At 32.7% G+C, this 72089-nt stretch overlaps 1 protein-coding gene across 1 annotated transcript; it reads right to left on the minus strand.

The window, feature by feature from the left end:
- Nucleotides 1–13123: 13123 nt before the first annotated feature.
- On the minus strand, nucleotides 13124–52268 carry LOC124370478 (nucleosome assembly protein 1-like 1). Its single transcript, XM_046828760.1, has 9 exons — nucleotides 52182–52268; nucleotides 39260–39421; nucleotides 32523–32666; nucleotides 28140–28288; nucleotides 25828–25987; nucleotides 25326–25463; nucleotides 17001–17148; nucleotides 14527–14646; nucleotides 13124–13534 (listed from the first exon to the last, which is right to left on the minus strand). The coding sequence occupies exons 2-9, from the start codon at nucleotides 39419–39421 to the stop codon at nucleotides 13371–13373; spliced, it is 1185 nt and encodes a 394-aa protein (XP_046684716.1). The 5' UTR covers nucleotides 52182–52268; the 3' UTR covers nucleotides 13124–13370.
- Nucleotides 52269–72089: the final 19821 nt, after the last annotated feature.

A 72089-nucleotide genomic window follows, 5' to 3' on the forward strand; every position in this document is an offset into this window, starting at 1 on the left:
TGTTTAATGTGATTAAGTTTTTGGGTTTAAATAAATATTATTATTCATTATAATTTGAACATTTTTAACCCTATCCATAAGTGGTTGAAATTGTAACCAGTGAGCATGAGGTATTATGCATATACCTGAAAGGTCACTGGTCGAAATATCAACCATATATCAAATAAAAGAAAGGATTTTTAAAATTATTTTTCCAAGTCTAGATACAACCCCAGTATTAAGTTAAATCAATCAAACCTGTTAAATAAGCAAATTTTAGGGGTGTGCACAGAAAGAATTTCGGTGTGGTTGAAATTTCAACCACCGTGCGTCTAAGGATTACAAGTAAAAATAAAGCGTGCACAGAGCAAATAATGAGGTGGTTGAAATATCGACCAGTGAGCGTTAAAGGGTTAATTATGGTACCAGTAAGATTAAACGCCGGGGCGGCAAATCACGAATTTGACGTTACCAACGTATTCTGCTCACCCTCCTGAACAAAAAATATATATAGTACTAGGGGGTGCAAATGACAAATAACATGATTTTAGGGGGTATATTGATAAGTGGTAAAGTTTCTAATGTTTTAATGTTCAGTTTGTGTGCTGTGTCTGGATAATCTGTTTACTTGAATATTATCTGCGGCCGGGACTGATAGCAGCCTGATAGCATACCTGTTATCTGAGTTGTCCGGTGCATAGGTCAGTTCTACACAAGATATCGTGTTCAGTAGGTCGGATTGAGTGAGTGAGTTTACAATGATGAATCAACCATCCACTAGTTCAACCAACCCTAGTGAATTGTGTGTGTCGGAGTGTTTCGTAGGGCACGTAAAGAGCTTACGTTTTAACCGAAACGAAATTATCTCTTTTTTAATAGAACAGGGCATTTTTAAAAATGAGTGTATTTGTTCGTCGTGCGGTCGAGTGGTGTTTTTAAACCGGGAGACTGTGTCGTTTCGTTGTGATAGACCACTTTTTTGTTGCTGCTGTTTAGCTATATCCGCCAACACACTAATGGTAAGTGTTCTCTGTTAATATCCATCTATATATTTGAGTTTTTCATGATTTATTTAGTTTTTAAACTTTACATAATTGCCTTTGCATTACATTTCAATTTATATTTTTGATCAGCCCCTCTAGAATTTTATATTTTACTGATAGGTACTATCTCGAGGGATGTTTTTCTTTTATTGACATCAGCGCGGGCTTCGGCAGCACCGAAGGTGCTGCCGAAGCCCGCGCTGATGGCCGGAGGCACTCGTAATTAATTTTTTTCTCGAAATTAAGAAAAAACATTATTAATTTTGATCAAAATTCTGCTCATTTCTGTAATTTCTCATTTACGTTTGCAAAGATGGCGGCGCAACCGATGACGTCATCACGAGGTTCAATCATTGGCCACAAAAGGTCACGTGACGCTAGACGTGGATGTAGAACATGGAGATATTACTGGAAAGTTATTTAATTTTTTATTTTCTAGAACTTCGTTATTTCTCATTTCCACCCCATCAAACCTTATACTTTTTTTTATATAGGACGATTCCAATAAGTTAAGAACGCAAAACTCGTATTTTTCCGCCCCGGCGGTTAATATGATAATTACCTTAATTATATATTTACACAGTCTGAAGTGTCTCCGAGGTAACACCCGTTACAATAGAAACAATGCAAAACTCAAGCTGTTAATTTGGTATGTAGGTTACCAATGTTTCTTCTCAATAGAACAATTGCTCTTCATCTAACTTACCTGTTCTTTGCATCATATATGGAGGGAGACTTTAATAAGTGGCCTACACTCGTTATTCGATTGCTATTATCGAACAATTTGACATATTATCCAACTTCAATATGTAAAAATCGTATACAATAAGTTAAAATAAATTACTGTAACAAGAAGAATCTCGTACATTACAATTTAAATAAATAAATTTAACAATATATGGCCTAGACTTCAAAGATATCAAAGAAACATTACAATATTTATAACTTGCCCAGCTTGATATAAATGAGTAGCCGCTTTTGACATGGAGGAAAGAATTCTCCCCATGTGTTACCAGAACCAAACCCACATATATAGGCCACTTAAACGAATTTCGTCACATCTTAGATATATCTTACATATTTTCCTCCTATTCAACACTGTTTTCAAAGTCTCAAAATATTGGTTATTTCTTGTTGTTTATTGTTTGCACTAAAATTACTATAACTAATAGTATAAGTTGAAGTCACATGCTAAGTTAATTGTAAAATCTAATTATTCCTTCGGATAAAGAAATATCGAACCACTTGATAATAGCAATGGAATAAGGAGTGTTGGCGGGTTATTAAAGTCTACCCTCATGTATTTGGGGAACATTGTAATGGAATAATATTACCACAAGCTAGGGTTATCATTCTACCCCATATAACACTAATAATTTTTTAATTTTTAATAACAAAAAGAACTTGTTTCATCCAGAATTAGAAGATAAAATGAATTATAACATATATCAGAATACAAGAGATCCCACGCACCTACTGGATATTTACTATAATGTTAACCTTTTCTACACATAAGGATTTCTAGCCATCATAAACCATAACATCATAAATTCTGATGATGCCTTAACCAGCGAAAGCGCTTTAGAAATAAATTAAATGTGGAAGAATAAAAGTGTGTTTTGTATTAAAACCTACTCACTTCCATCAAGAATACGATGCAGAAAAATCATAAACCATGTCAATTAAATTCAACACACATTTCAGTAGACAGTATAAAACAAACACACACACACAATCTTACATAAAATATCATATTGCAGTGTTTATTTTTATAACACTGCACATTTTCAATCATAAACGTTTCTTTCCACCAAAAGGAAATACAGCGTCCTTGTTCTTGTTCCAGTTCCAGGTTCCATGAATATCACTCACTCGGACCTCTAAAAAACAAAAACTGAGGTCTTTGACGTTTTAAATATGTATGGCAGGTTGCAGCAAAAGCTAGTACCCAAAGAGGTAGACTTTACTATAATACTGTATAATGATTCGGCTTTTCCAACAGTTTTAGAAAATAATATGACACATTTTGGTGCCGTTTCTAGTTTATCTGTTCTACTAGTTCTTTTTTTTCATGATAAAATCTTATAAAAACGCTATGTTTACCTGAACCAATTTTGTATTTGTGTCAAAATAAGCGGAGCTATTAAATATCGGTTGGCTAACTTATGTCTGCTTTGATGTATGTACTCAACTAGTAGTAGGTAACCTCACAGAGTAGTTTGTGAGTCTTTTTTGTACAGTTTGTTAAGTTTTATATATATACATATGTACTATATATGGTTAATGTTTCAGTGATTATTGCAATGGATACATTCACTTTGGAAAACAATTCTGGACTCTGCTCTGGTTGAAGATTTCCAGGATGAAGATACTGCTAAGGTCACGGATATAGAAATTGACGATGAAAAGGAAGATACTACTAACAGATTTAATGAGGTATTATGTCAACAATATCAAAACCAATTAAAAAACAGAGGAGATATGATAATAATGAGAACTGATTGATCACTGTTTTTAATGAAGTGATTAAAGTATATTCTACAATCGACACCGATATTGTAGAAGTATTTAACACCAATGATACTTCTTTTAGACCAAGTACTATTGAGTAGGCCTGGAACAAGTTCTAAAGCAGTAGCCCTAGTCAGTTACTAAAAGAAACCATACCTTGCACTTAAAAGATGTTTGTTTATAATATAACAACAAACAAAGTCTAGGTCAAAGACATGTCTACAAAAAATACAAAGAATGGACACATCTTGAGAGCTCAAGGCAATAAAATATTCAACTGGAATGACAGCAAAATTGTATTTCTCTTCAAACTACCGCGAAAATAAAGTAACGACGCCCGACGGTGAGAAGGGCGGGATAACAGCTGACGTTCCGTGCCCGACTGTTCCAAAACTACAATTAAGGGATGGGTGATGTAGATCTTGCGGACCGCTACTCAGCAATATATTGTGTGAAAAGAAAATCCCGCAAATGGTGGCACAGGTTTCTTTTTAAGTTGGACATAGTATTTGTAAATGCATTCGTAGTGTAAATAAACTTTTTCGAGAAATCAGTCTCTTCGAACTTCGACGGAGTGTTGCCTTTGGCCTCCTTACTTTCAGCCCATACATGAAAGGATGAAAGGGCTAAAGCGTTAAAGCACCAAATCATCCAGACAACAAAACAAGAGGAGAAAGGCAGACTACACAGTCTCTAAGGAAGTCCGCTTAGGGAACCGAGGTGTTCATTGCCCTAAGATTTATGAAACAAGAGGAAGGCGTTTTCTTTTTAGTGTGAAGTTTGGAGGGAAAACAAATTTGAATCAATACCGTTCAGCAAGTGTGACTATTACCAGACTTATATGTGGTACAACTACAAAAGACTGCTTTTAGGCCATGTATTTTAGACCACAGAATAGAATTCAACACCTGACTTCATCAATACACTTCTGAAGTGTTTTCTGCAAAATCTTAAAACTCTTTACAGCTCTCACACCCAAACCATCAGCCACGCTACACAATGTGACCGAGACCCTTTGCTTGACCACGAACCTATCCCATACAATCCAGATCCTTCTGAAAATATTATAAAAAGTCTGAGTACCACCATAGAAGTCTTAGACGCGGAGGTTAATCTGTTGTGGCTTCAGATGAGCCTGCCAGTGAGACATCTCAGCTGAACCAATCATACTGGTTGGAATGGTTGTGGATGTCCTCTCCAGAGTTATCGTTCCTCTGAAGATCTCCTCTAAAGCTGCGGTACCGGACCATCATCAAGGAACACCAGCCTAGCCGCCTCAGCCTAACCCCAGCCGCTCCTGATCCTGACTCACGAAAGCTTTGCGAACGCCGTGAAAGACACCGGACTAGCCGCAACTGAACGAGAGACTGGCCCTAATGAAACAGTTTTGAAACTTGTATTTTAGAGATCCCATTTCACAGCAAAGGGCAAGATTTACAGACCCAAATTGGGAAAAGCAAACTAATTCAACATTTCAAGATCAAGGTTATCTTAGACTGCTCCGCCAAAACATCCAGTACGCATCTAACAAATTGGACAAAATTCAGCTCATGTGTAAAGAGCTGAAATCAGATATTCTCGTTGTAACCAAAAACGGTTTTAACAGCGAAAACCTTGACCTTGTAAAATTCCAAATTGTTAAGGGGGGGCGAAATCCCATTTACCTGTAATGCTAACATAAGGTACATTTTTTCAAAAACTACTAGGCCTATTGCTTTGAAATTTTTGCCAGTTGTTTATATGCCTTTCATACATAGCCTGAGTTTTTTTTAGGAAGTTCTATAAAAAAAAGTTATGATTTTTTTCCCGTAACACCTAAAATTTTTGGATTTTTTTGCAGATTTTATTTTTTTGTAACCAAATAAATTGACTTTGGACCACAAAAAAAAACTCAGGGTATGTATAACTATTACCTAGATATTGTGTAAAAATTTGAACTCTCTATTTAAAGTATTTCCAGAGAAAATGTACCTTTTGTCCAAAAAATAAAGATTTTCGGAAAACGGCATATTAGTAAAAATATTTAATTTTTTGCCTACCTAATACATTCCACGATCATATGATGGGGTTTCTTCTAAATTTTCTTCAAGTTTTCTTTTCCTCAGCTTCTCCTGTCTTCTAGCATTCCTCAAAAAATCAGAAATAGCCACTTCAGCCCTACGGATGCGCTCATTGTCCAAAAATTCCATTACCGAAATCATCCGCCGACCTGGTTCAATTCCCAAAGACTTCAAAACTTTGCATTTTGTGATGTTACCATCATTGTAACTGGCAATTAGCTTCAAATACACCAAGTTCTAATGTTTTCAATGACACAAAGTTGTTTTTGGGTATTCTAGTCCATATAACACTGTTGACACTCTCATTCACATTAGTGTCTTGCCGTGAATACATTTTTTGCCGGTTATATTATTGATCAGGACTGTTTATTGTTTTCACAGCTGACAGAAAGCACATTATGCAGTCGTGCCAACATAGAAAACAATAATTAAGAAGTATTAGAAGCAGGGGGAAAGCAAAGTAGTATATACAAAAATGTCACTGCGCGTGAGAAATGAAAAGAGGCCTCTGTATTCATTTGTTTCGATTTTTTTTAATAAATTGCCTAATAGTAATACCGTGTTATATATCACTATGTTCGTAAAAAAATATCTTTCAACTAATAAAATTAAAAAAAATGTCAAAAAGTTCAATTTTGACCTTACCGCCTCCCCTTAAATGCGTACTACCGCCAAGCCTCCAAAGGAGGAGCTGTTACAATTTTCTTGGGAGAAAATTTAATTTTCATAAAATTTCCAATCAAAGAAATATCTGCAAAATATTCTGAAGCCGTTGGGATCAAAGTCCAAACTGTCAGGTCAACATTAATAGTGTTAGGTATGTATAGGTCTACAGTGAAATCGTGCAGTATACTGTAGACACGACTCTGTTTCAGAGATAAATCACAAGATTGTTTGGAGCAAAAACGTTTGTTTATCTCAACAACTGTGTTAAACACTTTAACAGCCTCGATCTTCAAATAAACTCACCTATACCCAACAATTTATCGTACAACAACAAGTCACCACAAACCTAAGTAATCTTAGGCCTATCGAGTTAAACAATTGTCTATTGAAGATACCCCTGAATGTTAATTGTAAATGTTAGCCCTACTCCAGCTGAAAATATCGAACTTTCTCATGATAATGAAGTTGTGTGTGAAACCCCTAATGTTAGGAAGACATGCTAAAATTACTAAACCTACAGATTCTGATCTTAGGTGGAGTAATGTGGATAATCAACCACAGCTTCCAGTATTTGATTAAATGAGTGGTGTTAGGGCTGCAATGGATGAAACATCGATATTTTTAAATTTTTTGTCTGACATGTTGATTCGTTTATTCAAGTCTGAGACTAACAAGTATGTCTAAATTGTAACTGATGAACTAAAACTTACACTTGAGTTGAAAAAAAAAAAAAAAAAAAAAAAAAAAAAAAAAAAAAAAAAAACAGTGTATGGGGAAAGTGGGCAATGTTGAAGTTACATGAATACGTACACTTTCTTTTCAATTGTATATGTTCATTGTAAAAAACCAAAACTGAGTGATTATTGGTCTACTGACACATTTATCAAATCAACTTATGCAGCCTCAGTAATGGGTAGAGAAAGTTATTTTGCTATTTTAGCAAATTTCCACATAAGTGACAACTCAACTTATGTCGCATACAAAAGCCTGGCCATGATCCCATGCACAAACTAAGACCATACATAGATCACTGATTTGCTACCTACTCTCAATCCTTTTATCCTGCAGAAAACTCGACTATCGATGAAGGAGTGTGTGGTTTTAGGGGTAGAGTGAGGTTTAGGGTTTACAATAAAAACAAACCGGAAAATATGTTGATAACTGGTACAGTAGTGTAGCTGTAGCCCATAGCCTAAATCGACATACTACTCATTTAGTTAGAACGCTAAGAAAGAACAGGAAAGGAACTCCAGTTTGTTTTACAAATGCAAAACTGAAAAAGGGAGGTGTTTTGGGGAAACAGAGCAATACCAATGTTGTCGTCCTTAAGTGGAAGGAGAAAAGAGACGTAATGATAATTACAACCCAACACACCGATGAATGTGTTGAAGTTCCCCTAAAGAGAGGAACCAAAACAAAAATGTGCAGTGAAATAAGGCTGTCTTTCATTGATTTATCTGACCAACTGGCTTCCTCCTTAAGTCCTCTGCGTCGCAGTGTGAAGTGGTACAAAAAATTTGTGTTTGAACTGCTTCTTAATACAGCTGTGATCAACTCCCTTCTACTGCTTAATATTGTCAACGCACCACAAATGCAAATCACTCAATTTAGAGAGAAGATTGCAGTTTCTCTCATTGAGTCCAAAGGCATACAAGATGACGTGCCTCAAAGTGTAAGCACTCCAAAACATAAGCTCACCGAGATCCAAGCCAAGGCCATAACGTTCAGCACGTCTAAGGTGTGGTTTTGTGCTATAAGACTCTATCAAAGTCCAATGGACGTGACTATGCTCAAAAGCACTGCAATAGTTACTACAAAATATGACATGTGTAATGCCTTTTTTTTACCTAGATTGTTTTAATGTAGCTCATAAAAACCCATTCATGTAGGAAGCTTGTACTGTCTGAAGCTATGATTTTAAATTAACTTTTACTATATACAGTGTATTTTTATTGCAGTGCAAGTGTTCTAACCTAACATAGTTTGATCTTTCAATTAATTAAAAAACTGATACTAAATACTCTTGAGTTTTATTTCCTAACGTTATTAATATAGATTAAGAATAAATAAATATATTATCATTAACTTAAATTTCCTAATTTTTGAGAATTTTAAAGGCAGTATTCATTTACCGCTCTCAAAATGGATACTGCCTTGGAGAGTAGCCAGGTGCAATGTCTTTCTTCTTAGATAAAACTACTTTTTTAAGCTCATGATTTATGTTTAAGGTTTTGTTGTAACATACCTTATGTTCTGAACATGTAGAATGGGAGATGAGCTGAAGAATATGGAACAAAATCTGGTACTCTTTGCTTCATGAATTATTCACAAAGTTCTGGTTGAGACATGGGTATGTAATGCTCAGTATTACAATTGTTTATTTTATTCACAATTTTCCAGATGTATTTTTTTATCACTTAAACTAGAACACAACTTTTCCAATCCTGCATTCTTTTCACTCTGTGTGACATATCTGGCTCTCATCTGAGCTTCCTAGTACTTATTGCAGTTTAGGGCCGACATATTTTGTTTAAACATTTGTTAATAATTTTGTAAAATTTTTCAATAGATACATTTTGGTTTAAGTTATTGTGTGCAAGCACTGTATTCTTAACAGTATTGTTATACATTGTCCAGTTTATAGTTGATATTTAAAATACTATTCTATGTGAATATACGCCCATGTTATATTTTAGGGGTATATCAATATCAATAAAAATTGGCAAGTAGTCATTGCCCATAGCATCATTACCAACATTCCAGCTCTTAAGCCTCATATATGACAAGGGTGGGAGTTCTATTATATAAGGTGATCTATACAGTACAAAGAAAGAATTGTAGTGGAATTCGCTAATATGAAATTTGAGCTATTTAATGCAGCCAATATATATCTGCCCCTAGTATATGTTTTTTACAGTTAAGAAATTGTGTGCATAGAAATTCCCACATGATATGGCGTTAACATTGTCATGTAAAAATAAATTGGTAGACCAAAAGTTCTTACTGATTCTGTTAACTTTAGGGCAATATATGTTGTTAAATTAAATTAAATTGGATGTTAGGTTTTTAATTTAAACCGCCATAATCTGTACAAATTGAGTAACGTTTATGTTAACGCACTCAAAGACACTAGCTTGTGAATTACTATCTTGTATACAATCATTTTAAGTAAGCCATGTTTCTTGTAGAACAGCACTATGTACTTTTTAGTTGTATAATAACTTAACAAATTCTGTCCACTTAGGTCGAAAAGACCTAGCATTCCATTGTATCATATTAATTGTATTATAATTATGCATTACTGTTAAACTGTAGTGGGATAAAACTACATTATGCCAGTCGGTGACTAGGCCTATTTACTTCACCACTATATTATTGTTGCTTCTACATAAGTTTGCATTATTATCTGATAAGATTTTATTAATTTTGTTCCCTAGCTCTGTAAAAATGCTATCATTTAGGAGTCATTCATTTTTGAAGTGCCTGATGATGGATGGAATCATTGATTCCAAAAGACCTTGCAATAAAATAAATATTGAAAAATTTGTTTATTTACCAATAATAGTAATTTTATTAAGTAATTGTAAAAAACGATATATGTCGTGTTTATAGTTGGTCTCTTTAATATTACATTTAAGCTCTTTAATTTTTGCTTTAACGTCTAAAAAATCCACTTCGCCATTCAGGGGCAGTAAAAATGTAGTGCTTTTAATTTTACTTTTTGTAGGTTTGTTACTAGGCTGGATATTAAGATAACTATATATGAATATTCTTTGCTTGGGTTTTCCCTATATTGCTTATTGTTATGTCTGTTTGGATATTTAACGAGACTTAGGTCTGTACTAATTATTAAATCATTATCAGCGTCCTCAGAAAGGTTGACAAACCTAATACTGATAGTATTCAGTTTTGCTGTTTAAATCCTTCCTTAACTGTAATGGTATAAGACTTTATAGGAACCCAACTGGATTCCTATGACCTGCTTTTATATTTAATAGGAAAAAAACTTGCTAGCATTAAAGTAACCTTCTCTGTGAACATTCATTTGTTCCTTAATATTAACCTGTCTCACGTATTCAGGACACTTTCTTGAGTTATTCCTATGTTCACCAAAGCAATGAATACACTCACCTTCATGGAAGGGTCCGAGCAATTCCGACATATCCTGTAGTTCTTTCATGGAGTTGGCTACATAGCCATATATGAAACAGCGATAACGCTGTAACTGGTATATTTCTAGGTTATACTTTCATTAAAATGTGATTAGGATTAATTTCTTTAGTTACGGTTTGCGAGTCAAAAACTATTTTTATAAACTTAGTGTGGATTAACTTCTTGTTAAAAGTACGTTTGATTCTAAATGCTTTAAGTATGAGACTTTCACTTATCGCTTCAGATATCATGTCAGTTTCAGTACCTTCCCGGTCAACGAAAACTTCTCCAACAGAGTGTACTCTTAAGGTAGGTATAACAATTTTGTATTGTTTTATGTTCGGACTTAAAACTAGGATATTTTATTGATTTTCAAGTTACTGTTATATTTGTACCAGATTTTTTAGTATGATCAATATCAGGGTTGACCTTAAGGATTTTACCAATTTGAAAGGAGTTGATTTGCTTTTGATCTAGGTGTTGAATAATAACCTCGAAGGGACCAAGTTTCCTGAGAATGTTTTACAGGAGCCATGTAAAGTTTCTTTTGATCAGGGGATCCTGTTTTGTTTGGAAATGATCAGGTTGGCTTCACACTTTCTTTTAAAGAGTCTGATTTACTTTTATAATATATATTTCTTTAATATTGTTACCTACAGAAGTATCCATATTATTATTTTGTTTATTTAAAATAGAGTTTATATCTTCAAGCTGTTCTGTTAGATATACTTGAAACTGATCTTGCAGGCCCAGCTGCCTGCAAATGTTTGTTATTTTTTGAATTAAAAATATGTTTTATTTAACAGTAGCAAATACACAATAATATTGTAGGGTTAGTCACAAATTGGGGTTAAACAAACTGTTGTAAATACATAACAATTTTGGAATCAAAGATCAGAAGTAAAGTAAAGATGTCTTATTTTACCAGGCGAAGTTAGGGCTAAGAAGCCCTCACTAACACTTAACCTGGGAACTAACAGCTTAAAGGAAACGGTTTAAAAGTTGATAAACATTTTACAACCAAACGATTATCAAGCTTTGAAATAATTTAATAATCTTTTTAACTGAACAAAAAGAATTTAAAATTATGTTACACTGTCAATCCAACTCAACATAGTATATGTAAGTATCCTGGAAACAGTTCTTAATCCAGTTTTCCTTTTTTGGATAGCAAGCAATGCTTGAAGGGGTCCCTGGCAAGAAGTAACCTCAACCTTTCAAAATATCTTTTGCCCCATCTATACTAGATTTACTTTATACTTTTTTTGGAGTAATTAACAACATAAAACTACAAAAACCACATAGCAGAGGTGCATAGCTTAGAGGTACTTCCTTATGCCTTGGCACATACTCCACCTAGTCAAGCAGGTTTCGTATCTTCAGACACAGATAAACAGCAGATTTCAGCTGTCACTGTGTTACAGCATACTCGGTTGAAAATTGAGCTTCGCTCTCTTCAAGTACCATCCCAGCCAGTGTAGGAGACTATACTTGACTAGTAAACATTACTGGCTAAGACTTACAACTTAGCCCATTTCATTATGAATTCTTACGTGATCAAAAGCTTTTTCTAGAATAAAGCGACTCACCTGTGGTTGAACGCTTACTACCACCTGATTATGTCTATCCTGTCGAGGAATGAGAGTAGATATCCAACTGATGCCAGGAATGCATATTGCATCCAGTAGTTTCCTGCTAGTGGAAGGACGCTACGAAAGATACGCAATCTGTATATACTAGAAAAGATACATATACTACTGCACCTAAGTCCGGAACAGGCTGGTCTGTGCTTGGACACTCATTTTTTTTTTTTTTTTTTATTTCAGTGCAAGATAAATAAATATGTAAACTTTTGTTAAACAACAATGCAGAACATATTCTAGTATTCAATGTATTCCAATTGCTTTTAAACTAATAAAACAGTGAATTGTAGCAATGTGTCTTTCATTCATCCTGACAATCTATTATTAGCAAGGTTTTCAGTCATGAAACAGTGACAGTATGAAAAAGAAACAATAACTACGAACGATGATGACGACATCCGATATAGGTGGGGAAATGGCTAACCCTTTATACTCATAAAGCCATTTAGTGTGGTTGTTACTTATCTCTCCCTTGTCTCATGAAATCTCAGGTAGTTGTCCTCTCAGCTCGCCGGGCAACATGTAGTGGACTGAAGAGTTAGCGTCTCCACTCAGCAAAACCATGCACATCAGTTCAACTAGTATTTCAATGGCAGAATTTGACTATTTAGTTCCCTATTAGGCCGAGAGATTACAACACTCCAGCTACAATTGGATAATGATTTAATTTGGGCTATATGTTATGGTCTTAAGGGCCGAATTGAATAGGGAGCTGAGGGACTGGACGTGCTCAAAAATCTTTGACATGAGTAGACAAAAAAGTGCAAAATGTTAACATTCAAAATTTGCCTTCAAAAGTGCTAAAGCTCATAACTAGTTATGTTAAGTGCCAGTACATGTAATTTAATGTACATAATCTTTCATGTAAGAGTAACATTTTTTCAAAATAGTACTTTTTTCCAGACTGTCTGCCTCATACTCAACACAAATGGAAGAAATTGGTGACAGCAAACCCCACTAACTTTGTTTGTGTTTGTATGTGTGTGCGTCTGCACACCCATGTGTAAAATTCACGTAAAGCTAATTCTTAAAGTACATGAACTCATGGTATAAAAAAGGAAAACTCATATTAAAAAAATTATTTATATTTTATATGTTTCCAAAAATAATAATATAGTTAGGGTAAGCAAACAATGTGTTACACATCAATGCAAAACATAAGATTAAAAATATGCTTAACAATAACAATTTGCTCTTTGAAATGAAAAGTGGTTTTCACCAATTACATGTCTCCAAGATAAGAAAGAGTGTTGATTAACAAATTATTATTAACATTTTGAAAGTATCACCGGCTACGATTCTTTCACTTTCAGATGTTACTGTTGTTTGCATTCTGCTGGAGTGCCATTCTTTTTCGTTTTAGGTATTCTCGGGTCGTTGGGATCAAAATCGGGATCCTCTTCATCACCATCTTCATCCTCCTCATCCTCATCTCCATCCTCTTCCTCCTCAAAATCTTCTTCATCATCCAGTGCCTCTCCTAAAATTGAAAGTGTTATGAAGTGAAACCAGATAAATAATTCTAAATTAAGAGGATCGAACAATAAATCCCAATAAAACCACAAAAATCCCGAAATGTCTAATTTTTTTGCAAACAACAACGAATTATCCAATTCTATTTCAGGCTATGTGAAAAACATGTTAATTTATCAAATTTTTACCTAATTTTGTTGTTTAAATTATTACACTTGTTTTACGGGATGTTAAATCTGTGATAGAAGTAGGCTATTTAATTATAAGAAGTGACATTGACCATTATGTTGTCATAAATGCTTAAAGACAATTAAGATTTCTTGTTTATCACAAAGAAGTTCCAATAAACATGTGTTGGTTCTCAGCCTGTCTTTCTGTAGGTTATTTTCTTTACTTAAAAACTCAAAGCTCATATAAGTTTAGAGTTTGGTTCTCTGTATATTTATTTGTCTAGACCCAACTTAAGAGCCAAACATAAAGTATAAGGTTTAACTTATCTTTTGTCTGTGGTTTAAAATCTTGGGACATATAAACATGCAGTTTTAAAACAACCTGTATTTTGAAACTAATTAATAATTTTCTTTATTCTTAGCTCCAAGTCATTTTTGCCCCTAGAGGATTCAAGCCTGGCTAATAAAACACATACAGATAGAGAAACAGTAAACTTATCATACCCTACTCATGGTTATTAACATATTTTGTTTTCCTTGACAAAAAAAAAAAAAAAATTACCGGATAGTTAGTAAACACCCTGTAGCCTATACCAATAATTAACACATTCACTGATTAAAAAAAATACCTTATGATGAAATTCCAGGAACAGCAACAAAACAATTTTTAACATTAAATTCATAAAAATGTGACTTCATCGGTTAGGTCTCCGATCGGAGACAGCAATACCTGGAAATAGTATAGTTAATTCTCCGATCAGATGTGTTAACAGTGAATGTGTTAAGTTGTCATCTAAAGAAGAAAATATATAGTAGGTTACTACCTCACCTGTAAAATAGAGGACTGCTCTAGGAACAATTCTTTCTCGGATGTAGTGACCTATTTCAAAATCACTTGTCAGCAAAGACTGTGTGTCTTCATCTACATCTGCATCGGGATCTTCTGGCACTGTTGAAAAAAATCATAATAAAATATAGGCACTCAATTACTTTTTACATTAAACCTAGTCTCAAATAAAATTGTATTTGCAACTTCTAATTAGATCTCTTCAGTCTCAACCATGAATATAAAACTGACAAACAATCATGCATTTAAATCTAACTTTGTTAATTCTAACCAAAAACTGAACATGATATTGGACTTCTTCAAAACTGATAAGATTAAAGAGTCCTGCCATGCAGCAGGTAATAAATCTAAAACAGGTTTGAGCTTGTAAGGAAAGTGGTTGTTTATTGAAGTTATTTATCTTCTGAATGTGGATGTTAACACTTATTTATACCACTGCTTTTAAATTTGAATATAGACACATGTAATTTAGCTTGACAGCAGTGGTTTGAAATACAACCATTATAAAACACATTCAATGTCACTATCATTTAAGACCATGCACTTTCTGTTTTTAAACGTATTATTGATGAAGTTTCCACAACTGTTTAGTGAATAAGGTTTACATACCATTTACAGTATTCCATGTAATTTTATATCTATGGGCGAATTTAGTGCAATTCTTAGGAGTGGAAGCTCAAAAAATGAACAATATTCTTCTCAGTTTCTTATTGAGATACATTTGAGAACTAGAGACCCACGAAACAAAATTGTTTAAATATTACTTTTCTTATGAATTTTGTCGTTTGTAAATAAAAACGATTCCATATTTATGAATACCTGAGTTGGAAAGATAATGTAAATCCACCCAGTACAGGTACAATAAAATTTTAACTTATTTATTTCTGCGTTTGGGCATATAAATAAACTATGAACAAACAATATATCCAGTTTTAATGTCGATAACAACGAATGAGATACTGGTTTTCAGCACTTTTCAACCAAACTGCAATTCCGAAAATTTGTAACTCGGAAACTAGTGATTCGATTCAGACCAGGTTATTAAACAAGGTGTACTGGTTTTGATTACCAGAAATATATCTAAAACTATAATGAAATTATTCCACAAGCATGTGGCAAGGTATGAGCCATGACAAGTATAATACATGTTATGGCACTTTGGCTTGCATTGCTTTAGCATTGTAATTAACAGACTGGTAAGATACAGTTGGAGGAATTTAGCTGTGCTCGTAGGGCCCTAATACTACCCTTTCAACAAATAAACGCTATATGTGTGGCGGGTTGCGTTTACGTGCTAGCCGCTGAGATGAAGGCGCAACAATCGCTTAAACTCACGATTTCGATTTGCAGATTAGTATTGACAAATACGTTATTTTCAAAAACACGTTAAACAACACTATAACAACTAAAAAACAAGGATAAGTCCTATTATTGATATTATTCAATTCCACCACAATCAGCACTGTCACTAAACAGACTGATTGTAGCGAGTGTGGTGAGTTATTTAGGCCAATACGATTCCCGAAAGGAGGGTTTTACCCATGAGTCACAGAAAATGTTTTCGGGACGCAGCGCATAATGCTACCCCGCCACCCCTCCCGCCTAACGCCAAACACTCAAGGTCACGCGCCACAGCTAAAGTCCTCGAACTGTACCTAGTCTAACTTAGTTTACAGTGCTATTACCAATTTATTTGGTTAATAATTTATTGTTTAGATTACAATATTAGAATTATATAAAAAAAATTAGTTCATAAATTACCATCTTACCTTTTATTCCAGGCTGAGCAGTTCAAAAACTTAGTATATAAGGTCTCGTTATGGAACTCTCAGTCATTATATCATGTGATTTTGTAAACCATTATTAAAATGTTTAATTTTTAAACACTGATGTAATTGAGCAAGTTTTGTTTATTACGGCCGGCACCTGCTCGTCTGAATGTGCAAACTACCTCGGCAAACATCACCCTAATGATATTTAATTTAATAATATATAACTGTATTTATTTTTAATGCAATTTTTATTGGGTGCATATATTTTGAATTTAAGTTAAAGCACAGCAAAATTAATATGGAATTATTCTATATAAATAGACTATATCAGAAAATTAGTAGACATTTCTTTAAATCGGGAAATGCTTATTAGCCACGAATAAACCCAAAAAGAGGTAAATTGACTAAAAAAAAAATGTTCACGATAACCACTTTTCTAACATCAGAATATCTAAAAAGCAAATACCAGGTTATAAAACAAACATGTTTGATTCAAGTTTAATCTTGGCCTCCTTGCTGATTATAATGACTAAGTGTAAAGCATTAAAAAAAAATAATGATTGATACCTTCACCAACGGCTCTATACAGTTATTGAGAACCACCCCGCTATAAGGTGTGTGTGCCTCTGTCAACGTGTTACTGACTATTATAATTACGTAATTTATATTAAAAATGTTACTTACTGACTGGAGGATTGAAGAAATTGAAAAAGGAATCATTTTGGATAGTTTTGGTGATTGTTCTGACCGATCCTCGAGATTTGTGCTTTTGTTTCTTCTTTATTGTTTTGACTGTGACATTTTTGTTTTTCTTCCAGTCTATAGTACAACCCTGTTAGGACAGAATTAATCAGTGATTATCAGGAATATATACATAATTATATGTAGAAGTGAAACTATAATGAAATTATTTGACAAGCATGTGGCAAGATATGAGCCATGACAAATATAATATATGTTATGGCACTTTGGCTTGCATTGCTTTAGCATTGTTATTAACAGACTGGTTAGCTACCTAGTCTGACTTAGTTTACAATGCTATTATCAATTTATTTGATTAATAATTTATTGCTTATATTAAATTATCACATAGAGGCAGAATGAAATCAATAAATGATCATTATAACTTTTAAATTAGTAAATTAAATTTTTATCAAAATAACAGGACTAAACGGGATACAATTGTTTGCTGCAATTGTAACATGTTATACATGAAATGGAATAGTTGAATGTTGAAAGTTTTAAAACCACAAGATCATGGTAACACCTGGTGGCAGTTACAACTTGCATTGATATAGCAACTAGATCGTAGGTGAGAACCAAAAGGTTTCACACTGGCTTGGTTGCAACTATCCTACATTTATACTAAGTAAATTCCAATAATGAGTCGTTATAATGAAATTACGAGTGAACCAACATATTTTGAGGTTGTTGTCATTGGATAATAACTACATACAAATTTCATGGAAATAAACATTTTGTAACAATATGTTATACGTGAAAGGAAATAATTTAATGTTGAAAGGTTTAAAACCACAAGATCATGGAAACATCTGGTGGCAGTTACAACTTGCATTGATATAGCAACTAGATCGTAGGTGAGAACCAAAAGTTTTCACACTGGCTTGGTTGCAACTATCCTACATTTATACTAAATAAATTCCAATAATGAGTTGTTATAATAAGATCACTAGTGAACCAAAATATTTTGAGGTTATTGTCAGTGGATAATGTACTAAGTTAACTAGATACAAGTTTCACGGTGATACATGTTTTTGTAACATGTTATACATGAAAGGAAATAGTTGAATGTTGAAAGTTTTAAAACCACAAGATCATGGTAACACCTGGTGGCAGTTACAACTTGCATTGATATAGCAACTAGATCGTAGGTGAGAACCAAAAGGTTTCACCTTGGCTTCGTTGCAACTGTACTAGATTTATACCAAGTTAATTCCAATAATGAGTTGTTATACTGAAATCACTAATGAACCAACATATTTTGAGCTTATTGTCAGTGGATAATGTATGAAGTTAACTAGATACAAGTTTCACGGAGATAAATGTTTTGTAACATGTTATACATGAAAGGAAATAATTTAATGTTGAAAGGTTTAAAACCACAAGATCATGGTAACACCTGGTGGCAGTTACAACTTGCATTGATATAGCAACTAGATCGTAGGTGAGAACCAAAAGGTTTCACCTTGGCTTCGCTGCAACTGTACTAGATTTATTTTTTAGAAATATTTTGAGGTTATTGTCAGTGGCTAATATACGAAGTTAACTAGATACAAGTTTCACGGAGATAAATGTTTTGTAACATGTTGTACATGAAAGGAAATAATTTAATGTTGAAAGGTTTAAAACCACAAGATCATGGTAACACCTGGTGGCAGTTACAACTTGCATTGATATAGCAACTAGATCGTAGGTGAGAACCAAAAGGTTTCACCTTGGCTTCGTTGCAACTGTACTAGATTTATACAAAGTTAATTCCAATAATGAGTTGTTATAATGAAATCACTAGTGAACCAAAATATTTTGAGGTTATTGTCAGTGGATAATGTATTAAGTTAACTAGATACAAGTTTCACGGAGATGAATGTTTTGTAACATGTTGTACATGAAAGGAAATAGTTTAATGTTGAAAGTTTTAAAACCACAAGATCATGGTAACACCTGGTGGCAGTTATAACTTGCATTGATATAGCAACTAGATCGTAGGTGAGAACCAAAAGGTTTCACCTTGGCTTCGTTGCAACTGTACTAGATTTATACCAAGTTAATTCCAATAGACAATAGACTTTATTTTCATATTCATCAAGAACAGAGGACAGTGTCAAATCTTAAAAAGTATAAGTTAAAACATTTTTGTTAACTTTTATTAGTTAGGTGTAGATGGTCATAAATTCTTCTAGGCTGTATAGTCTTTTCCACTAGCAACTTGAACATTTTCCTCTTCAAAAACTTGTGGGCCAAGGTTCTTAAGTTTCTCCTGGTAGCATGTTGTACAACCTGGCACCTGCATAGGTTGGCTTCTTGGCGAATAGAGCTGATCTGTGGGCTGGCAGATTGAAGTCATTGCCATGTCTTGTTTGGCGTTCATGGATATCACGGTTCCTCAAGCAGTTTTGTCTGATAGCTAGTAATATTACCTCCGTAATGTAAATAGACACCACTGTGAGTATGCCCAAGTTCTTAAAAGCATCTCTACAGCTTTCTTGAGGATTTAAATCAGCCATGATTCGCACTGCACGCCTTCTGCATAACTAGGACTCGCTGAAGGTTGGTGATAGAAGAGCCCCCCCCAAAGCACTATTCCATAGCGAACATGTGTCTCGAAAAGCGCAAAGTAAGTGATTCTAGTAGCTTCTGGTGTGCTAATGTGTTTAACTCTCTTTAAAAACAAAAAGAGCTGTGCTGAGTTTTGAACACATTATGTCTACATGTTGATTCCATGAGAGACGATTGTCAATTGTGACACCCAAATGCTTTTGCAGAGGAGCACTTGTTCTAGGTCCAGTGGCAAAGATTACATAATCTTTATGTCTTCCCCATATGATGCATTTGGTTTTTGGATGTATTGAAAATCAGATTGTTGTTCAGGCAGTAGTGCTTAGCTCTAGTTATTGATGTGTGGGTGTCAATTTCCAGTGCCTGCACCGACTTGTTGTTTGTGACGAGGACAGTGTCATCCGTGTATGACACTGGATAGCAAACCCTCCCCCAAGTGCTCCTGAAGGTCTCCAATGAAAAAGCACAAACAGTACAGGCCCCAAGACAGATCCTTGAGGAACACCTCTTTTAATTTTCCATCGGGTTTCGGATGTTTCAATTTTGATATTTCCCTCAAGAACCTGTTTGATCTCCACTATGTTCCTTCTACCCTGCAAGTAACTTTCAAACCACTTTAGTGCTGTACCCTTGATGCCTAAAAAGCTAAGTTTTGTCAATAATAATCTGTGGTTAAGGCAATCGAAAGCTTTGCTTAGATCTAGAAAATCACTACAAACATTTTTTTCCTCCTCAAGGTTGTCAACGAGGTGCTCAACCAAATCAATGAGGGCACTGGTGGTAGATCTTCCCGATATGAAGTCATGTTTGTCTCTCTGGTAGGTTGCGATTTATCTCCAAATTGCTGTGTGAGACGTGTCAGTATGACCTTTTCCATGACTTTTGACACTGTAGGAATTAAAGAGATGGGCCTGAAATTCTGCACTTCCTTTTTATTACCTTGTTTGTGCAGAGGGTACACTTTGGAGGTTTTTAGATTCTCAGGACATCTTACCCTGAGTTAGGGATTTGTTAACAATACTGGCGATTGGTATACAAACTTCATTTCTGCAGAACTTTAATATTTTTGGAATTTAGCCCATCTACTCCAGTGGATGTTTTGGATTTCATAGAAGAAAATAACTTTCAGTACCTCCTCTGATGTTACCAATTGGAATTCGTTGAGTGCTGTTTCGTAATGATCTCTTGGCTCCTCGATCACTGAAGTTCTGGGAGAATTGTTATTGGTCAGAATATCCTCCGCTGTAGTCGCAAAGAATTCATTGAAGTATTCTGCAATTTCTTTCAGGTCTTCAACTGTATTATATATATATATATCGTATATGGGGGACAAAGGCAGCTATCCATAAATAAATAAATTAAAAATTACAATTATTAATAATAATAATTCAACTGTTATTGCCATTGATATTCAACTGCCAGACTGTTTCTGAGTCCTTTTTTTTCGCTTTCCTTTCACTGTTGACAATCTCCCATACAGCCTTACTTTTGTTACTTGCCTCAGCTATTCTTTGTTCACACTTTGTTTTTCTGAGTATTCGCAGCTTCATATCTATATTCCTTCTTCTTTTGAAAAGCTATATATTTGTCCTCTTCCTTTTTTGCTGAGTGCACATTTTTCATTAGCTCTTATGAAGTCTGCTCGCAGTTCATCTACTTCTGTGTTGTAAAGCGTATATTTTCTTTTGTTAATTCTTGATTTTTTAAGGGGGCATGTGATGTCTAGTGCTGTTGTAATTGTACTAATGAAAACTGAGTATGCATCTTCTACTGTAGGTGCTGACTCGACTCTTTCCCAGGAGTTTAATGCAAGGAGGTTTGATAGGTTTGAGAGATTGTGAAAGTTGAAAATCTGTCTGGTCATGTTAATAGGTTCTTTTTGCTTCACAGTCCACTTCAAAGTTTGCAGAGCTGTCCTGTATGATCAGAAAGCGAGGTATGGATAACCTTAACGTTAACCTTCCCCAAGTCCAGATCGGTGCATACTACATCTATTGAAGTAGCAGTGGTGGAGGTTATTCTGGTTGGGGGCAGAGGAATCCTTGTTATGTTGAAAGTGGCAAGCATTTCACTTACTGCAGTTTTTTCTCTTGATTGTGTCAGACTATCAACGTTAAGGTCCCCCAGAATACAAATTCCATTGTTGTTATTGGAATTTCTTCCAGCACTTGAGTCATCTGTGTAAGGGCCTCCTCAAGTGAGGCAGAGGGGGGTCTGTAAACACCCAGCACATATAAGGTTTCCTTTTTGCTTAGATGTATTTTTATACCTGCAATTTCAACATAATAACTCAATACTGTGTTTTTCTGAGAGGATACTTTCAACTTCATTAGCGAGGTTGTCTTGCTTTGAATATAGATGTGCCCCCTTTGAGATGATTTTCTCTACAGAAAGCAGCAACCAGAACATAGTTAGTCAAGCAAACATTGTTGAGTATTAGGGAATTTAATTCCCTAACTGAGTATTTACCAAGTTAATTCCAATAACTGGATAAGGTACTAAGCCAACTAGGGTACAAGTTTTATAGTTTCCATTCCCTCTCAATTTCTACAAAAATAATTCTGACAAACAAAACACTACATTGAATGGGTTCCTGATTATGAAATTTGTTGATGCACAAGTTAATATTGATAAAAGGACATGTCTCTCAGGTTATCGTCAATTGTATCAGTCCAAAAACACTACAAAAATTTATACAATCATCAAAGGAATTAGTAGGTCAAGTCAAACACTTTAAGGGGAGTCGGAACGCCCATCTTCACCATGTTAACAAAGGTACATTTTTATCAGAAAGTACTTAGGCTACAGTCATAATTTTTTCAACATTTGTTTATTACCTTATTTTGTGTAATCAGACCCAACTTGGATAATTTTCAAAAAGTTTTTCCTAGTGAAAATTTTTTTTTTCCAAATCAATTTAAAAAATCACGTAATCGTTTGGTAAAAGTTTTATAGCAGCAAAACTAAGATTGCAAATTGCATGAAATTGGGTCTGATTGTTGGCAATAGCCTATAGATTACGTGCAAAAAATATCAGTACTGTATCTTGAATACTTCCTGAGAAAAATGTACCTTTATGAGAAAAATGCTAACTTTCCGGAAATCGCATTTATTGTGAAAACAAGACTAAATGAGGCTCTAGGTCTACCTTATAAAAGTCCTGGGCCATACTGGGGTCCATCTGCTTCATCATACTTTTCATTTTGAACCATTTTTCTTTTTCTTCTTTCTTGTCTGGCTTCTTTCGTTATTCCTTCCGCAGCTTTCTCACTTTTCCTCTGTCGCAATTCATCAATTCCGCGCAAAGCACTCACTGACCTATCACATAAACTTAGTCCAAGCTTCTGGAAAACTTCAAGTTTGCCACTATTTCTATCATTGAACGAAGTGACAGCATCATATACACCAAGTTTCAACGTATCCAGCCTTACCCGTTTTGGAATTTTGGCCCATACCACATTGTTGAAGCTCTCGTTTGGATTCTGCGTATGTCCGTGTAAACATTATTTTAACAACTCAGAATTTGTTAGTGCCCTGTAGATGTATTTTATTTCTAACATTATCTCTTCAGGTAGGCTATCTTTGTGGTCATAAACTGTACCTTGAGCCTTAGCCTTCTCATAACCACACCACGAGTCTACGCCTTTCGGACACAAACCGTGTTGAGGATTTTCATTAGTGGAGAGTTTATGAAAGTAGGTGGCCCGAATATTTTTCTTCATTTCTTCTACATTCTTTACACCTCTTCTTATTGCAAGGCCATAATATGTTTGTAATTTGTCTATTTGGGCGTCTGTTAGTCTTTTCTTTCCCCCAAGCACCTTACCGTCACCTAATTTTATTTTTATTTATTTATTTCACAACAAACATAGGCTAATAGGAAAATCAGATGTCAAGTAACATTAGAGGTAACACAGAGTAAGAATCAAGTCATAGATGTTAAAACTTCTCTGTGTATAGAGAAGTGTGCACTATACAATGTGCTGAAAGAAGTGGTCAGCTTTCTCAACACGTTTTCCGACCAAAAAACAGCTGACATACCTCTAGTTTTTATTTAATTTTGAAACTTAGGAATAAGATACAACTGTGAGAGTTATATTTTTTTAAAGGGAATGAACTAACAAATCAAAATAAAAAATAAAAAAAAAATTGTATAAATTTTATTTTTTTGCGTTCCGACTCCCCTTAATCAATTTCATTTCCTATCGAATCCAACAGAACAAAACAAAACACTAATATAAAAACTATTTATAGAAAATGTATCTAGTCTAACTGTAGCTAATCTATCTTCATTTAGAACACTACTCAAAATGAATTGATTTTTCAGCTATGTATGCGTTGAATGATGAATAATCAATATATTCATCAGAGATTTCAAACTAGTATAGGCTTCAGTACTACCAACTATATTGACAATTTAATAAAAATATAGCGAAAATAATTGTTAGTGCTAGGCACAACCAGTGATCGTAGAATTGATAAATTATCTTTCTGAAACAACTAGAATTGAAAATGTTGCAAGATTTAAAACCACAAGAAGATAAAATCAACTGGTGGTAGTCACAACTTGCATTGATATAGCAACTTGATCATATGTGAGAGCCAACAAGTTGCAAACGGTGAGAAGTTCCCTCCAATTCATATAATACTAGTAGTGTGTAACTTTAGAAATGAGAACATTTAGGACAGGAATATTCTCAGATAATTGAACAGTATATTAATGTTTTTTTTTCTTAAATAACCATATTACGCCTGGAAATGTTTTATGCAGATACCTGTGGGATCATTGGTAATAGCCTAAGCACTGCATGTGACAAAACAAAGATTAAACGGAGGCCTACCTAAGAGCTAAACTCCCTCCCCAAAATTCAAGTAGAATACAAAAAGCATATAGGATAGAAAAAAATGTAGCAAAAGATAAAATTGTTGTATCTAATGATAGTTTTAACTTGCATTAGTTTAGCAACATTATCATATGGGAAAGCAAAACCGCTTCTCGTTGGCTTAATATTGCTGCTAACTAAACAATTTGAATTCAATATTACAATATCATAAACAATAAATTAAAAATGAAGTAGAACATTTTAATTTAAAAAGAACGGTTACAAGAGTGAATTAGGTATTCCTTCTTAGCAAGTAGCCTAAATTTTATGTTTTGACTAAAAACAATTGGATCAAACTCATTTAATGCTAGTCTTCACTAAGATCACATCAATAAACCTTTTGTTGTAATGCGTATGAAGTTGAAACAAATAATGGGAATGAAGTTTAATGTCTTTATTTTGCATACTGCAGCCCTATTTATTATTTTAACCAAGTAAAAATTACATTAAGTTCTACATTACCTTCCTATTTCAGAAAATGAAGTTAATGTATATATATATAAATGTTCTAAAATAACCACCTACGAGGAAAGTCTTTCATTCATAAAACTGAGCGAACTGAAAGTAATTTTTATATTATAATAGGTATATATCAAATGACGATATATCAGGGCATCTTTCCTTTATTAATATTGGCTACATTGTTATGTCCAAATGCATTGATGTGTATGTTGCCATTTAGGAACAAGGGATTATGATAAATTATAGATTCTGTATTGTTTTAGTAATTCTGTCAATGATAATACATAACAAGGTGACTTGAAGCTTTTGGCCAGGAGAGGGGTTAACCAAATTTAGTATCTAAACAGTTTAAATTATGATACTGTACCTTGCATTTGTAGATCTCCGGCCCTTCAAAACTGAAGGGGTCTGATTCTTCAGGAACACATTTCATTTCGTAGACCTTTGTTAAAACTGAGTTTGAGAAATATTCATTTGGTGAAAAATGGAACTCCAAAACAAAACCCTGGAACAAATAAAAAAAAACAATCTAAATAGGTTCAATAGTACAGTTCTGAACAAAAGGCCTAACTTTCAAAACAATATATATGTATAAAAACTTATTTATTTCGTATTACCAAGTTGTTTTATTGTACTTTATGCACCTTATGCATTTATTATTCCAACAGTTATGACGAGGTACAGTATTTTACTATGTAACAGTCTGTTAGAGCATAATGTATCTTAATTTTACAATGGACTTGGATCTTTATTTGCTCTTTTGCTCACTTGTCACAATAAAATTCTGACTATGCAACAGAAATCTGTATTATTTTTTTTAAACTTAACAATGTTGACAATTGTTTACATAGATAAAATATCACACTTACCATAGGGTTACTCTTTAAAAATATCACTTTTACGTCAATGAGGTGTTTCAGGATTGGCTCATCGTGTTCTTGGACCATTTCTGAGAGAATACCGACATTCTTGAAGATGGTCAACCAGAAGTCAGGAATTCCATTGGCATTTGCTTTGTTTTTCTCCTCACTGAACAATCCAAGTGTAAAAATATTAATCGATATTTATGCAATATATAATTATAATGTGATATATATTAAAATATATCTAATAAGGATTATTTAATAGGTCCGCTCACAATTTAGGACTAAATCTAAATCCAGGTTAAGTAACAGACAAGGAAAAGGAGAAGGAAATATTACTGTAATTTTCATATTTATTATGAATACTATATTACATTGTGTACTTACAGCTTTAACCTGTTGGGGAGTACTGACGGCTATAACCGTCATCCTACCTAGTGTATACTAGAGTAAGCAAAATTATCCTTAATGCACTCCAGGGAGTGAAGAAAAAATTTTGTGTTGTTTTCATTCAAAATGTATTGAAACCTTACAAAATATCATAATAATGCATTTTTTGGATCTACAACTTGATAAATTCATACATTTTGTTTTTTTTTTAAGAATTTTACAAACTTATGATAGTGTTCAAAAACACGGGTACACACAAAGTGCTACTTCACATTTTGTGCACTCATAAGCAGTTTCTTTCCTTTTACGCTCACCCCGTGTTGTATTTGAACACACAAAGCAGCGTTTTAGCTTCCTTCGGCCATTTTCCCTTACTGGTAGTGGGCGGGGGAAATGGCGACCTGACAAGCGTAGCGGCTGCTGGGCTCTGCCCAACGGACGCGTCACAGCTGCGGCCTCTTCTCTTGGTGCAACATGTGCTTCCAGTATCTGTCTGATAACGTCAATTCGGAAGTCCACGATGTGAACCTTAGCATTTGGGTTTTTTGATTCCATGTATAGCCTATAAATGGACGTGGCGCGAGAAAATGACAGAACATTTGGCGGCAAATCTGTGATTATGTATTCCGTCACTAGGAGCCAGCACCCTACAGCAATAATCACTTTGAACATTTCACAGTCGAAATAGTATGTAAGAACGCCACTAGAGTGCATAAACAGTTGCAATATTGATTGTTTTAGCAACCCCGTCATGGACAGTCATAACCGTCAATACTCTTTTGGGATCAAACAGCTATAACTGTCTGTACTCTTTTGGAACAACTTTCAGCTACTCCTCAACAGGTTAAGCAATACATTAGATTTGAAAATGAAATTCATGAACAATATTTATACATATAAGTCAAATTTTTATTAAGAAATTTATATAACACCAACTTGACAAGGAACAGCTGGTTAATGGTTAGACAAAAAAACCTAATGGTTGAGCTTTCATTGTTTTTACTGCTAATGAATTAAGGAAACATTAAAATGTAAATTTTACAGTTAACTTTTGAAGATTTACATAGTTAACTTTTGAAGTTAAGCTGTAATATCATAGCAAAATGCTATTTATCTGATCTGCTTAACCCTTAAACGTGGGCATTTCCAAGAGCTCACCTTTAGCCTGTAGCCTGTGTTCTTCTTAACATCTCTTCTATGACGAAGAAGAGGAATAGTATCCCCTTTCTGCCTAGTAAAAGTAAACCTGCTCTTCATACCATATTTAAATTCTTTGGTTATATTTATACTGGAATCTGTGCCAAATTGGGGAACGAGAAAAATCTAGTGATTCTCATTTCTTAGTAAAAAAAAATAACATAGAAATGTAAAGCAAGGCCACAATTTTGGCATCAATATAACATTTTGTTTAAATTTACCCATCAATAAACAACTCTTACAGCATTGCTAAAAAGAGTTATAAAAGCATTAGTTAAACTGAAAGTATGGTTGATGAGGACCTTTATTATCAGGCAAATGTATCTTCTGAGAAATTGCTTATTACAACAGAAATAATTGAAAAGGCTTGGGGGCTTCTATCAAAATGATTAAAGTGTGTAAACAAGCACCAGGGAAACAATTTGACAAAGCTTCATTAATCTGGAAAAGTATTTATTTACACTTCCTACAGCAAATTTTAAGATGCATCCACAGCATATCCTACCAGTTCCAGGACTGCCTGACAATGTTTGTGAACCATGACAATGTTCCCTCATTAATTCAGTTACATAATATTTTCAGGAGTCAAGTTCTCTGTAAACTATTAAGATTTTACTAGAAAAAAACGTATTGTAAAATTTTCAAAGAAAAGAGTATCAAAAGGTAAGAAATACACTGTCCCAACAATTATGAAATAGTGGCCGTTAGATAACTGAGAAACATCTACTTACTCTGTGACTGGTTCCTTCGTCTCAGTGACATCCTCAATCTTGACTTTGGTTTTTATTTCATTGCTCAACTCCTCTTCTTTCTCGTCATCGGAAGGAAAATCGGCCTCCTCATCATTTGGTTCGTATAAACCTTGTATAATTGTAGATCTCTGGAAAGTAGCATAAATTGTATAGAAGCATGTATACTTTGATCAAAGAGCATATGTTAATAATGACTGGAAGCATGCATAACTTCAGGAGAATATCTAGAAGCAGTTACCATCACAACTGATGACATGTTGGCAAGTGGTAAGCCTTAAGAGCCGGCTGTACTAGCAGCCATTTTGGTTTTAGTCCATATAAAAAATGTTAAACCAAATGCACTTTATGACCTCATCTTTCATTGCAGAATAAGGGATGATGTCCTATTTTATAAGGTAGGTCCAATATCTCAAGATTGTTGTAGTTCAATAATTTAATTTGCCACTATCCCAAATTTATTATGCTTATGATGTGGTATTGTTTCACTCTTCACATGTAGGTCCAATATCTCAAGATTGTTATAGTTCAATCACCTAATATGCCACTATCCCAAATTATGCTTATGATGTGGTATTGTTTCACTCTTCACATGTAGGTCCAATATCTCAAGATTGTCATAGTCCAATCATGTAATATGCCACTATCCCAAATTATGCTTATGATGTGGTATTGTTTCACTCTTCACATGTAGGTCCAATATCTCAAGATTGTCATAGTCCAATCATGTAATATGCCACTATCCCAAATTATGCTTATGATGTGGTATTGTTTCACTCTTCACATGTAGGTCCAATATCTCAAGATTGTCATAGTCCAATCATGTAATATGCCACTATCCCAAATTATGCTTATGATGTGGTATTGTTTCACTCTTCACATGTAGGTCCAATATCTCAAGATTGTCATAGTCCAATCATGTAATATGCCACTATCCCAAATTATGCTTATGATGTGGTATTGTTTCACTCTTCACATGTAGGTCCAATATCTCAAGATTGTCATAGTTCAATCACCTAATATGCCACTATCCCAAATTATGCTTATGATGTGGTATTGTTTCACTCTTCACATGTAGGTCCAATATCTCAAGATTGTCATAGTCCAATCATGTAATATGCCACTATCCCAAATTATGCTTATGATGTGTGTTATATATGAATATTCTTTGTATCATTATCTAGTAAGTTTAGATATATTTGCAACATGTGCACCTCACCCCATATGACGTAATGTGTCGGCTGTTTTAATCGTATGATTTTGAATAAACGGCATTGGCTACTCGACATCACCTGAACCCCCTCTCCTTTGGTCACTGCCTCGTCCGAGCATTCCTTGAGCCGGTAGTCAGTCAACTCCCAGTCTCGCTTGCCACACCACCCCTCGTGTGGCCGTGTTTTAAGAAATGTAAAAGTGTTCTTTATTTCGATTCACCCGCCCCCGGCATAAGTGCTGTTATTTAGAACAAACATAACAATGTGGTATTGTTTCACTCTTCACATGTAGGTCCAATATCTCAAGATTGTCATAGTTCAATCATCTAATATGCCACTATCACAAATTAATTAAAATCATAACGATAACTGAAAAGCTTTATCATTTTAATAAGTACGCCATCACTCTAAAACATCTCTAAAATAATCCCAAACTGTGCAACACTCTCAGCAACAATAACACTTCACACTTGAGCATGCCATATAGACACACTGAGTATACAAACAATGCTATTTCATATGTACTTCCTTCATGTAAATATATTTTAACCCGTTATTAATACATACATCCCAAATATCTGTGGTATGGATATTTATTGTCTTACATTGGGCAGTTTAGAAAATACAATGAATTTATATAATCATGACAACATAAACAAAAGATTCAAATCTGTCAAAATTGTTTTTATTTCTGTACGAATAAAAATACACAACTTATTCCACAATCCGTAAAACATCAACAGAACGAAATGACAGATCTTCTCTAAACAGGAGGATAGTTCAATGAGAAAAGAAAAGTGGTAATAAGAAAGATTATTCTATTATACTTCTGTTTTTATTAAAATTACTGATCGGTATGTCATGACAGCGTTTTCTATTCCTAAATTAGAATTTAAAACGGGTTACAAACCAATGTTATCAACGAAACATACAGCAAATACATGATGACCACTAAAAAGAATTTAACAAGAACACCATTGAGAGTGGCTCCTATAAGTATGTGCGATGATAATACAGAGAAACTATCACAACTGTATGTGATGACCGTTGAGAGAAACTTCAACAAGATTTGCATTTGTGAAAATCTGGTCAAATGTCTGAATATAAATAAGCATTAGCCACAAAACTGACTAATTTTGAATTTTCAATAATTTTTAAATGTTAAACCCCAAACATCATGTGTTGTAAAAAACCCAACAAAACAGTTCTATAAACTGCTTGTATTTAGTTTAACAACCTACTTTGAAGAAATTTAGCAAAAAACTTTACTACACACACCTAATATATATATAAATTTTCTTAATTCTGAATAAGCCTATTTTTTTAAAAGTATGTTATTTAAATAAAACAAAACATTAATAAACTAGCGCCTAAAATTACCTGCATTTTGTACACAACCACACATTTCATAATATTTATAAATTGTGTTTCAATTGTTAATCATGCGTAGTTGTAGGACATTTATTTATTATAAATACGTATACATATTTTCATCGACTCAACAATAATTACACAATTTACTATTTATCAAGTAAAACGAGATAACTGCTCAAAACCTATCTGTATTTTTCTACCAATGCAGAGAAGAGGATAAAAGCTGCAGATGGAGAACAAAAATTCTCATAAGAATAATATTTCAACTTTGGAAGCATGTGGGGTGTGTATGAAATAGGGTAGTGCAAAATCCACAAGAGGCACATCGAGATTAAGAGCTTTCAACTGATATAAAATAAGTATATAAAACAATAATTTTAGATACGTAAAATCACCATACAAAAATCAATAATGTAGACTTCACAACAATTAATGTACGAGTTGTCTTTGGTTACTTAAAAAAAAAATAAAAAGAATCTGCAAAGTCAGAATCTCAAGTACTCGGTTAGGATCACATGAAAGATAATTCTGATTGAGCACTTCCTTTATTAACTCACTTAAGTTGATTACACAAGAACAGGTAGAATTGCGCTTTTCTTTCAAATCTTGGAAGTAATTTATCTTTATTTTTGTTTTACCCAAGATATATTAAATTTTGTTTGGCATTTTTATTGACTGTACAAGATAAGATAGTTGAAATTTTGTTTTAGTAAAGCATTTCTTTAATGTTCTACAATGATCTAAAACCTAGTAAAAATGTAAAAGGAAATCTAATAAGTATGTTCAGTATATTCATATGCCTCTCAGATAAACAAAAGTAAAAAATATTTAATTTTTGTGATGCATTATTTTGTTTTACTAATATTTTGCACATTCATTATAAATGTATATATTAGATACTGAATACTATAAAAATCTTATAAACTAATTGACAAATAATTGATTAAAGTTTGTTTTGAAACAGGTATATAGGTCTTGGATTCTTAGTAGAGCCTATATACTATACTAATGTTCTTACAGTACATTAGTACATTGTCGGATTTTGGTAGATATTTTTCTTAAACTGCTACTGGCTACTTTTGTTAACCGTACATGTTCACTAGTGGAGTTTCAATGGCATACAGAAAAAAATCTACCATATGAGCTAATGCCACATTAAATTTTATTAATTACAATAAAAAAAAGTTGTGAAAATCAATTCATGTTCAAGCATTCAAACAAACTTTTCAAAGAATGAAAAATCTTGTGTGTACATTTAAGAATAACTTTTTCAATGGAGGCTTAACTTGTAAAATAAGACAATAAATTGTATTTAGAAACAAGAATTATCGTTTGTGAAAGTCCCACACAACACATATGACAAGTAGGTGTGCATCTTATCAGACTTGTGATTGGCATTGTCTTCATAATTGACACTGCAAGGTTTCTATTTTTGCACAGCGTAAAAGTTTCAACTGCTCACATTCATGAAATTGAGCTTTTTTATAAAATAAAATGCAAACTTCCTGAAGCAATGAAACTCTTGAAATCTCTATAAAAGTATGAATAGCAGAAATGTTGCAATAAAATTACGTTCACTTATAAAACTAGGCATACTTGACTACCTTATCAATATAAATAATAATGTTGAACTTTTTATACAATGTTAGCTTTAAAGTGTGTGATAAAAAAACTTAAGTGTATTGACAGAAAATAATTCATGTGTACTGATAAACATATTTTGCAACATTTTACAAAACTTATCTAACTTAACAACGACCAGGTGTACTTAACTTACTTTTTCGTAGAGAGGTGTGTATAACAGATGGTATTTGCATTCAAGCTCATGAACTTCTTCGTAGAACTTTGCTTCTGTATGTGTCGCCTCCAGTTGCAGTTTCTTCAGAGCTTTTATTCTACGCTTCACAGGTGCCGGGAGAGACTGCAACACACCCATATTCAATATAGCCTTTCATTTTAATTATATCATTCAATTTTAATTTTAACACATACATAAAAAATAATATACAAAAACATAGAATTTATCTGTTCAGTATTTTAAGTAATCCCAGCAAGTGCGCCAAATTATCAAAAAATCATTTAATTACTCTTGCTGAGGATGGGCCAAAATTATTGAAGGTTGCTATGATTCATATATCAGATGTCAAACCAAAGGTATGTTATTACTGAAAAAACCAATACAAAATGTGTGCACTGTCAGGACTGAATAATGGCCTGGTGTATAGGATACCTACCAACTGGACAGAGTTCCCTCTTGGAACAGAGGTTTTCATTCTTTTAAGAGAGTGCTTAAAAAGCCTGTTAAAAGCCCCCTTCACTTTGTACTGAAAGCCCAGTTACGGCGTCTATTCAAATCTTAGTCTGGGTAATATCGTACATCATTGGCTATTTCAAACAATAAAGTTTTAATACTTTATAGTATGCAGTTGTCACTCTTATCTTGTCAGTTTAGTTATGAAGCTGTCAATAATGTAGACTTCACAATAATTGGACATACAAGTTCTTATTTGTTACTTTACAAACATAAACAAATTTGCAAAGTCAGAACCCCAAGGACTTGGTTAGGATCACATGAAAGATAATTCTGATTGAGCATTTCCTGTATTAACTCACTTAAATTGATTACACAAGAACTTGGAATGATGCTTTCCAAAGATGTTTCAACATTGAAAAAAAAAAAAAAAAAAAATACAATTTTTATACTTTTATTTGTACTTTTTTTAATATTTTTTATTTACAAATATGTCAGTATATGAGGGCTCATATATCACAGCTGCAGATACTGTGGCACGGTTTGTCCCAGGGGTCTATCCTGGAGCCATTATTGTTTTTGTTACATAGGAGGTTTGCCAAGAGTGATGAAGGGGTTGTATAGTGTTGTATGTCTGTATGCTGATGATTCCAATGTTTCGCTTTCTGATCAGAGGCATGGGAATATTGATATTTTATCATATATTGATTGGAGTAGGATTAAGAACTTTTTTAATAAATATAATCTTATATTCAATTCCTATTCAATATTTCATTTTCTACAAAACAATCCAGATAAAATTTCAACTGTGACTTTTTTCTAGACAATGACAGAATTAAAACCACACAAAGTTTCTAGGAATTGTAACAGATAAGAATTTAGCTTAGGATAAACATATAATCATGTTACTAATAATATGTCTACTGGCCTATAAACATTGTGACAAATAGCAAAACTTAATTTAAGTACACCTAAAATTAATATACTTCTCATTGATCCACTCAGATTTAGCATTTATACTCACGGAATAAGCATTTATGAAGCATCAATGATAAGCAATTTAAATAGGTTATTGGTCCTACAAAATTTCTTCGAGAGTAATAATGCATATAATGTACACAGATTCTATGAAACATTTTTTCTTAACTTGAAATTCTGACAGTATATAGTTTACAAATATTTGAATTAATAATTTATGTAAATCAATTTTTGTGTCATATACTTATATACATACATATAATATTCGTTTTAATAGATAGCCTATACCGATCAACACAATCTTGAATTTAAAAAATTACTTAAGTGTGAGATATTTATACAATTAACCAACAAAATTTGTAATGGGAAGAGATCTGTTAAAATTTACAAATTATGTAGCTTAGTTGTCTTTATTTATTTTTTTTTAATATGAGACATTTTTTAAATATAAAAACACATTAATTAATTTAAGAAGAATATTGAAGATAAATTGTTAAAAAGTCAGTTACAATTTAAATTAACTAATGTTACAATTTTCTATTAATATATTTAAATTAATACTAGCATTTAGTTTTATTGCACTGACGCTATTCTTTGTATCTTGACATATTATGGAATAAAGTGGTTTGACTGACTACTTCAATACATTTTTATTAAAACACTCAGTGAATAGGTTACTGACATAGTTGGTTATTGTCTTGAATGTTGTAATTTTTTTTGCGGGCGATTTTTTGCATGTTCAATAACTTTTAGATCATTTGCAGTTATTTTTGTGAACTTCTTACTACTATCAATTATTACTACTGTGTCTACTTATGAATTCAAAAAATTGCTGATAAAAGTATCTATTTAAGAAATTTGTGTTTGTTTTAGAAATTTAAGTAAAACTTGATAGACCATTTTGTTTAGAATTCACAATACTTATGTCGCACACAAAAATTAAAAAACAAATCTTAACCCTTTCGATCCCAGCCATTTTTTTAAAAAATATCTACCAAAAAATCCCACTATTCACTGTAAGGGATCTACTAAAAATCCCAGCACTATTTTGCCCGTTTTGCAGAACTTTGCAAAAAAATTATTTTTAACTTATTTTTCAACCGATTATAATGATTTCTTTTTCTTTTTTATTCAGCATGAAATATACTACATTATAGTGAGTGTAAAAAAACATGCATTCATGCAATAAATTATACATTATAGAACAAATTAGCTTACCTGAAAAAAAAAATTCCGAGAAACTTTGGACTTTGTTGTCAAAAGAGGTACACACACAAATTTTTTAGCACGTATATTGTCATTGCACATTAAAGTACACATAAACATAAACATACACAACAAATTTTGTCAATTTATTCCAACAAATAAAAAAAATACAGGTTTTTTTTTTATTATTATCACGTTTTTCAGAAATTGTACTTTTTTCTCAGTATTACAAGAAAAGGCTTAACTAAATGTATAGGCCTAACATTAAATAAAAAATGGACTGAGATAAAATAAATTCAATGTAAAGAATTGATTTACAGATATATAGTTATTGGAGAAACATTCTAAATATATTACAAAAAACAAAAAAACATTACTTATTTAGCATTTGTGGCGCGGATAGCATTTTGGATGCAAGCCTTTCTTGCAATTTCGACAATAAAAGTGGATTTCCTTCTTTTCCCCCCCCTTACTAGTGCTTGCTGCACTACAACTCACAGCAGTTCTTTTCTTTTCTATTTGGTAATTTTATAAAAAATTCATTAACAGGTTGAGGAGCATCACCAGCAACCACATTCTCTGTCCGAGTTTGCTTTTCATTCCCAGGTCTACTCTCCTTCACATCAAACCACTCACTGCTCAGCTGATTAATTAGAGACACAGTAAAATGTAATCTAGACATAGGGTTGGTTGTATTCTCTTTATACAGGATGTATGCATTCAACACCATACGCCCAATTATATTAAAAAGTAATTTTTTTCCAAAAATTTTAAAGTTTTTCTGTCACTGAGGTACTGGTGGAGCATCTGATCATTGCTGTCAACCCCTCCCATATAGTCATTATAGGCCCTTATAATTGTTGGTTTATTTGTAATGTAAACCTTGTTTCCCCTTTTTTTAGATCTTTGTCCATTAGATGCCTTTGAAATTGGTTGACAGCAAGAGCACAGGTTTCTTGTTGCTTTTTATTTGCCTGTAGCCTAACTTCAGCATGTAGTTCTTTCTTTTGTACTTTCTCTCACCCACATTGTACTTACTCAATATGTTGGGAGGGGATGCCCTTTCTATTTCTACGAAGGGTTCCTGTTAAAAATGTCAATTTTGAATACAAATCTTTAGCCAAATTCAAGGAAGTAAAAAAGTTGTCCACAAATAAATGGTAGCCTTTGTTCAAATAACCTGGTTCTAAAAGTTTCATGACCACTGTGTAGCCTAGACCTGTTGTTCTGTTTCCTTTGCCCTTCAGGACCTTTGGCACCTTGATATACAAAGAAGTTCAGGCAATAATGACTCAGAGCAATCGCATAACACCCAGAGCTTAACGCCAAACCTATGGTGTTTCTTTGGCATGTATTGCATTAAAGGATTGTGGCATTTTGTTGCGATTATGCTTTCGTCAATAGACAGGTTTTCCCCTGGAGTGTAAGTAAAATTTAGAAATGTTGTTCATGTGGTCAATGAGTGGTTGGACTCGGGCACATGGGTCGTAACCCGGTTCCTTGGGTTTGGGCAAGTTTGTTGTATCTACCAAATGAAAGAAAGATAATATTTCCTGGAATCGGTTTCTGGTAAACATTCTACTATACCATGAGCAGTGCTGAGCTTCACATTTCCACCAATAGCTAGGAATTGGATGGCTTCTTATTTAGTCCCATGTTTAGAAGTACGGTTACGAAGGCTTTCATTTCTGCAACTGTAACACGCTGCCATATACGATGGCTTTCATCTGGTCCTTTTAGTAGGTTTAGAGCCGATATAGTCTTCTCACATACATGTTTGTGTACTTGACAAGTCTTTCCCACAAACTTATAGTAAAGAAAAAGCCTAAAGTAAGCTACAGCAGGAGAGTTGCAAAGGTGGACAATGTTTTACACCTGGCGATTCCTGAAATGAAAAACCTATGTGGATATTCCAAATCATTGTCTTCATTGACATCAACCCAGTCTTCCTCATCATCCCCAATATCAGTATCACTTCCACTATTAGGTACAGGTGGTCTAGGTACAGGAGGCCTAGGTACATGTCTAACCCCAGATGGCCTGTTTGTTGGATTGGTTACAGATGAGTTTTCATTATCATCTGTATCACTAGATGACAAAAGCTGTCCTACATTAGCCCTACTTGTGGATGGTGTATTTACATCAAAGTACCGGTTCATAAGTAGGGTCGTCATCTGTGTCATCAATATATGAACTGCTCTCACTACCTGAATCAGCTTCTGATGAATCCTCACCAAAACTGTCCTCTTCTACAATACGCCGAACTGTATTGTCACTAAGTGGCGACCTTGCACGCTTCATTTTACAAACATAATGCAAAAAATAACCAACTACTATTATGCAATAAAAGTCGAACAACAACGCCAAACTCACTCCACAACAAACTGCGACAATAAACTGCGTAGTCATTCACAGCTGGGCCGGCACAGAGAAATGAGTTGCAACGCCACGTTGATTATACGTCGTATAGTGCTAGTAATGTACTGTATAAAGTTCAGTTCACAACTTTATTGGAAAGATTGATTCTTTATGATCATTTTGATATATCGTAAGTGAAAGTTTAGTTACGTTTTGTATTTTATAACAAATATTCTGTAAACGTCCGTATAAGCGGACGCTGGGATTTTATGCAGATACCGCGGACGTCCGTATAATCGGACGCTGGGACTTTATGCAGATACTTTTGACGTCCGTATATACGGACGTTGGGATCAAAAGGGTTAAATAAGAACAGAACTTTTTGTATTTTTAGCTTACATTCAACAAGATACAAAATGTTTATTTTTTAAATTTTTTTAACCTAGCAATATAATGCCAATTTGAACTCAATATAATGCCTAATCAGAATCTATAAGCAAACCATATATAGTATTACAAATAACACCATAAGTATTGTTGTTTAGAGCTCTGCAATTTCGTTTAAAACACATTATGCGTATACAGGGGAACAACAGAGTTCTAGGGAAAAAAGTTTCCACCTGATTTAAAAATAACAAAAGGGCACCATTATCATGTTCACCTGCACCGCTGTTGAACAATACATTGAGATGGTATCAAAGAGCGTTCATTACTAGATAAATTGAACTTTATTCACATATGTATCTACCTAATCAGAATCTATAAGCAAACCATATATAGTATTACAAATAACACCATAAGTATTGTTGTTTAGAGCTCTGCAATTTCGTTAAACACATTATGCGTATACAGGGGAACAACAGAGTTCTAGGGAAAAAGAGTTTCCACCTGATTTAAAAATAACAAAAGGGCACCATTATCATGTTCACCTGCACCGCTGTGAACAATACATTGAGATGGTATCAAAGAGCGTTCATTACTAGATAAATTGAACTTTATTCACATAATGTATCTACTATAGCAATATGTTGCCTCAATGAAATCATATACCTTATAACACAATACTTGTTATATAAATTCATGCATTTGGGTTTTCAATACAGACCTAATAAATTACATAATTTGCCAATATGATACACATTTACACAACACAAGTGATTTCAAAACATGTCCTTGAACTTGGGGTTAAAAATGTGATGCAATATTACAAGTTTGGCAATGGAACACAATAATTGTATTTAAGTATAATTTACTAAACTGTATGATTAATACTCACCACCATTACACTATAATCATGATAATTTAATATATATATTTGCTTGTGCATCATATCTGACAAATAAAACCTACACGATTGATTAAAAATGTTGTACTCACAGATTAATCTACTCTCAATCCTAAAATTTAGAATATTTGGGTGATTTAAATGTTTATCATTTGTTGGTCTACACTTTATTTCAAGGGAACTGCCCATAAAAAGAATCCAGACTATGCCTAAAAAGTTATTTTAACAATAATAAAAAAAAAAGTTTGCATACAAAATCGCTAATGAGCAAAACTACGACAGTTTCAATAATAGCAATATTTTCCAATGTTTACAAAAATTACTTCAATGTGAATAGTACTGTAACTTGTCAAAATATTCACCAAATGCACAAACATTTATGAATTACCTAAGTAGTTTAATTACAACGTAATAACGGATCTATAAAATTACCCACCTGCAACATCTCTGCGTGCAGTCGCCCCTGGATGGCTGCCAACAGATCTGGCCTCCGCAGTATCTGCGACTTGAGGTCGGTGCCTGTCCCAGACTCCTCCTCGTCCTCCATCTCCTCGACCTCGTCGGAGGCATCACCAACTCGCTCAGGTTCTGCAGCCATCTGTGTGTCAATCAACAAAATTGCCCTATAATCTCTCCCTTCGATGTCAGGTAATCTTTTAAAAGCACTTACAAGTAACTGTCCAGCTTTCACCATACTACCATATTAACCCTTTGCGATCGGTCATTGACTATAGGTCGACCGTGGCAGTTTCGCTGAACGCTCACATGTCGACAATAGGTCGACCTAATGTCACTGCTTGTTTGGCCATTTCTGACCTATTGCTATTCGGTATTTGAGTTATTCTGTACTTTGGACTTGTATTTTGGTTAAGTGAATGCTACGTCGATCTTTATTCACGATATAGGAGCCATTGGAAGTGAAAATAGAAGACCAATACAACTGACGTCTGCACTTGAGTCATGTTTACAAATATGGCTGGTACAAGTACAAGTTTTATTGACGAGTTTTAAAGTACCACACAAAAAAAAACTTGAGATAACCTAGTAAGTAATGAATAATAAATATTTGATGAAATCCTAGTGCCTTTCACCTGTATTCATGTAATTTTGGTTTATTACACAAGTATAAAAAAAATAAAAATTAGGGTTTTATATTTTTATACTTCTTTTTTATATTTTTTTAAATGTTACTAAAGTTATAAAAAATACTATAAAATAATGTACATATTCTTTTTAGGTTATTTACATTGATATAAAGGAAAAATAAAAATAAAAAAGGTTGCAGAAAAAGGGATTTAAAAATTGCATTTGTGTATTGTCAAAGAACTGTAAACTAACAGAAATTAAATACGACCTGAGGACAGTCGAAGCAATTTTTATTGAGACCTCAAAGGGTTAATTGTTAGTACCGTCTTATGAACTAGCACAACAAAAACCTGAAATGGACTAGTTGTTTGATCAGCCAATTATCATATACATAAATTAATCGTATGAATCTCATTAAATTAAGAAATAAAATAAATTGATAAGATGTTAACAGAGTTGAGTTAAAGATCGACATGTGTAATCAACCTGCTACTGTAAAATGATGAAAGTGTTAAGCCATTAATTCTACAAGTTATAAAGTAAGAGATCTTTTTTGAATAAGGTTCACTGTCTCTTGCACTTATATGGTTCAGGCAAGCACTGTAACAAATGTGAGAGTCACCTGTCACGATCTCTTGCTAACAAGCATGTTCTATTTGCAGTTCTATAACCGACCTATATGCGACTTCATTGTGCGTTTAAAAATGTTTCAAGATTATTGAAACTCCCACTTCATAAGATGTATGGTCAGTGATACATATTTTAATGCTAGTAATATGTCAGCTGTAAGTATTCATTTCCAGCTTTTTGTAATATTTGTGATAATGTAGCTTTGCGAATCATGTCTGAAGCCAGGCACCATTCACCACTAATTTCAAAGCGTAGAATTCCAATAGTTCATTTATATATTGTAGTGTCTCACATTTATGAAGGGGAATAAATACAGAATTAGAGATTATTCAAATGTCAATGAAAGAGCCATGAAACAAAAAATCATTTCAAATTAAATACATTTCATACAGCGTCCATACAGCGTCATACTCAAGTATTGATAGTAACAGTATTAGATTTTGTAACTTTTACCTACAGAAATTTATTAAGAAAGAACTCCCTCTTCCTTCATTTAAAGGGTACATTAAAAATAAACTGACGGAAAACTGTTTATACTTTATTGAAAACTCTTTTACATTGAGTTTTAATTTTTATATGTTGATTGTTTTTTGCGTTGTGTACCAATATTTATAAATAGTTTTTTCTATATTACAGAAAATGGATCCATGTCAAAACTTTAGTATTAGTATTTAGTATGAAAAGATAGTTTTAGTAAAATTACTATAACTATCTATAAGAAAAAAACATGACAGATGGCTATAATGAAAAGTGTTTGGCAATAGATAGTTGGATTTGAATGCATTGAACAAAGATAAAATGTAAAAATGAATGAGAGTTTAAGTGTGGACTTGAAAATATTAATGACGAAGGACATTCAGATTAACCAACCACATGTAATGGGTAGCATTTACACAAAATTATTAGCAAAGAGAGAAAATTTACAAAAAAATAATTACTTCCAACGAATTTGGAAAATATTGTATCAGAAAAACATAAAATCCAGAAAACTGTATTTTCAATGAATAAACAAACTTCCTGTAGAAAACTACAAAAAGAGATTGGACATGTGATTCATTACAACAAACAAGGAGATGGGATGTCCATTCAAATTATGACAAACGAAAGTGTTCTTTACTGAACCCTGAATCCATGACAATATTATATACTGTTCCAATACATATGAGTAGAGAAGTTTGCACTCCCTTTACAAAAAAAAAGGAACTAAAAATTCACTTATTCAAAATATACATATTGTCCACAAATTCAATGTACTTTTAGAAATTATGTACACTTATTTACATACATGCAATATGCATACATGTTCCGTATTATCTCAAAACACAATCTCATTGACACAGTAAAAATATTACTTCTGGTTTTTACGAATGTTGCAAGGTTTTAGTTTTAATTATGTAGGTAACATGTTAACTAATCACAATGAGAATGATGACAACATGTGATGCAATAAACAGCTATCACCGACCGGTCACTGTTTTTCTACAAATCACATAATCTAACCAAATACGATAAGCATCTAGAGACAGTGCATTGCAAAAAGCTTGCAATCAGCTGTCTAAAATGTTATACATCATATTGCAGATGGAAAACACTTTTTCTAATTACATCATTGTAAACAGAGGTCTACACGTCAAGATCAACTACTAACTAACAATAGGAGTTTTAATATTTGGAATACCAAAGGTAACTGAATGCAATAGTTACAAAAATTATAAAATTGCATTTCTAGTAGATACTTTATCTTTTAATATTTGCAAGAGATGACATTTTTATAAGCTTTGTTCCCTGATTTAGATTATCAGTTGCTATTTGGCAGATGGATTAAAGGTTGTGTTAATCAGCATTTATGTTTACTTGTTAAGTGTTTTAATTATGTGAAGCATAATCTTTGGATAATGAAACAAAAGTTTGTGTTACATACAAAATTTGTGCATAGCCAGTGAAAGAGTAATTTTCAATAATATACTGTGCCGAAATTTCTCTTACCATTACATATGAACTTTGTTATTATTTTTTTTACACTGTGAGTTGTCATACACAATATGTGGTGTGAACCGAAAGATTTGGATGTTCAATACAGTTTTTCATACTTTATTAGAAAATCAAGTATAGTATGAAATTCAACACCCCATGCTTTCATTCCATTTATTTAACATTATGCACAACATTTTTTAAATGAAATTTTAGGCAAACACGGTTCAAATGCTAAAGAACATTATAAAATGTGGGGAAAGCAGAAAAATGATCAGGTCAGTATTAGGAAGATATTGACATGTTGTGCAATGATTTTATATAATTTTATTCAATTACTATACTAATACTCTCTGAAAAAAAAAAAAACAATTTTTCATGTTTATTAATTAAGTAAAGTTTATTCATTAATTTTGTGTTTTTAGTATAATATTATACAATTTAAGTATGTAAGCCTAAAATTTAAACTTAAATCATTCTTATAATGTTGGCTGCACTGTAATAATTAAAAGCTAATATTCTCAGTTTTATAGAATAAAACGGAAATGGTAGAATTTAAGGTTCTATTATTTTAAAATAAGAAAAACAGTTGTGTTAATTTGTAGCTCAGGCCAAATGACGTGAGTTGATTCTATTGATTAGTTTTGACAAACATATACAATAAAATAATTCTAATAAAATGTTTTTTGTTGTACTTTATAATGTCCAACAACCGAGGAATAACCTACTGACAATATTTTATTTTTAAAAGACCTGATATTGAATGCTGCCATTGAAAATATTACTAAACATCCAATAATGGATGTTCGCCAATTGCTGGATTAAATATTTATAAAAATAACAAGCAGTTACTTGCAACTTTGATTTCCTACTGTATAACTAGGATTAGTATTTACTATTTAAATTACATACTAAGCACTTCTGTTATAAGAGGTCACTAGGAGATATTCCAATTTCCTGATCCAATTTTGAATACTTGGGCTTTAGTTACAAGAGCAGTATTTTGAAACCAAGAAATCGGAGAGTGAAAGTTTTAGAATAAGCACCAATGATATAACAAATTTCTCTGTAACATTCCATAATATTTGACAGCATAATTTTAGTAAACTTGATACGCTTTAGGTCAGTGTAAAGGAATAATAAAAGTCAAAGTCTGGCAGCATTTTATTTTAGGCTTGTGTTTGGAGCACAAGAGATCGAGTGACAATTCTAACTACCAATTCCCTTACTGATCAATACATCTCTCCTCTATACATGAAATGGTTCTTGAAAGAATTTGTGGTTACCAAGACCTTTTTAAATTGTCACAATGTGCTCATAATGGATCATTATTTTTTATCATCATTAACCCTTTGCGGTCGGTCGTCGACTATATAGGTCGACCGCGGCAGTTTCGCTGAACGCTCGCATGTCGACAATAGGTCGACCGGATAATGTCACTGCTTGTTTGTCCATTTCTAACCTATTGCTGTTCGGTATTTGAGTTATTTGGTACTTTGGACTTCTATTTTGGTTACGTGAATGCTACGTCGATCTTTATTCACGATATAGGAGGCATTGGAAGTGAAAATAGAAGACCAATACAACTGACGTCTGCACTTGCGCCGTGTTTACAAATATGGCTGGTACAAGTACAAGTTTTTACTGACGATGACGAAATATTAGATGAATTAGATGATTGTGATAGTGTTTTTAGTGAAATTAGTATCCAAAATGAAAAACAGATTATTGAAGAAGACCGTGATAGTGATTGTTAGTTGAATCATGAAAATTCTTCTGAAAACATTGTGGTAAATGACGGTAACCTAGTCGCCGGTAACCTAGACGACGAAAGTGATGTGTTTAGATTGAAAACTAGGTAATGATGGGGAAGAATTTGATCAATTCGTGGATAATGTGATAGAAGTAGGACAAGGAGATGCAAATAATACAGTTAGGCCTAGGCTACAAACTAGTAGACTAAGAGGAAGAGCTAGACATGTTACCCAAAGTAGGCCTAGGGCTGGACTAAGGCAAAATTATAATATATATAATGTATTATATATAATATCATATAATGAATAACATGTATCTGATGAGATCCTAGTGCCTTTTCACCTGTATTCATGTAATTTTGGTTTATTACATCTTATAAAAAAATAAAAATTATGTTTTTATATTTTTATACTTCTTTTTTATATTTTTTAAATGTTACTTAAAGTTATAAAAAAAAATACTATAAGATAATGTAAACATTCTTTTTAGGTTATTTACATTGATATATAAAGAGAAAAAAATAAAAAAGTTGCAGAAAAAGGGATTTAAAACTTGCATTTGTGTATTGTCAAAGAACTGTAAACTAACAGAAATTAAATACGACCTGAGGACAGTCGAAGCAATTTTTATTGAGACCTCAAAGGGTTAATTGCCTACAATGGAATCCATGTTTCCTCAGCGTAAAACAACTATTGGAAAATCTATTTCAATAGTTTATATATTAATTACAGTAATAATATTTACAACCCCACAGTATGTTATTCAAAGGTATGAATATATATAAACCTGATACAGTACACCTGATTTCTTGGTTCAGTCTAGGTATTATTTACAAGTTTTATATAGCTAATCATTATTGTATTGTATGTCCCCTCAGTACAAAACTGGACCCATTGCCCCTCAATGGTTTCCTGCTGTATCAAATTACATGTCTGGTGCATTGCTTTATTCCATTTGGAATGGTCACAAGCTCACTGCTCACTGCACTACTTTGTTTTGTTGTTCCTTGAGTCATATTAGTACCCGGGGCCTTCCATTTTTGTTCCTTCTGCTACTGTAAATATGCCGTCCTACATAATGTCAAAGGGAACTAATTTTGTGTATCCAAAATATACTAAATAGTTTGGATTCGTAACTGCTGAAATCTATAATAAATGTTAGATAATACTACTGCCATTAACTATTTGGAGCACACTAAGAAAGATAGGCTATTTTGTATGTAAATAAATATTCTGGAATACGTAGCTCATAATGCTTGGAATTTCAGAATAAAAGCATGTTGATGTTTTATTCTTGTAAGTAACATACAACCAAACATCATTCATTCTCCACAAACTTTCTATGATATTAATAGAATTTAAATTTGATCAATTGAAGTTTTCTATAAAAAGTTATAAAACCCTTTTGTAAATATACAAAAACACATTTGAAAAATCACATATCAGAAATTTACTATGAACATACTATACACATTTGACTAGTAATATATGAAGACTGCAGTATATATCAAAGATTAGTTTACTGTAAAGCACATCAAAGAATTCTTTGTATTTGTTTTCTTCACAAATTTTTTAACCAATAAAAACAGGACAAACTGTTTATGGAAATACAGTAGAGTCCTGCTAATCCGAACTAATTGGGACCAAACACTGTTCAAAAAAATATTCCAACTCAAAAGATAGTTTTAACTCCATTATATTTAAATAACAACAAGCCTAATGTTTGAAACAGTAAATACACTTTATTCTACATTATTCAGTGCACTGTACTAATACATAGTATCTAACAAAACACAAAAAGTATTGGAGTTTACAATAAGAAAACCATTACTTGTAGATTATACAGATTCACTTTGAAGATTTATAGTGACAGTGATGGAGTGATGGTGAGGGAGGGGGGTGTTATGCGTTAGTAGATGGGGGATGGGACACTGACAGACAGTGTCTGTGACAAAGCGTGGATACATACCGATTGCTCATATTGCTAAATTCGCAATTTCAAATCAAACAAGTGCAGCGAACATTATGTGACTTAACAATCAGAAAAGGCCACAATCTGTACAACTGTAGTGAAACATCTCTAGTAAGAACTGACAGATTTAAATGCTATACAACATATAATAATGCTACATGAACATGAAGAGCGGCATGAGACTTCATGATAGTAGCGAATCACGACGAGAACGATAATATGAAGGTAATTAAGAATCCAATGTGCAACCCAGTCAGTCTATGAAATATCCCCTTTGCCAACATCCTATTGACTTTTTCCACTCATTGTTCGATGATGTTTTTTTTAACAATATTGTGAAATTTCCAAACAAAAATGACCTTTTTTTAAGACTTGCTACAAACAGTGCATAAAACTAAAACAGAATAACTATTAGAAGATGCAATTGATGTTTTCACTACCCTCGTCCAAACAATATAAGGGTAGATTCCTCTCAATCCTTTAATTAGTTTGTCCCTATCAAAGGACCGATGCAACGATGAGGAAAGCTATAATAGGGTGTTTAAAGTGCGAGATGTTGAACATTTAATCATAGAAATGGGATTCTGTCTTTTATCCCGGGAGGGACTTACTCCTACATAAGCCCATGAGCTCATGGCAGAACAATTTCAATTCTCCCAGTGTATATTATATACATACCAAAATATATACATATACACACACACACATTTATATATATATAAAATTTAGTACAAATAGATGATCTTGTATTGAAGTTCAATGTCTACAGTGGTAAGAATGATTTGACTCCAGTAAAAGTAACAGGTAGCAAAAACTTGGGTGTTGACCACTCCCTACTTGCCGCCATTAGTCAAATACCAAAACACATGATTTACGTTGAATAAATTTGGATTACAACTACGTTTTATGCTATTAAAATTGTATTATAGCGAAGCTATACTTTTAAATGTAAAAGAAATGTATTTGTGTAAGATTATATAAAAAAAACTAACTTTACTTAAAGCATGTTTGAGCAACGTAGTACTTACAACTACTATAACCAATCTGACATGGTATTTCTGCAGGTACTGATGCCGTCTAAATTACATTCATTAATTATAAAAAGTCAGAGTACATTTCATTTCAAACTAAAATAGTATATGATTTAGGTACTGATGCCGTCTAAATTACATTCATTAATTATAAAAAGTCAGAGTACATTTCATTTCAAACTAAAATAGTATATGATTTTCAATATATGCATGATACCAAAATTTAGAATGTTCAAAAAGTCTTCTAAAATGCATTTTTGCAACACTGTGTTTGTTCTGACTTTTCTTACAGCGAATACTATTTGATTTCCACATTTTATTCTAGACCAACGTTTTCTTTAATGGTTTTAATGTTTCTAATTGATAAATCATGATTCGATTGTGTTGGTGGCCGCTTATTATAATGCAGCAGTTTTTATCCTGTTCACTGTACAAGTGTTTAAGCATTTTCTGTATTTAGGTAGTAGCCGGCACCACACACTTCTGAAAAAGATTCCCTGCTAGGTCTAGTATTATATTCCAGGTCAAACCATGTGAACGCTTGTAATTATTAACCTTTTCTATTTACAAGTACATATTTATTTATTTGTCTCAAATAGGCTGCAGTATAATAAATTGCCACTGCCACAATCGAATCATGATTATCAATTTTAAATATCGATACTATCAAATACAACATTACCCTACAGATATTCATAATCATTGGCAGCGGTTTTTATTTTATTATGTACTGAGTGTGCCAGTGACTTCATTGCCAGCTGTTGTTATTTCAATTATATAATGTGCAAGTTAGTGACGAGAAGAACAATGGTAATAAATATGCAGATGTTGGTCCAAAAAGTATTTTTAACCCTTCCCACACCTTTGATGGATATATTAGAATCGTAGACTATGACCAAAACACCAAATACAGTTATATCCGATATTATAAAATCATGCCTGATGGGAGTTTTCAGTATAAAAAAGGCCTTCCAAATGACCGGTGCACGCTCGGTGCTTATCGCGGTTGCCAAGGAAGTATTTAAAAACTACCTTCACTCTACTGCAGGGGGAGGGAAGCGTCCTTCATCTTACGCTGACCACCTGCTTGTCAGTTCTGCGTCTCCTAAAGAGCCATGGCAAACATATCTGTGACATGTATTATTGCTTTCTCGGTTGTCACAAGTGCACCGATACAAAGTATCTCGTTATTATTCTTCATCGTGTGGTAGTGATGAGATTAGTTTGAAATATTTATCTTGTTTTATAGTGCTATGAGGTGTATTTTCATAGTAGAATTCTTTTAGAAAACAGTTTTATATATTATAATTTATATATATATATATATATTTAGTTATATATAAATTAGCAAGATTTAAAACCAGCTTTCAGTATTTTTAGATGCTTAGATGGTACTGTATATCGATGATTGAATATAATTCGATAATCATGATCCGAGTGTGGGGGTAGCCGCTTATCATACTGCAGCCCTCAAATGTAATAAAAGAACATTCAATTAATAATATATTATTTCAAGACCCTAGTACAAAAATTTTAGTTAATACAGTTATTGTGGAAAATTTATATTCCACTTTTCGGGTTCGATAAGCGGACCCGGTTTTTTATATTGAAATTGGCAAACAACCAGTACTTACTTGATATATACTTACTCATAACCATCGATATAGGCCTAATCAATCAATACTGATTAATTATTTTGAACGTAATTAACTTATATAATCTATATCAACAGCTGTAAACACTTTTAAATAATAGCCTACACGTAAGGTAATATTTCAATTTTACATAAGTGTTATTGAGGACTATAACTTAGATACTTTTATATTGATTGATAGTCTAGGATTTGAGACGTGAATATTAAGTTAGGTATCGATGATTACATTCTTCTATATAAAAAACCGGATCCCTTTAGTCATAGTCATAGTCATAGTCATATTTCTTTATTAACATATTCTTCAAGAACAGTAATAGAGTCACAATGTTAACAAATTACATAATTGATATTAATAAATAATCAATACAAGATGTCAGAGCCTCCAATCTTCCTTGTTTACTTCTGTGAATTCTTCGATGGTGTATATTGGGTGGTCCACCAGGAAGTTGTGAAGACATCTTTTCAAGGCAGCTCCCTTGAGGTTTTTCACAGCTTGTGGCAGGAGGTTCCTCAGCTTCCTACCAATGTAGGATGGTTTTTCCTCGAAAAGTGATGTCCGATGTAGAGGTAGTGTGTAATTTCCTGCATGGCGTGTGTTATGTGTATGAAGGGTTTTTCCTGTTTGTACATGCAGTTGGTCAACATGCAAAATTACTTCTTGTATGTAGAGTGCAGTAATTGTCATAATTCCCAAGGTTTTAAATGCTTGTCGGCAGCTTTGTTGGTGTTTTATCGTACCCTACCCCACTTTTATCACAGACCTATGAGGTAGGTAAACTAAAAGTACAATATTTTGAAAATAATTACTTAACCCTTTGAGTGCCGCAGCGTCTACATAGTAGATGTTGTGAAATGTGCATAAATAGCCGGCATCTACCCAGTAGACGATTTTTATTTAATTAATATCACATATAATTCATTTTTGTTTTGACAAATAACTTATTTCACGGCAATCTACAAGTTTCGAACTATCAATTGTGATTGATTTTTATTGTTCACCGCCCCCTTGTAGTTATTTGTCATCAGAAAAAAACAGATGACGCAATAATAGTTGGTCAGCTGCTACTTGTTGCCATTAACTACACAGTTTCGTTCATTGTGTGTTTACATTGTGCTAGTTTCGTGTGTTTATGCTGAAAACTGTTGTTATTACTATTCTGCAATTGTGTTCAGTAAAACTTACAATGCATTTACAAACTTCTTTTTCGGTGTTTAGTGACATATATTTTATTGTTGGATTGGTGATGAACTAAAACGCAAGTTCCAATCAAACTATTGATTTTAGGTGAAGTAAGGTTATAGAAGTAAGGTTATATTGTAGGCCTGTGTATATTTTTATATACTTTTTATATAATTAGTATTTTACAGTCGTCTTACTTCATTGAGTGAAATAGGGTAGTTATAATATTGTTTCTAAACTTTTGACAAACTTGAACAAAAATTGCTTTTTGTTGTATTTTGTATATATTGCAGTATCTGGTTAAATATTACTGTAACACACCATATTATGCATGATTTTTGTTTAGTTTTTCATGCTCTTTCATATGGTATAGCTAAAAAAAAATTAAAAAAAATATTGTATAAATAAAATTTTAGTTCAAACTTGAAATTAATTTTTTTTCATTTTTTAGTTTTTTTTTTTTATAACCTATATTCTTTTTGTGTAAATAAAAATAAAATTATAATATTATATGGAAAAAATACATTGTTTTATAACACACAAACCAAAAAAAAAATTATTCAAATCGGTTGAATAGTTTTTTCCCCACACGCTTGCATAACAGAAGGCAATGCTCCGGCAATTTATGCGTATGACTTGGGAAATATGCTGTGGCACTCAAAGGGTTAAAGACTCGTATAAAAATATTAAATATAATTGAAAAGTTACAGCTTTCTAAAATCAGAATGACATTTTATACTACTTGTAGCAATTTTAGAATAAACAGAGGTATCAATTTACAATAACGTGACCATGGGAAGGTATGTTAATTTTTTTTTCCTGAAAACTACAATTTTTCCTGAAAACAATAGTGAAGAAAAAATTCGTCGGAAACGAAAATCAAAGGAGTTACGATTTTTTGAAATCCTCTGAAAACTCTGTTTTTGACAGTACATCTGGCAATTTTACTGAAATCTAGTACGTTAATCCAGTCAACGATGCCTGCCCGCTGCGCAGTGCTGCGCACTGCTTGCTCTTTTAGAAAAAAAATTAACTCGAGCTTGCAAAAGTCGAATCCCAGATCTTGTGATGCCCCTGATCCTTAACCCTCCAAGTGTTGTTCGACAAAATTTTGTCGGTTATTTTCCATCCTTAACGCAATAATGCCCGAAAGGCATCAATATAATACAATAATATACTTTCCCCCCAGTTTATATGCACCTGTGATAATAATACTTGGCTATAAATGCCCAACCCATGAAAAAAAGTCCATTTTTCATGGTCACGGTATTGTAAATAAATACCTAAACAGATTAGAAATAACTTAAGTATTCTGAACATAACTTATGATATTTACATCTATAGGCCTATTACGGAAAAGTGCTAGAAAATTGTAAATTTCCTGTTGTTAATGGGCATAAAACAAGAAAATTATAATTATGCAATGATCTAAGATCACAAGGCCCACCTTGTTTTAAAAAAGGTTTCAGACTACTACAACTTACGACTTAATTAGTAATAGCCCCAGTAAAATAATAACAACAGTTTCAAGATCTCAATTTGAGAGATGGTGACACTCCGTATTAAAGTTGAGAGAAAATGCAATCATGGTCACTCAGAGGGCTTGACCCAAACCGAGTTTAATTTTGCTTTATACGATTGTAACCATTTTTCCTTGTCTATTATATTGAGATTAGTTTTGTCTAAATACTAATAGAAGACGTGCAAAGGATGCTGCATAGAAAGTGAGCTGTCAAGATTCTCTGATGCAAAGTCCATATAAAATTCAAATATACTCTGATAAAGCAGTTATTCTGCTACAGGAAAAGTTAAAAAACCAATAAGTACACTGGGATAAAAACCGGTGAGCTATTAACGCAAATAATTTCGTTAACATTGAAAAGAAAATTGAAAGACTGTATCCATGGGCACATGGGAAATGTCTGAAACGCATTTATTCACAAAGTTTTATATTCCTCTAGTACCATGGCTAGGTAAAATAAACTACATTTAGTATTACACTTTGAAGGTAGGTAATACAAGAACTCTAAATTGATCTAAATTAACATTAATTCAACACAAGTTCTTTGTTAGACATTACCTTTTTACCGCTTCTAATCTGATGGAAAGATGGAGGTTGAGCTGAAGGAAGACGTTCTCATCAACTTGCTAAGAGATCAGGGAGCCAACGGAATAAAGGAATGTGAAAGTAAAATTTACCTAAAAAAACTCAGTGCAATCATTTGAGTTTTAGCATTGTTATGAACGTGATTAAAAATCTCCATATGTATTTGTAAACTATTAATTTTCATTATAATTACAAACTAAGAATATATGCAAAGCAGTATAAGGTCTGTAACAAAAGTGTATACATACAATTATTTTGTAAATAATAAAAACAAAAATATTTAGAATTTTAAAAAAGATAATCAAATCGTTTCAGATTAAATTGCTGTTAACATTACCAGTGGTTAGTACAACAATTAACTAATTGTCAGTATAAAATTACATCATAGAAAAAAAAACGTATAATTAGGGATATTTTGTTTCGCGGGAAATAGTGCGTTGAGGAGATGATCAACTACAATAGTGGGTTGGTGGGAAAATATTTAAGCATTTGGCATAAGATATTTACCAATAAATTATCATACTATAATAAACATAAAAGTTGGTGTAAATGTAACTATTTAATGAAATAATATTTTAAATGCTATACTTTTTGTCTATAAGCATTCTGTAGACTGAGTTCCTAGATTAATACTAAGAAACAGCTGTTCGTTGTTGACAAATGTAAAAAGTATTGATGCTGGCTAACTGGTTATGTTATGTTCTTTAAATAGAAGTAGCCTATTGTATTTTGTAGCCATATCTTTTATACACCACCTTTAATATATCTTTATTCAACAGTACCTTCAATTTTAAAAAATGAAGGTAACTATATTTTTGAAATGTTAAAGAGCTATGTTCGTTGGTAAAAGTGTGTAAATTCTAAAATTTATTCTGATAACCAATGATTTGATATTGAACAAAACTAACAAAGATAAACCAATAAACAATGGAAATAAGGTTGCTAATCATGCATTCAGTCTCAATCTGCCGCCTTCGGAAACATTCGATTTTCAACCTAATGGTCGTTGTCAGTGGAAATCGTTTATAAGGGTTCGACAGGGATGTTGCATTGGTAGTGTGGCAACAGAAGAAACACATAATTATGTTCTCATCCAGGCCGCTATTAGCTGTGGACAACTAGTTCCAAGTCAAGGGTTATGCGCTGTGTTACTGGAAGGAGAGGGAAACGAGAAAAAAGTATATAGCCTACATTTCTCGAACTTTGACAACTCCTGAACAGAACTATGCTAATATTTAACGAGAAGCATCATCAAATACTTGGGGAAATGATGCTTCTCCCCCAAAAAATAAAAGGGGATAATTAAAAAACCCTTTTGATTAGAAAACATTATACAATTTGAACCAAGGATTTTGATCATTTGCCTCTAAAGCTCCAACGATTTAGAATGCGGATTAACCGATGACTATGAGAAGGAAAAATATTTGAATCACATACACTGTATCTCGGAAAACCATATCGTCTTAAGATGACAATGAATTAGAGGAAGGAGCAGATGCATTTGTACATCAACTATGTCTGGCTGATATACAAGCAACTGATTAAAATGTTGCAAGAGTTGCTAACTCTCAAAGCAATAACCCCATTTTTATGAAATCAAAACTACTTGTCAATAATCCCCAAATAATTCAAAACTGTCTAATGAAATTCAACAATTTTATTCAGTACATAAATCAGGTGATGCAGATAAAATTTCACTTAGAATAAGCATTTAGCAATACTTATCTACCTCGCCTGGTTATGCTGAAAAAGAAATCTAACGGTCATCAGGTAATTACTAAGACTCGAAGAAGAGCTCAAAGGACTATGTAGCGGCCAGGCATTTCGAAAGGTATTAAGGATAAGCTAAAGTAATGTCCTATTTGTGTACAGAACTCGTCTAATAAATATGAACCTCTTTTATTAACAAAATGTCCAGATTATTCATGGAAAGTGGCATCACATGATGTATTCAAAGTTGCTGATCAGTGAACAGTGATATCTTGTGCTAACTAATAATACAAAAATTTCTAGAAATAAGTCATTTTCAAGGGATAAGATCGTTTGATATATAATCAAATTTTGCAGGAATGTGTTTTCACGAGATGCTATTCTACAACTTGCCTGTTTCAAGGAATGGGGATTCTGAATATCAACGAGTAGACCATGGTATTAACAGGCAAATAGATCCGCTAAACCATCTATGAAAGTAGCCAGACATTTAATTAAGGAACAATATACTCAAATTGCACTCCTTGAGTATCATATAGCTTTGGGGATTGAATTTACATTGTAGTCCTGCTGAAACGTTGTATGACAGAAGGTTAAGAAGATGTAACTTGCCCTTTACAGGATAAAAATTAGGCCTACTGTTTGGCTACAAATAATATACCTATCCCACTCGCTATAAGAAAAACTGTAACAAAGGACTTGGAGTGAAAACTTAGGCCGTCTTCAATGTAGTGATTTTTTGTGGATCACTGATCTAAAGCGTCATGGCAAGATTATAAAAATACTAAAACCAAGATCTTAAATTGTGAACACTGCAAAGAATACAATATGGAGTAACCAATTTCACATCATAACATATCTTCATACCTGAACCACATACCTAATAGCGTGAAACATACCACACACCCACAACAGCAGTAGAAAGCGCAAGTACCTTTATCTGTATCAACAGGAAGGACTACACTAGAAACACAGCCAGACACACGAAAATAACACTGACCAAAAATATGGTAATCGCCAACAGCAAAACAGGAACTAATGAACTGACTTACACCAGTGTTAAAAACAAGACTTCTTTCTGTCCTGTAGTTAAATATATATTTTTTTTCAATAGTAGACTGAATAAGTTCTTTATGGATTCTCTAACAGTAAGGCCATTTACAGTATGACTATAGCAAATGTTGTTTGATGTGTGTATAATACACACCACTGGTAAGTTATATATAAAAAAAACTAAACTTAAAGACAAATAAATGACACCCAATCTATAAAAACGACAACAAAAATCCAACACACTATATTAATGAACTGTGTAATTAAGGTTTAAAAAAAATAGTAGTTCTGACTCAAAACTAAACATATGTATGAGTGTTTTTGTTTATTTGAACTGCAATGAAGGAAAGGGGTATAATTGAATGTCAACTCTATAGGCATTACTTCAGTTATACAGCCAAGTAGTTTTTTTCGAAGCCAATGGGATTCAATCCCAAAATGCCAATAAGGAAAGAAATTATGCTGTCTAGCTGTTGGGGTTTAATGAGAGCACCATTTATTTTATAGTTCTTGTCTATCTGCGCTCTGAAAAATTGTTCTCTCAAAGAGATATGTAAGATAAAACACACACACACACACACACACACACACACACACACACACACACACCACACACACACACACACACACACACACACACACACAGCTGTTTCAGAACTTTCACTAAAAACTTTAGGATATTGTACAATGCACAAAAAAAGTAAAGAGTAAGTGCAAGCAGAGATATATTTTTTATTTTACTGTCCGCCTATGAGTATTTAATGCTACCTAACCAAATGAGACAAAGGGTAAAGTAAAGTAAAGATGTCTTATTTTACCAGGTGAAGTTAGGACTAAGAAGCCCTCTCTATCACTTCACTAAAGAGTAAAGGGGAAGTCCCAATCCATATGGATTAAAAAACTTTATGATGTGCACACCAGATGGTTGCACAGATGTCCACCTGAATTTTGCTGTATGAAGGTAAAGGTAATACAATTTTATCTTTAAATAAAGATAATAATTCTTATATTGATATTGGAGCAAAAATTGTACTTAGATTATGTCAAAATATGCCACTAGCAAGCTCTATTTTATGGACAGATATTTAAATTAAATTTTTCTGCTAGACTAACTCTCAACAGGGGTTACCAAGGAACGGTCACAACTAGATATATAACCGACTTCATGTTGATGTATCTCTGTACCTACTCTGATGCAATACTTCAAAGAGGTGGAAGAAATCCCATACAGCAAAAACCTATCAAATGTATATACATTGTATGTGCACCGTGAATATCCACGATATACAATGGATATATAGTGGTGGTAATATGCATGTGTATGTATACATATTTATGGCTGTTATTTATTTGTTTTGGTTCCTCAAACGGATGTTATATCATTGTAATTTTATGAATAAATCTATTTGTTGCTTGTTATGTTCTAGAACTTTATTGTTGTTATATATTTAATTTATTTATTAGTTGTTGAGTATTTATTGGCTTGTTTGTTACATTATGTATATAAATATCTATCTCATGTTAACAGATTATATAGTTGAATTTGTTCTTAATGAAATTGAAGTTTTATATGAAAATATTTACCATCTTGAAGTTCATACTTATTATGCATGAAGTATAAAATTATAATAGTAAAGATTATTATCTGCATTAAAAATCGGAATGTAAAATCTTAAACATCACTCAGACAAAGAGAAAAGGATAGACTAAAATAATAAAATAAATTTCTCCTAATGTCACAAGTTGTTTTGTGAAGCAGATGCAATGTATAAATGCATGTAGTACAATTATTGAATAAAGACTTTTCAAACTATCCACAGGATATATACAAGATATCCAAATGTCCCGATTCTGTATATCAATCATGTATATCCTATAGCTCTACTGTGGATATTCTATGTATATTTGATAAATAAACCATAAACATTTATGTCCACCATGGATATCAACGATATATAATGGTATCCACAGGTATATACACACCCATATACACTGTATAAACACTAGATCATCCATAGATATTTGAAATGTCCAACAGATGACCAGTGTATACCCACTGGATCTTGTATAAATATTTAGAATATCCATCAGACATCCATTTAATGCATGATTATACATCCATTTATATCCACGAGATATTTCCTGAACATCCATTAGAGTTTCTATAAATATACATTTATTGAAATAAAATATACTCCATTTATAAATTTAATACTGAAATCTTCACCAAATATACACTGAACTTGCCATCCACTGTATCCATTGATGTATCAGTCTTGAACAGTACTCTGGATCAAATCAAAATCAAATTTATTTCAAAATTTCCAAACAAGCACAGTACACATAATATAAATGAAATTAGTCCCACATGGGCCATAGAGGCTTGTGCGTGGTGGCGAGTCAGTTTCTAGTTGCTGTGCACAGCGGTATCATAATAGTTATCCTTAATAACAATATATTATTTTACATCTATTTTCAAAACAATTATTAAGTATGAAATCTAAAATAATCTGTGTAATTTGTAGGCCACAGACAACATTAATTATGCCACAATACCCAATAATCTAATTATTTGATATAAAAGATCATATAAAAAATAAGGTATGTTATTTGCTATAGTGCAAATAATTAAAATGGAACAAAATTAATTACTAACGATACGTACTTAGGTTAAATTTGGTTTATTAGAGGTGTTTCAAATCCATCGGAGAGGCGAAACGGCGCAAGACGGCATCGCAACAATAGTGAAAAAACAGTTTGTTGCGTGTAGTAAAGTAAGTTAGTCCAGTAAATAAACGTGATCATATATTTTAGTCTAGTATATAGATGAGAGCAGCGACTCAGCGTGTTCAGCGCCGACCTCCAACAGCCAGTTAGAGACAAGATTTCTGTATGCGGATACTTACGCACTTTCTAGAAACGGGTTTTCACAACAGTGTTATAGAGACTCAGCAAAATTATATTATAGTAAGATATATAGCTTACTTGTATATAGCATAAAACGTATTATTAAAATTTCTATAATGTCCAAACGAATCAAAAATATTTAATAGCCTATATTTATACTCCTAAATTAGTATAATAATTTCCATAGGTAGTTAAAATAAACACCAAATATATTCTTTAACTTTTAACCTGATATGAAAAAATTACAATTATTCTAAAATAGAAATAATATAAGTTAATTTTTGTTCATCCACATTTATGATATATATGATTTACAATTAAATACCCAATTGTGTAAAATATAAAATCCTCCATTTTCATATTACAATAATTATCCATTACTTTATAGTATTATTAAGAGAAACTCTAAATAATTTATTTATTTCACAAAAAATAAGGATATTGAGATGAAACAATATTATATTGTTTCATATAATGTGAAAAATAGTACTTTTATCATTGTAAACACATAACAGATGGTTAAAAAACTATAATCCTCAAACCATAAAACTTTAACAGTAATTATTTGACTTATAATAATAAAAAAGGTTACGCTTGGGATTACACATCGCACATTAATTGAAGGGGTGAGTGCATGAAGGGGCTATGTAACATTTTTGAAAATTTGGAGTTATTAATATGGAAGAATGGGTTACGTGTTAATCTACCTTCTGGTGAGGTCCTGGTAAGCCTAATAATTATATTGAGCTAGATACCCAGATGAAGAAGGGGCCATGTACACTAATATGAACAATATCAAATTGAAGAAAGAGTTATGTAACTATTTAAAGCCATAACCAAATGTGACACATAGCCCCTTCTTCCATTCAACTTATTTAATTTATTACAACATGACCCCTTCTTGCATTAAACAGCTGGTATTTACCTTGACTTTAGTAAACACAGTGTGTTGGTATAAGTGGCATTGTTGATGTTTGTCCTGTTGTATTTGTTTAAGTGAAGAGGAGTTTAAATTCTTTATCATTATGATGAATGCTAGAGCCAAATTATTGGTTGATATGGCTTTATTAAAGGCCAGAAGACATAAAAGAGAAAATATAGAAGAGAGAACAGGCACAAGGTGAGGCAGAGGTGAAAGCTACAAATCTTACAAAGGTATAGAAGTCCATTCTAAATCAGTTGAAGAGGGCAATATTTGCCCAGAAAGTTGCAAATTGAGATGTTCTCAAAAGTTTAATCTTGAGCAAAGAAGAAAAATTTTTAGATATTTCTACAAAATGGATGTCAATGGTAAAAAATGCTAGTTTATGTAACACAATACTTGGTACTGTCCCAGAAAGGAAAAGGAAGTGGGCAATTACACATAAGCACAATACTTACAAGTATTTCATAAATTTAGAGGGTAAGCAAACTTTAGTTTGCAACAGAGCACTCATGGCTTTGTACCAAATTAGCAAGAAGAAAATTTAAGTTATACAAACCAAAATGAAAAGAAAATCAGTCACCTGTAGTCCCAACAAAAGGGGCCATCATGATAACAGGCCGAATAAAATCCCAGATGCAATTAAAGAATATGTTAAGGAGCATATTTCAAGCTTTCCTGCAGAACATGCTCACTACTCTAGAACACACAACATAAATAGAAAATACCTTTCCCCTTTGTTGACATTACCAAAAATGCACCGCCTTTACCTTGAGTTATGTGAAGGAGAAAACAAGTCAGCCAGTTACAAGATTAAAGAATGTTCATACAGATCAATTTTTGTAAATGAATTTAATCTCTCGTTTCGTCAGTTCAGGGAAAACTAACATTGAATATGTAGAAAGTTATCGCAATGCTTTTGATGCTATGAAAGCAGAGAGGGACTTAGCACGAACATCGGACAAAGTTGTCTACATCACTATTGACTTACATCAAACAATGCCACTACCGAGATTAACCACCTCGAAGGCGTTCTACCTCAGACAGCTATGGTTTTACAATTTCGGGGTGCATATTGTCACAAAAGATGTTGATACAACGGTCTTTTGTACTTGGACAGAACAACAGAGCTCCAAAGGATGTACAGAGATCTTAAGCTCTTTTCTGACTATTTTTGAGTTTGAAAATGTCTTCAGAAATAAGGAACACCTCATTTTGTGGTCGGACTCTTGCGGAGGCCAAAACAAAAACTTCTTGATACTTTGTCTCCACCAGTACCTACTTCATGAGAAGTTTTTGAAAATAATTGATCACAAATACCCTGAGGTCGGACACACTTACCTGGACTCTGATCACACTTTTGGTAGGATTGAAAAGATTCTACAAAAAAATAAGACCTTATATTCCCCAGGGCAGTATAGAAATATCATTGTCAAAAGTGGAAAAAAGAATGTAGTGATTGACATGACAAACCATTTTAGGAAAACGAACAACTTGGAGAAAGAAATGAAACTGTTGAACAGAAAAAAGATTGTTTAAAGGAACAGGTTAGGTTTAGAGATGGAATCAAGTGGTTCAGAACTGACACGTACGGCTACTACATGTTTAAAGAATGCTGCGACTACAACATGCCCTTTAAACAAGTGAACATCAACAGATCAATGAAGAATTATGAAACTTATAATCTGGAAAACCTCGTTCTTGAAAGGGATCTGAACAAGAAAAATCCGGTAACAAGAGAGAAGATTGACAACCTGCGGGAGCAACTTAAATACATTCCCGAAGAGCACCAGTTGTTCTACCGAAACATCATAGCTGAACATGACACACATGAACAGTGCCATAAGTGCAAGAAGGATATTACCATGTGACAAAAATATCGAAATGATTAACTTACATTGTTTTATGCATGGTTGCACATCCACCATTTCATGTAGCTTATGGCGAACAATTTTAATTTTTTGACAAAGATTTGTGCAAAATGTCTATCAATGTTTTTATATATTAGGTAATCAAAATTAGTTTGTTCTCATTTAATTTGATTGACTGAAACCTAGAGTAACCCCTTTATTCAATTTGGAAGGTTCTCAATAACAACTACACTATAATGGAAGAAGGGGCTATGTGATTTGTAAATTTGTTAATAAATAGGTGCAAACTCCATTCAAGTCTAAAAACCTATTCAAAAGAATTTGATAATTGTTGGTAACACACCCTAAAAAATTTGAGGTATAAAGTGTACACTTAAAAACCTCCAACAAAAAGACTTTGAGGCCAAATATCTCAAAACTTACTTTTTGTTAATAGCCCCTTTATGCACTCACCCCTTCAATTATAAGGATAGGTTAAAAAAGTGACAATAAAAAAAAATATTTTCATGGTATATTTAAAAATTATTTTTGTATGTAGCTTTTTAAAAGAAAGTAGTATTTACGTTTTCTTCTGCTGCCAATCCTCTAAATGTTTCCTAAAACAGACAAAATCTTTGATCACTATTTAGAATGCTATAGTTGAGATAAATACACTATGTAATAAATAATATATTTCTGAATTTTAATATTTTAAATTTTGTTATATAATGAACCCTAGAACTGGTCATCTATCAAATTGTTTAAACTACATTGATAAATGTTTTAGCTCTAAAGTGTATATTGTGGGGTTCAGTTTAAAATGAAGAATTGTAATTTTAAATTCATTTCTCACAGGAAACATAAAAATTACTAGTTGTTGTCATATACTCCTTGTTCTAAAATTACTATGTTTCAAGTCCTTTGTTCCCTACCAAAGATATTTTTAGTATCAAATCAAGATTTGTTAATGAGAACCTGTAAAACCTTTTATGAAAATTAAAATATGCTTGCTATATTAAAACTTTGATTGATATATTCTTTATAACATTTTCATTTTTACACAGTTTTATAAAAGTTCAACTACTGTATCAACATTATTTGTAAATATTATGACAGTTAAGTCTCCAGAAATGTTAATAAAATTTAAACCAAAACCTGAAACTATCATTAAAAAGTACATGCTTATTTTACAATGGTTATACAGGTCTAATTAATAATAGTAATACTCTAAAACAGATTTTGTATGGATGACAATACTTTGATGAAAGTAGCCCCTTTTGTTATGTTTAACCACTTTTGTTAGTGTTCAGAAACAAATTTTTGATCCTTTCAAACATTTGAACAAAATAAAAAGAAATTGTAATAAGATAAATATTAAACATTAGACACTTATTGTGAGACCAGTTTATTACATGTAGTTCATATTTCAAATATTTTGACTTTGTTAAAAAAAAACTTCACTATGTTATTAGAATTTCTTAAACATTATTTAGATGCATAACAACTATTTGAGCAAAAGGAATAACAGGTTTTTCTTGTAGAAATATAAGTGTACAACATGAATAACAAGTTATGTGTTGCACAATGAACTTCCTGCACAACATTCTCAGCAGCCAAAAGATGTGGTTTGTTAGGTCGGAATGACTATTAAATCCATGTAGTTAATGTAGTAATTTGGTACGAGAATCTGTTACTAAATACAGAAAGTTGTGGCTAAACATAATAATAAGTATTATTTGTTAATGGTGTGAGATATTTGTCTTCAGTTAACTTACATTATTTATGAGCAATAAAAAAATCTTTGGGTAAAGAGCTAAATTTAAACAAAGAAGTAGTTAGTAGTTTTCATAAAAAATTATTGTACCAAGCTTAATAGAATAGACTTTTTTCATACAAAGACTGATAATAAGATGTTTTATAAGCCTTCATTTGAATAAAATGTAGACTTGACAAGATTTTAAACAGGCCTCAAACTATATTGTAACATTCCAGGATAATGGTCCTTTGTAAACTTAAAACATTAAACGCTCTTATGCTATCAAAGAAACATAATCTCTCATATTTCTGGCCATAAAGAGCTGCTGATGCTCTGATTACATAGCAGCCACTCTTGTTCGGAGAACACATCAATCTTCTGGAGGAATGCAGACCAATTTGATGTTAATCTACACAAAATGAAATAAAACTTCATAGTTAATTGTATTAATAATTGTTATAAACGTATTACAGTAAACATGAAAAATGTGCTTGTTTGGTTTAGTTACTTTTATCTGTATGATTTTAGTCAGTAACCAATGAGGACAAGTAGAGGTAGTATTGTCTGAATTTCAAGGACAAGTATTGTCAGAAAGTAGGACAAGCTTAAAATGGAATCAGATTCTCCTTTTTTTAAATTATACCAGCCACAAAAGTGTATATCATCTACAGTAAAACTCAATAACTAACATAAATTAGAAACACTTCTATGCTGGCAATGACAACAAAAACAAACAAACTTTTCAATACAACAAGAATATAAACTACTTTTAAAATGGCTGAAAGAATAATTTGTTACAAATACATTACATCTAATTATTATGCATTTGTCAAGTGAGTGGAATCCAATGAAGATGGACCCCCCATTAAAAATAGTTGTAAAACAATAAATGGCAGTTGGAAATAATTCAATATTTTATGAGAAGGTACTCCCTAATTACAGGTTTAAAACAAGTTTAATATTAAAGCTAGAGAGCAGTATAAGAGAATACAATTAAAAAGTACCTAATTTACACCATAATAGTCTGTATTTGTATTGGAGCAGTTAAAATGTGTCAAAATAATTACAGGCTGCATACTACTGAATTATGTTAACAAAAACAAATGCCTGTAAGATCAGTAAGTCTATCATGTATACAGTAATACTTAAAAAAGAAAATTTTGACTACATTGAATGATATCTGGATCTAATAATTATTTACTTAATTCAAGAAGGATATTTATTTACTACTGTGTAGCTAGCATTATATGTATGATCTCTGCAATATTGTTTTAAGTGTGACGATATCAGTTTTAACAGTTTGTTACAGCGCAACAACATGGTACAGGTTATTTGGCAACATTGTGACAGGCTCTAATCTATTAATAAATTACCTAAAATAAAATCCATATTAAATAGCAGACTTTGGCAACTAAGTCAACCAACTAAATTAACAGATAAAAACAAAATGTGATTATTTTAAGTTTTTGGATATTCCTCGAACATTTCAGGTTCAATTTAATAAGCGGCCTATGTTTGTTATTCAGTTATTTTTATTGAATTTTTCGATTGTCTCTATGAAATAAAGAGTTCGTTACTACAATTTATTTAAATTACCATATGATTTCAACTTATTAATTTAATATTTAATGTAAACAATAAACAACAAGAAGTAAAATTTTTGGAGAATTAGTAAATGGTGATAAATGAGGTTATTGTGTAAGATAATCAACTGATAAAAAGTTCTAGGTTAAGAGAAGTTTAAGGAGTTATAAATATATTAAAATTGCAATGTGTTATTTTTGTTGTTAATGTATTATAATTCTTGACTCGTACGATTATTATATAATATTGAAGTTGGATATTATATTGAATAGCTTGATAATAACAATTGACTAACGAATGTAGGCTGCTTATTAAAGTCTTCCCGACATTTTTCATTATATGTGTAAACTAATCTACGGTATGGAGTTTAACTTAATATGAATTTCCACAACTGTTCCACATCACTTACTTATTAAGTGTCCTCTAATAAGATTCAAGAAATTCAATTATCATCACCTGTAGGCCTATTGGAAGGAATAAAATTTGCAATATTGTGAACAGTAATAATTAAAAATGATACCCGAGAACTAAGAGGTTGAAATGAAATAAATGTTACAATTGTTTACTTATTCCTGGAATTACGGGGTAAGGTAAATCACCCAGTGTTTGATAAGCCCAACATATTTTGGCTTCTGCTAAGCTCATATATTATTAAATTATCTTTTTGAGGTTTGAAAAAGTTTTTTTTAACCTATCCAGCTGATTCTGTATTTGGAGGGAAGCAGTTTTGATGGGAATCGTTAAAGTAAGTTGTTATCAGCATGGAGAGAACAAAAAGGCTAAGTGTTAAGTATTTCAAATATATATATATATATATATATATATTTTTGATTGCTAATTAATTAAATTTTATATGATATACAGAAAGAATGAACATTAAATTCTCTTCAATTCTGTATAAAACATAATTATCTAACCTTAATCTAAAAAAATAGGGAACTGAATCAATCAATGGATTGTAAAATTGTGCTCGAATCCAGTGTTTGATTATGACTATCAAACACTCGATTACACGATTTCTCATGTTTCATAATTGGTTTGTGAAACTTTTAAAAATTAAATATTTTATGTAGAAGTTAAAATTTTAATTAATTGTAGTTAAAAATGTTACTACGCCTAATGACAAGAACCTGAACAAATTTTATTTTTCCTTGATGCCGCCAAAAAAGAAACCAAAGTTTACCTACAAACACGAAGACCTACTTGCATTGGATGTTGTTAAAAAAGGTGAAAGCATGCTGCCAGCAAGCACTTTGGAATCCCACAATCAACTCTATCATACAAGGTATCAGGTAAAACACCACTAGATAGAGAAATGGGACCACAGCCTCTTCTTGGGACTCAAGCTGAGGTAATGCTTTCTAATTGGTTAAAAAGTTTAGCTGTTCGAGGATTTCCTGTCAACAAATTGGACCTTCTCACTTTCTGTGCAACAGATCACTAAAGATCCAATTCTTGAAACACCGACTTCTACAAATGTTCGTTAGGGAGTCCATGTTCTAGTAAAAATCTTAGGTGGAGCACGGAAGAAAACTAATTATCAGTATGTTGCCGTATGTCAGAAAGATATCGAAGAAGATTGTGATATAAAAGTTATGTTTCTTAATGTGATTGGAGAAAATGAATCATTATTTAAAACTAATGATACTGATATTTCTTACATTGATTTTGACCAAATAATTGAGGTGCCTAGAATCAAAATCCGCCAAGTCCATATTTTTTCGAAATTGAGTTTGATATTGTTTCTTAGAGATTTTTCCTCGCTGGATTCAATTCAACTGTTATTTTTTTATCAAATCCCGCCAAATCCTAGTGTATTTTGAAGTCAAAGTTGAGGCTTAGTTGCAATATCCGCCAAGTCCAAACGCAGTTTCACCATTTTTAGTTTCAAAATCTGCCAAGTCCACAACGGCCAATTGGAACGCCTGGTTGTGTCATGTGACTACCCATGATCCTCTGCGAATTGTTTACTTGTCTTGTTTTATTTTTCTTATTGTGACTATCCTGTCTCTTGTGAAAACACATGGATTTTTGTGATTACAGTTTTGTTTTTATAATAATTAGTGTATTAAATAATATTTTGTGATAGTTAATAAATACTAACTATCACACCATATTATCGCTCTCATACTTTCGAAATGGAGGATGCTGTGGGCACTAACTTAGCAATCTGCCATGGTAAACTAGCTAGGAAGAAAACCTCTGACAAAAAGAAATGGAAACGGGAATAATTAAATGCCAAAATAATTTCTTCTTGTGTTTACAATCATCTGATAAATGCAGATATCCAGGGAAAACAAACGTAAAGTGTTTTGCAGATGGGTGAGGGGGGCAAAACAAAAATACAATCCTCATTGCTATGCTTTGAAAATGGCTGATATCTGATGCTCCTGATCATGACACTTGTATTGAAATTACATACCCTGTAGTTGGACACTAATTTTTTCCACCCGATAGGGTGTTTGGATTAATTGAGAAGGATTTGAAAAAGAAGGACACTATTCTTTAGCCAGAAGAGTATGAAGAAATCTGGGGCAAACATGGAACCGTTCATCATGTTGGAGTCATTATCCTGGTTAAAGACTGGAAGTCTGAATCTGAAAAAGTGCAAAAAACCCCGAACTTGTGGCATTTCAAGTTCAACCCCTGAAAAAGGATCATGTTAAAACAGAACAAGAAGAAAAATAATATTCTGGTCCAGGGTGAAGTCTTTTATAGAACTGAAGGATGTGCTGCAAAATCTGTCACAAAACCAAATTTTGATATGCCTCACATAAAACCCAAAAACCATCAATAAGGGGGTTGGCCTTAAATCTGCAAAGGTAAAGGATGTTGCCAGACTGCTCGCACAGCACTTTGGAGAAGACTGGAGAAGCCACGAGATGCTAAAATTTTATCGCGATTTGGAAAACCAAGAAGCTGAAGGTCACAACAATGAAGAAGATGAAAACTCATTGTTGATGAGGAAATTGATACAGAAATAGTGTTATAGTAAAACGATAAAGACTGTGTTTACTTTTGAAAAAAAAAACATTAAAAAACTTTGCAAAGTAAACTTTACCATTAGTAAAGCTTTTACAGTTTAACCCTTTTGCAGCCTTAGTTTATTTTGGTATCAAATCCCACCAAGTCCCAATCTTAGAATCAAAATCCGCCAGATGCAAATATTGATTATAAATATATTTTACTAAATTTGTATGAAACTATTGTAGGGATTTTTATCATACTTTGTCACTATATTAAAGTAAAAATTATGTAATTTTTGGTAACAAAAATTGGTTAGTTCTTATGATTAGACTGTTTGTGACAGTTTTCTCCACTTTTCCGAAAATTTGTTGAGATGGACTTGGCGGGTTTTGATTCTAGGCACCTTAATTGGTGTATTGCCAAACCCAAATATTAAACTCAAGGGGAAATTGTATATTTTACAAATTTCCTTCCAGTATTGATGTTTACGAACAAGGCTAAAAATAATTAGCACGACTGCATATGTTAATAAGACTAAATGTGTATTTGGATGTCTCATTCAATTTGATATTAAACATTTTTTTTCCACCCACTTGTAAAGTTCCTTCTTTCAGCCCAAGTCACTAACAACATGAGTTTTACTATTGATCATGAGTGTTACCGCAAATCATGAGTGTTACTGATTACATTTAATTTTTTTTTAACAGCTTTAATAAATATTAATATTGGTAACTTGCCTCAAATCATAATTTCAGTATTTACTTATACTTTATATAATTATCTCGCTCAAATTAAAAATTTATTGTATTCAATATTATTAAATTAAGCAACCAAATTCTTGAAAAAGTAACACTCATGAGAAAAAAGTGAAAATATAGATAGTTTCTTTTATAAAAACCATATAACGTGCATTTATTTATATTTAAATAAAGAATGGTTTGTTTTTTCATTCAATCCAAAAAAATGTGTGTTTAACTTTTCAGGATTTTTAGTAAATATTGGTTTTTTTTTGGTAACACTCATGAGATTTTTGAAAGCTTTCTACAGGAGTTGCCAATTAAAAATCAAAATATATGAAAAAACTCACAACATTTATGTTTAAGTATAATCATAAATACCTAAGTAATGTATATCTGACATTTAAACTTCGTAAAGTGCATATAAATTATTATATTATTTTTTTAATTCAATGCTCAAAGGTAATTTTAGTTGACAATGACCGATTTAGCTTATTAAAAGTTGGGGTAGGGTACGATAAGAGGACCCGGTTTTTTATATCGAAATTGGCAAATGAGCAAATGATATTACTTAATCATAACCATCGATATAATCAATCGATACTGATTAATTATTTTGAAAAATTAACTTATAATCTATATCAACAGCTGTAAAAACTTTCAAATAATACTCGTAATGTAACATTTCAATTTTATATAAGTAACATTTAATTATTAAGAATGGCAGTCAATTTTAGAAAACTACATGACATTGCTTTGAAAGATGATAAGACATGTTTTTTGTGGCTTCAACATGTTGGACCAAAAACCCCATTATGTGAAATTTGTGGGAAAGAAACAACTGTAACTGTGAGAGGAGCAAATATGGTCGTCTTCAGTTTTACTAATTTTGGTTATAATAATTTGTTTGATCAATATAAGTATTAAATTTATATTTTAATTTAAAACATATGATTGTTATTGAGGACTATACAGGGGTGCTGAAAAGTCCCGGGACGGTCTAATAACTTTTGAACTAATTACAATATAAGAACCAAAATTTACATCAAGCTTTTGCTCATATAAAACTATTATTTTATGTATTTCACCATGATATCCTGCTAGGGGTTGGTGAAAATTCTTAAATAGAAGCATAGGTTGAGTCGTACATAAAATTAAAGCTCTTTTTAATTAGAAACATTTTGGCGAAAATCTGACGAAAAACAGTTGACGCATTACAAAATGGCGGACACTCAAAGATTATAAAATACAGAATTTTTCAAATGCAAACATTCTGGTTGTTAGAGAAAACTGAGACACTTAATCTTTTATTTTACTTCTTTTACTTCAAATCACTTACCAAAACAGTTATAACAAATGTTCAAAGTGTTTGCCTTCAGTTTTCTGACAATATCCCAATCGATTGTAGCTGATATCGCATTGTTTATCTGGAAATTCCTTATCAGCAGGTAAGGTTATTACCTTCCTTATCTGGGAGTTAATCAGCTGGAGCAAACAAGACCAAAAAGACAACAATGAAATTGCCAGCTGACAGATACAGTTGTTTTATCAACTCAGTCACTTAGAAGTCTTCAAGCCCTAATTTTGCAAGTAGTTTCAGTAGTGCTAGTTTATTTTGCTATGGCGCTTTCCGAGAGTGAAAGAATAACTTTATTAATGATGCGCGGGTTTGGTGACCGTATTAGATCATGTGATGAGGTAAGGCATCTGTTTAATGATACTTTTCCCAATAGACCTCCAATTTCAAAATCTACTGTGGGAAGGACAATACAGCGGTTTGAACAGACAGGAAACATTGCAGATCTCCCTAGATCCGGAAGGCCCAAGACCGCGACCAATGAGGGCAAAGCTTTAGACGTTTTACAGTGTTTTGTTGAGAACCCACATGAATCGATTGTCTCAATAGCACAACAACAAGGAATTAGTCGATATTCAGTTTCAGATATTTTAAAAACTAATAGTTACAAAGGATATAAAGCTAAATTGGTGCAGGAACTAAGCGAAGACGACTTTGATTGTAGAATCGAGTTTTGCGAAGTTATGATGAATAAAATCAATGAAAACTTGGGATTTTTAGCAAACATTGTATTTACTGATGGGTCAACATTTTGCTTGAATGGAACAGTAAACCACCACAACTGCCGCTATTGGAGCGATACAAACCCACATTGGATGATACAAACACATACTCAGCTCCAGAAAAGTTAAATGTTTGGGCCGGTATTATGGGGCGGCATGTGGTAGGGCCATTCTTTGTAGAGGGAAAATTTAAACTCTGCAGTGTATTTAGCATTACTCCAAAACCAGATAATTCCTGAAATTCAACGTGTTTCCGGTGATAATTTTGAAAATATCTGGTTTCAGCAAGATGGAGCCCCTCCACATTATGGCGTACATGTAAGACATTTTTTTAGACAATGTCTTTCCACATAAGTCATTGGTAGAAGGGGAACAATAGAATGGCCTGCCCGTTCTCCAGATTTGTCCCCTTTAGACTACTTCTTTTGGGGCTACCTCAAAGAAAAAGTTTAAAACAAAACCTCAAAATTTGGATGAGTTGAGAAACCGTATTGTAAGAGAAGCTCAGGGTGTTCCTGTCCAAGGTTTAAACAATGCGATATCAGCGTTCTACAATCGATTGGGATATTGTCAGAAAACTGAAGGCAAACACTTTGAACATTTGTTATAACTGTTTTGAAATGAAAACTATTGACGAGTGTAGGCCCCTTATTAAAGTCTACCCATAAGGGCTGTGGTGAGATGGTTTCAACATCTGTTACTAGAAAGTCAGCAAATATTATTACTTATTTATTGAAATAAATCCCTGTTAGTTTCCAAAGAATATATTAATATTTGGTACTTTGGGATTATACCGACCACACCCAGACATGAACCGTTATTTGACATTTTGCTTCTACTGATTACTAGATTAGCGTAGAACAATATTTCGTCAATATAAAGCAGGAATTGTCTTATCGCAAACCCCTCCCCACCCTCAGACAGAGGTCAAAGTCGAGCGGTCTATTAGATAACGTGATTGCAGAGTCTCGCCGCCCGTTCAGCTGGTGCGTCACTTTGTTATACTTGTACGTGTTTTACCTCTACATTTCTCCAAACACAAAAATTCAACAAAAACAAACATTACCAAACTAAAACTAAACTCTTTATTGAAAAAACACTCAAACTTGTTTTTATTCTTGATCACACTCCGCCACCCAAATTGCCTCCGGCCAGTAAAATTAATCACTTCAAAAACAAACACATTGTTCTTCCATGTAGACATAGACTATGCAAAGTTAAGTACATCTAGAAAGATAACCTATATAAAATAAGTTAAATGTACTGTATAATGTAGCAAGAAAAGGATAACTTTTTTATTCCCCTTATTTGTCTAATACCCTGATTGAAGATTGCAAAACAATCCATTAAAACAGAACCCAAATAAAAATTCAACACATTAGAGATGTTCCATTATTTACGAATGAATAAATTACAAAACAAATGAAAACTTGGCGAACTAAACTAATTCCCGCCATCCACTTCGTTAAATAAATGTTTGGGTAAGTCTTAACCAATTGCAGTGTGACTGGGAAACTGGCCATAGAAAAAGATTACATACATAAAAAGAACTAATTCTCTGACACGAATCCTAACTTGGTTTAGAACCCGGGAAGAACAAGAGATCTAATGATAAGCTATTAGATAATAATTACATTGTACATAACCTTAACAGACCTGATGGATATGGAGGAACCTCCTTCATTATACATAAGTCAATTTCATATAATGTTGTTACAGAATATAACGATAGCTATACACAAATGCAAGCAATACAGGTAAATAATTACAATAGACCTATTATCATTTATAATATTTACTGCACAAATAATAAGATTAGGAATAGTTTTTGGCACGAACTATTTAGCCAAGATGAAGGTTATACTTTGTTATGTGGTGATTTTAATGCCCATCACCCTTATTGGAATTCGAGCAAAGCAAATCACAGAGGTAATATAATTTTTAATGAGTATAATGAATCACAATTCATACTATTAAATAATAAAAAACCATACAACATTACCAACCCTTTACCACCAAGCATCTACAATAGATCTGGCCTTCGCCACACCCAATCTTCATGCCTTAGTAGACGTATGGGAGGTAGGTAATGATTCGTTAGGCAGCAATCACCTGCCTATATTCATGCAATTTAATATTAATTCCCTATCTAATGACTTCAATGTACATACAAGTTATTTTAATACTAATAATAAATGGAACTTTAAAAAGGCAAATTGGTCTCTATATACAGAGACTGTTGACAAATTGACTAATGAACTGCCAGACATCCCATTGGAAAAACAATGGGATGAAATGTATAGTATAATTAAATTA

This window comes from Homalodisca vitripennis, unplaced genomic scaffold (genome assembly GCF_021130785.1).
Source record: "Homalodisca vitripennis isolate AUS2020 unplaced genomic scaffold, UT_GWSS_2.1 ScUCBcl_205;HRSCAF=1615, whole genome shotgun sequence".
NCBI lineage: Eukaryota > Metazoa > Arthropoda > Insecta > Hemiptera > Cicadellidae > Homalodisca > Homalodisca vitripennis.

Bases quoted from the DNA above. Each gene is read 5' to 3' on its own strand.
- LOC124370478 (XM_046828760.1), bottom strand. From the start codon at position 39,421: ATGGCTGCAGAACCTGAGCGAGTTGGTGATGCCTCCGACGAGGTCGAG. The intron at 32,667-39,259 runs GTGGGTAATTTT...GGTGTGTTGCAG, and splicing joins TGCACGCAGAGATGTTGCAG to TCTCTCCCGGCACCTGTGAA. The intron at 14,647-17,000 runs GTAAGTAACATT...TTTTTTCAACAG, and splicing joins TTTCTTCAATCCTCCAGTCA to TGCCAGAAGATCCCGATGCA.